Raw genomic sequence first — 72,089 nt, 5'->3', positions numbered from 1 at the left:
CACTGATAACCAGTTTGTGCGTCTGTGCACTGATAACCAGTATGTGGGTATGTGCACTGATAACCAGTCTGTTCGTCTGGGCACTGATAACCAGTATGTGCGTTTGTGCACTGATAACCAGTTTGTGTGTCTGTGCACTGATAACCAGTATGTGCGTCTGTGCACTTATAACCAGTTTGTGCGTCTGTGCACTGATAACCAGTTTGTGCGTCTGTGCACTGATACCGAGTGTGTGGGTCTGTGCATTGATAACCAGTATGTGGGAATGTGCACTGATAAACAGTATTTGCGTCTGTGCACTGATAACCAGTTTGTGCCTCTGTGCACTGATAAACAGTCTGTGCGTCTGAGCACTGATAACCAGTTTGTGCGTCTCTGCACTGATAACCAGTATGTGCGTCTGTGCACTGGTAACCATATTGTGCGTCTGTGCACTGATAACCAGTATGTGGGTATGTGCACTGATAACCAGTCTGTGCGTCTGAGCACTGATAACCAGTATGTGCGTTTGTGCACTGATAACCAGTTTGTGCGTCTGTGCACTGATAACCAGTATGTGCGTCTGAGCACTGATAACTAGTATGTGCGTTTGTGCACTGATAACCAGTTTGTGCGTCTGTACACTGATAACCAGTACGTGCATCTGTGTACTGATAACCAGGTTGTGCGTCTGTGCACTGATAACCAGTATGTGCGTCTGTGCACTGATAACCAGTATGTGCGTCTGTGCACTGAAAACCAGTTTGTGCCTCTGTGCACTGATAACCAGTCTGTGCGTCTGAGCACTGATAACCAGTATGTGCGTTTGTGCACTGATAACCAGTTTGTGCGTCTGTACACTGATAACCAGTATGTGGGTATGTGCACTGATAACCAGTCTGTGCGTCTGAGCACTGATAACCAGTATGTGCGTTTGTGCACTGATAACCAGTTTGTGCGTCTGTGCACTGATAACCAGTATGTGCGTCTGGGCACTGATAACCAGTTTGTGCATCTGTGCACTGATAACCAGTTTGTGCGTCTGTGCACTGATAACCAGTATGTGGGTATGTGCACTGATCACCAGTATGTGCGTCTGTGCACTGATAACCAGTTTGTGCGTCTGTGCACTGATAACCAGTTTGTGCGTCTGTGCACTGATAAACAGTCTGTGCGTATGAGCACTGATAACCAGTTTGTGCATCTGTGCACTGATAACCAGTTTGTGCGTCTGTGCACTGATAACCAGTATGTGGGTATGTGCACTGATCACCAGTATGTGCGTCTGTGCACTGATAACCAGTTTGTGCGTCTGTGCACTGAAACCGAGTGTGTGGGTCTGTGCATTGATAACCAGTATGTGGGTATGTGCACTGGTAACGATGTTGTGCGACTGTGCACTGATAACCAGTTTGTGCGTCTGTGCACTGATAACCAGTTTGTGCGTCTGTGCACTGATACCAAGTGTGTGGGTCTGTGCATTGATAACCAGTATGTGGGTATGTGCACTGGTAACCATGTTGTGCGTCTGTGCACTGATAACCAGTATATGCGTCTGTGCACTGATAATCAGTGTGTGCGTCTGTTGACTGATAACCAGTATGTGCGTCTGAGCACTGATGACCAGTTTGTGCGTCTGTGCACTGATAACCAGGATGTGCGTCTGTGCACTGATAGCCAGATTGTGCGTCTGTGCACGGATACCCAGTCTGTGCGTCTGTACACTGATAACCAGTCTGTGCGTCTGTGCACTGATAACCAGTCTTTGCGTCTGTGCACTGATGACCAGGTTGTGCGTCTGTGTACTGCTAACCAGTTTGTGTGTCTATGTACTGATAACCAGTACGTGCGTCTGTGTACTGATAACCAGGTTGTGCGTCTGTGCACTGATAACCAGTATATGCGTCTGTGCACTGATAATCAGTGTGTGCGTCTGTTGACTGATAACCAGTATGTGCGTCTGAGCACTGATGACCAGTTTGTGCGTCTGGGCACTGATAACCAGGATGTGCGTCTGTGCACTGATAGCCAGATTGTGCGTCTGTGCACTGATAACCAGTCTGTGCGTCTGTACACTGATAACCAGTCTGTGCGTCTGTGCACTGATAACCAGTCTTTGCGTCTGAGCACTGATGACCAGTTTGTGCGTCTGTGCACTGATAACCAGGATGTGCGTCTGTGCACTGATAGCCAGGTTGTGCGTCTGTGCACTGATAACCACTCTGTGCGTCTGTACACTGATAAACAGTCTGTGCGTCTGTGCACTGATAACCAGTCTTTGCGTCTGTGCACTGATGACCAGGTTGTGCGTCTGTGCACTGCTAACCAGTTTGTGTGTCTGTGTACTGATAACCAGTACGTGCGTCTGTGTACTGATAACCATGTTGTGCGTCTGTGCACTGATAACCAGTATGTGCGTCTGTGCACTGATAACCAGTATGTGGGTCTGTGCAATGGTAACCAGTATGTGCGTCTGTGCACTGATAACCAGTTTGTGCGTCTATACACTGACAACCAGTTTGAGCGTCTGTGCACTAATAACCAGTTTGTGCGTCAGTGCACTGATAACCAGTTTGTGCGTCTGTGCACTGACAACCAATTTGTGCGTCTGTGCACTGATTACCAGTATGTGCGTCTGTGCACTTATAACCAGTTTGTGCGTCTGTGCACTGATAACCAATTTGTGTGCCTGTGTACTGATTACCAGTATGTGCGTCTGTGTACTGATAACCAGTTTGTGCGTCTCTGCACTGATAACCAGTATGTGCGTCTGTGCACTGGTAACCATGTTGTGCGTCTGTGCATTGATAACCAGTATGTGGGTATGTGCACTGGTAACGATGTTGTGCGACTGTGCACTTATAACCAGTTTGTGCGTCTGTGCACTGATAACCAGTTTGTGCGTCTGTGCACTGACAACCAGTTTGAGCGTCTGTGCACTGATAACCAGTCTTTGCGTCTGAGCACTGATGACCAGTTTGTGCGTCTGTGCACTGATAACCAGTATGTGCGTCTGTGCACTGGTAACCATGTTGTTCGTCTGTGCATTGATAACCAGTATGTGGGTATGTGCACTGGTAACGATGTTGTGCGACTGTGCACTGATAACCAGTTTGTGCGTCTGTGCACTGATAGCCAGATTGTGCGTCTGTGCACTGATAACCAGTCTGTGCGTCTGTACACTGATAACCAGTCTGTTCGTCTGTGCTCTGATAACCAGTCTTTGCGTCTGAGCACTGATGACCAGTTTGTGCGTCTGTGCACTGACAACCAGTTTGTGCGTCAGTGCACTGATAACCAGTTTGTGCGTCTGTGCACTGACAACCAGTTTGTGCGTCTGTGCACTGATTACCAGTATGTGCGTCTGTGCACTTATAACCAGTTTGTGCGTCTGAGCACTGATAACCAATTTGTGTGCCTGTGTACTGATTACCAGTATGTGCGTCTGTGTACTGATAACCAGTTTGTGCGTCTCTGCACTGATAACCAGTATGTGCGTCTGTGCACTGGTAACCATGTTGTGGGTCTGTGCATTGATAACCAGTATGTGGGTATGTGCACTGGTAACCATGTTGTGCGTCTGTGCACCGATAACCAGTATATGCGTCTGTGCACTGATAATCAGTGTGTGCGTCTGTTGACTGATAACCAGTATGTGCGTCTGAGCACTGATGACCAGTTTGTGCGTCTGTGCACTGATAACCAGGATGTGCGTCTGTGCACTGGTAGCCAGATTGTGCGTCTGTGCACTGATAACCAGTCTGTGCGTCTGTACACTGATAACCAGTCTGTGCGTCTGTGAACTGATAACCAGTCTTTGCGTCTGTGCACTGATGACCAGGTTGTGCGTCTGTGTACTGCTAACCAGTTTGTGTGTCTGTGTACTGATAACCAGTACGTGCGTCTGTGTACTGATAACCAGGTTGTGCGTCTGTGCACTGATAACCAGTATATGCGTCTGTGCACTGATAATCAGTGTGTGCGTCTGTTGACTGATAACCAGTATGTGCGTCTGAGCACTGATGACCAGTTTGTGCGTCTGTGCACTGATAACCAGGATGTGCGTCTGTGCACTGATAGCCAGATTGTGCGTCTGTGCACTGATAACCAGTCTGTGCGTCTGTACACTGATAACCAGTCTTTGCGTCTGAGCACTGATGACCAGTTTGTGCGTCTGTGCACTGATAACCAGTATGTGCGTCTGTGCACTGGTAACCATGTTGTGCGTCTGTGCATTGATAACCAGTATGTGGGTATGTGCACTGGTAACGATGTTGTGCGACTGTGCACTGATAACCAGTTTGTGCGTCTGTGCACTGATAACCAGTTTGTGCGTCTGTGCACTGACAACCAGTTTGAGCGTCTGTGCACTGATAACCAGTCTTTGCGTCTGAGCACTGATGACCAGTTTGTGCGTCTGTGCACTGATAACCAGTATGTGCGTCTGTGCACTGGTAACCATGTTGTGCGTCTGTGCATTGATAACCAGTATGTGGGTATGTGCACTGGTAACGATGTTGTGCGACTGTGCACTGATAACCAGTTTGTGCGTCTGTGCACTGATAGCCAGATTGTGCGTCTGTGCACTGATAACCAGTCTGTGCGTCTGTACACTGATAACCAGTCTGTTCGTCTGTGCACTGATAACCAGTCTTTGCGTCTGAGCACTGATGACCAGTTTGTGCGTCTGTGCACTGATAACCAGGATGTGCGTCTGTGCACTGATAGCCAGGTTGTGCGTCTGTGCACTGATAACCACTCTGTGCGTCTGTACACTGATAAACAGTCTGTGCGTCTGTGCACTGATAACCAGTCTTTGCGTCTGTGCACTGATAACCAGTATGTGCGTCTGAGCACTGATGACCAGTTTGTGCGTCTGGGCACTGATAACCAGGATGTGCGTCTGTGCACTGATAGCCAGATTGTGCGTCTGTGCACTGATAACCAGTCTGTGCGTCTGTACACTGATAACCAGTCTGTGCGACTGTGCACTGATAACCAGTTTGTGCGTCTGTGCACTGATAACCAGTTTGTGCGTCTATGCACTGACAACCAGTTTGAGCGTCTGTGCACTAATAACCAGTTTGTGCGTCAGTGCACTGATAACCAGTTTGTGCGTCTGTGCACTGACAACCAGTTTGTGCGTCTGTGCACTGATTACCAGTATGTGCGTCTGTGCACTTATAACCAGTTTGTGCGTCTGTGCACTGATAACCAATTTGTGTGCCTGTGTACTGATTACCAGTATGTGCGTCTGTGTACTGATAACCAGTTTGTGCGTCTCTGCACTGATAACCAGTATGTGCGTCTGTGCACTGGTAACCATGTTGTGGGTCTGTGCATTGATAACCAGTATGTGGGTATGTGCACTGGTAACCATGTTGTGCGTCTGTGCACTGATAACCAGTATATGCGTCTGTGCACTGATAATCAGTGTGTGCGTCTGTTGACTGATAACCAGTATGTGCGTCTGAGCACTGATGACCAGTTTGTGCGTCTGTGCACTGATAACCAGGATGTGCGTCTGTGCACTGGTAGCCAGATTGTGCGTCTGTGCACTGATAACCAGTCTGTGCGTCTGTACACTGATAACCAGTCTGTGCGTCTGTGAACTGATAACCAGTCTTTGCGTCTGTGCACTGATGACCAGGTTGTGCGTCTGTGTACTGCTAACCAGTTTGTGTGTCTGTGTACTGATAACCAGTACGTGCGTCTGTGTACTGATAACCAGGTTGTGCGTCTGTGCACTGATAACCAGTATATGCGTCTGTGCACTGATAATCAGTGTGTGCGTCTGTTGACTGATAACCAGTATGTGAGTCTGAGCACTGATGACCAGTTTGTGCGTCTGTGCACTGATAACCAGGATGTGCGTCTGTGCACTGATAGCCAGATTGTGCGTCTGTGCACTGATAACCAGTCTGTGCGTCTGTACACTGATAACCAGTCTGTGCGTCTGTGCACTGATAACCAGTCTTTGCGTCTGAGCACTGATGACCAGTTTGTGCGTCTGTGCACTGATAACCAGGATGTGCGTCTGTGCACTGATAGCCAGGTTTTGCGTCTGTGCACTGATAACCACTCTGTGCGTCTGTACACTGATAAACAGTCTGTGCGTCTGTGCACTGATAACCAGTCTTTGCGTCTGTGCACTGATGACCAGGTTGTGCGTCTGTGCACTGCTAACCAGTTTGTGTGTCTGTGTACTGATAACCAGTACGTGCGTCTGTGTACTGATAACCAGGTTGTGCGTCTGTGCACTGATAACCAGTATGTGCGTCTGTGCACTGATAACCAGTATGTGGGTCTGTGCAATGGTAACCAGTATGTGCGTCTGTGCACTGATAACCAGTTTGTGCGTCTATGCACTGACAACCAGTTTGAGCGTCTGTGCACTAATAACCAGTTTGTGCGTCAGTGCACTGATAACCAGTTTGTGCGTCTGTGCACTGACAACCAGTTTGTGCGTCTGTGCACTGATTACCAGTATGTGCGTCTGTGCACTTATAACCAGTTTGTGCGTCTGTGCACTGATAACCAATTTGTGTGCCTGTGTACTGATTACCAGTATGTGCGTCTGTGTACTGATAACCAGTTTGTGCGTCTCTGCACTGATAACCAGTATGTGCGTCTGTGCACTGGTAACCATGTTGTGCGTCTGTGCACTGATAACCAGTATATGCGTCTGTGCACTGATAATCAGTGTGTGCGTCTGTTGACTGATAACCAGTATGTGCGTCTGAGCACTGATATCCAGTTTGTGCGTCTGTGCACTGATAACCAGGATGTGCGTCTGTGCACTGATAGCCAGGTTGTCCGTCTGTGCACTGATAACCAGTCTGTGCGTCTTTACACTGATAACCAGTCTGTGCGTCTGTGCACTGATAACCAGTCTTTGCGTCTGTGCACTGATGACCAGGTTGTGCGTCTGTGCACTGCTAACCAGTTTGTGTGTCTGTGTACTGATAACCAGTACGTGCGTCTGTGTACTGATAACCAGGTTGTGCGTCTGTGCACTGATAACCAGTATGTGCGTCTGTGCACTGAAACCAGTATGTGCGTCTGTGCACTGAAAACCAGTTTGTGCCTCTGTGCACTGATAACCAGTCTGTGCGTCTGAGCACTGATAACCAGTATGTGCGTTTGTGCACTGATAACCAGTTTGTGCGTCTGTACACTGATAACCAGTATGTGGGTATGTGCACTGATAACCAGTCTGTGCGTCTGAGCACTGATAACCAGTATGTGCGTTTGTGCACTGATAACCAGTATGTGGGTATGTGCACTGGTAACGATGTTGTGCGACTGTGCACTGATAACCAGTTTCTGCGTCTGTGCACTGATAGCCAGATTGTGCGTCTGTGCACTGATAACCAGTCTGTGCGTCTGTACACTGATAACCAGTCTGTGCGTCTGTGCACTGATAACCAGTCTTTGCGTCTGAGCACTGATGACCAGTTTGTGCGTCTGTGCACTGATAACCAGGATGTGCGTCTGTGCACTGATAGCCAGGTTGTGCGTCTGTGCACTGATAACCACTCTGTGCGTCTGTACACTGATAAACAGTCTGTGCGTCTGTGCACTGATAACCAGTCTTTGCGTCTGTGCACTGTTAACCAGTATGTGCGTCTGAGCACTGATGACCAGTTTGTGCGTCTGGGCACTGATAACCAGGATGTGCGTCTGTGCACTGATAGCCAGATTGTGCGTCTGTGCACTGATAACCAGTCTGTGCGTCTGTACACTGATAACCAGTCTGTGCGACTGTGCACTGATAACCAGTATGTGGGTCTGTGCAATGGTAACCAGTATGTGCGTCTGTGCACTGATAACCAGTTTGTGCGTCTATGCACTGACAACCAGTTTGAGCGTCTGTGCACTAATAACCAGTTTGTGCGTCAGTGCACTGATAACCAGTTTGTGCGTCTGTGCACTGACAACCAGTTTGTGCGTCTGTGCACTGATTACCAGTATGTGCGTCTGTGCACTTATAACCAGTTTGTGCGTCTGTGCACTGATAACCAATTTGTGTGCCTGTGTACTGATTACCAGTATGTGCGTCTGTGTACTGATAACCAGTTTGTGCGTCTCTGCACTGATAACCAGTATGTGCGTCTGTGCACTGGTAACCATGTTGTGCGTCTGTGCACTGATAACCAGTATATGCGTCTGTGCACTGATAATCAGTGTGTGCGTCTGTTGACTGATAACCAGTATGTGCGTCTGAGCACTGATATCCAGTTTGTGCGTCTGTGCACTGATAACCAGGATGTGCGTCTGTGCACTGATAGCCAGGTTGTCCGTCTGTGCACTGATAACCAGTCTGTGCGTCTTTACACTGATAACCAGTCTGTGCGTCTGTGCACTGATAACCAGTCTTTGCGTCTGTGCACTGATGACCAGGTTGTGCGTCTGTGCACTGCTAACCAGTTTGTGTGTCTGTGTACTGATAACCAGTACGTGCGTCTGTGTACTGATAACCAGGTTGTGCGTCTGTGCACTGATAACCAGTATGTGCGTCTGTGCACTGAAACCAGTATGTGCGTCTGTGCACTGAAAACCAGTTTGTGCCTCTGTGCACTGATAACCAGTCTGTGCGTCTGAGCACTGATAACCAGTATGTGCGTTTGTGCACTGATAACCAGTTTGTGCGTCTGTACACTGATAACCAGTATGTGGGTATGTGCACTGATAACCAGTCTGTGCGTCTGAGCACTGATAACCAGTATGTGCGTTTGTGCACTGATAACCAGTATGTGGGTATGTGCACTGGTAACGATGTTGTGCGACTGTGCACTGATAACCAGTTTCTGCGTCTGTGCACTGATAGCCAGATTGTGCGTCTGTGCACTGATAACCAGTCTGTGCGTCTGTACACTGATAACCAGTCTGTGCGTCTGTGCACTGATAACCAGTCTTTGCGTCTGAGCACTGATGACCAGTTTGTGCGTCTGTGCACTGATAACCAGGATGTGCGTCTGTGCACTGATAGCCAGGTTGTGCGTCTGTGCACTGATAACCACTCTGTGCGTCTGTACACTGATAAACAGTCTGTGCGTCTGTGCACTGATAACCAGTCTTTGCGTCTGTGCACTGATAACCAGTATGTGCGTCTGAGCACTGATGACCAGTTTGTGCGTCTGGGCACTGATAACCAGGATGTGCGTCTGTGCACTGATAGCCAGATTGTGCGTCTGTGCACTGATAACCAGTCTGTGCGTCTGTACACTGATAACCAGTCTGTGCGACTGTGCACTGATAACCAGTTTGTGCGTCTGTGCACTGATAACCAGTTTGTGCGTCTATGCACTGACAACCAGTTTGAGCGTCTGTGCACTAATAACCAGTTTGTGCGTCAGTGCACTGATAACCAGTTTGTGCGTCTGTGCACTGACAACCAGTTTGTGCGTCTGTGCACTGATTACCAGTATGTGCGTCTGTGCACTTATAACCAGTTTGTGCGTCTGTGCACTGATAACCACTCTGTGCGTCTGTACACTGATAAACAGTCTGTGCGTCTGTGCACTGATAACCAGTCTTTGCGTCTGTGCACTGACAACCAGTATGTGCGTCTGAGCACTGATGACCAGTTTGTGCGTCTGGGCACTGATAACCAGGATGTGCGTCTGTGCACTGATAGCCAGATTGTGCGTCTGTGCACTGATAACCAGTCTGTGCGTCTGTACACTGATAACCAGTCTGTGCGACTGTGCACTGATAACCAGTTTGTGCGTCTGTGCACTGATAACCAGTTTGTGCGTCTATGCACTGACAACCAGTTTGAGCGTCTGTGCACTAATAACCAGTTTGTGCGTCAGTGCACTGATAACCAGTTTGTGCGTCTGTGCACTGACAACCAGTTTGTGCGTCTGTGCACTGATTACCAGTATGTGCGTCTGTGCACTTATAACCAGTTTGTGCGTCTGTGCACTGATAACCAATTTGTGTGCCTGTGTACTGATTACCAGTATGTGCGTCTGTGTACTGATAACCAGTTTGTGCGTCTCTGCTCTGATAACCAGTATGTGCGTCTGTGCACTGGTAACCATGTTGTGGGTCTGTGCATTGATAACCAGTATGTGGGTATGTGCACTGGTAACCATGTTGTGCGTCTGTGCACTGATAACCAGTATATGCGTCTGTGCACTGATAATCAGTGTGTGCGTCTGTTGACTGATAACCAGTATGTGCGTCTGAGCACTGATGACCAGTTTGTGCGTCTGTGCACTGATAACCAGGATGTGCGTCTGTGCACTGGTAGCCAGATTGTGCGTCTGTGCACTGATAACCAGTCTGTGCGTCTGTACACTGATAACCAGTCTGTGCGTCTGTGAACTGATAACCAGTCTTTGCGTCTGTGCACTGATGACCAGGTTGTGCGTCTGTGTACTGCTAACCAGTTTGTGTGTCTGTGTACTGATAACCAGTACGTGCGTCTGTGTACTGATAACCAGGTTGTGCGTCTGTGCACTGATAACCAGTATATGCGTCTGTGCACTGATAATCAGTGTGTGCGTCTGTTGACTGATAACCAGTATGTGCGTCTGAGCACTGATGACCAGTTTGTGCGTCTGTGCACTGATAACCAGGATGTGCGTCTGTGCACTGATAGCCAGATTGTGCGTCTGTGCACTGATAACCAGTCTGTGCGTCTGTACACTGATAACCAGTCTGTGCGTCGGTGCACTGATAACCAGTCTTTGCGTCTGAGCACTGATGACCAGTTTGTGCGTCTGTGCACTGATAACCAGGATGTGCGTCTGTGCACTGATAGCCAGGTTGTGCGTCTGTGCACTGATAACCACTCTGTGCGTCTGTACACTGATAAACAGTCTGTGCGTCTGTGCACTGCCAACCAGTCTTGGCGTCTGTGCACTGATGACCAGGTTGTGCGTCTGTGCACTGATAACCAGTATGTGGGTCTGTGCAATGGTAACCAGTATGTGCGTCTGTGCACTGATAACCAGTTTGTGCGTCTATGCACTGACAACCAGTTTGAGCGTCTGTGCACTAATAACCAGTTTGTGCGTCAGTGCACTGATAACCAGTTTGTGCGTCTGTGCACTGACAACCAGTTTGTGCGTCTGTGCACTGATTACCAGTATGTGCGTCTGTGCACTTATAACCAGTTTGTGCGTCTGTGCACTGATAACCAATTTGTGTGCCTGTGTACTGATTACCAGTATGTGCGTTTGTGTACTGATAACCAGTTTGTGCGTCTCTGCACTGATAACCAGTATGTGCGTCTGTGCACTGGTAACCATGTTGTGCGTCTGTGCACTGATAACCAGTATATGCGTCTGTGCACTGATAATCAGTGTGTGCGTCTGTTGACTGATAACCAGTATGTGCGTCTGAGCACTGATATCCAGTTTGTGCGTCTGTGCACTGATAACCAGGATGTGCGTCTGTGCACTGATAGCCAGGTTGTCCGTCTGTGCACTGATAACCAGTCTGTGCGTCTTTACACTGATAACCAGTCTGTGCGTCTGTGCACTGATAACCAGTCTTTGCGTCTGTGCACTGATGACCAGGTTGTGCGTCTGTGCACTGCTAACCAGTTTGTGTGTCTGTGTACTGATAACCAGTACGTGCGTCTGTGTACTGATAACCAGGTTGTGCGTCTGTGCACTGATAACCAGTATGTGCGTCTGTGCACTGAAACCAGTATGTGCGTCTGTGCACTGAAAACCAGTTTGTGCCTCTGTGCACTGATAACCAGTCTGTGCGTCTGAGCACTGATAACCAGTATGTGCGTTTGTGCACTGATAACCAGTTTGTGCGTCTGTACACTGATAACCAGTATGTGGGTATGTGCACTGATAACCAGTCTGTGCGTCTGAGCACTGATAACCAGTATGTGCGTTTGTGCACTGATAACCAGTATGTGGGTATGTGCACTGGTAACGATGTTGTGCGACTGTGCACTGATAACCAGTTTGTGCGTCTGTGCACTGATAGCCAGATTGTGCGTCTGTGCACTGATAACCAGTCTGTGCGTCTGTACACTGATAACCAGTCTGTGCGTCTGTGCACTGATAACCAGTCTTTGCGTCTGAGCACTGATGACCAGTTTGTGCGTCTGTGCACTGATAACCAGGATGTGCGTCTGTGCACTGATAGCCAGATTGTGCGTCTGTGCACTGATAACCACTCTGTGCGTCTGTACACTGATAAACAGTCTGTGCGTCTGTGCACTGATAACCAGTCTTTGCGTCTGTGCACTGATAACCAGTATGTGCGTCTGAGCACTGATGACCAGTTTGTGCGTCTGGGCACTGATAACCAGGATGTGCGTCTGTGCACTGATAGCCAGATTGTGCGTCTGTGCACTGATAACCAGTCTGTGCGTCTGTACACTGATAACCAGTCTGTGCGACTGTGCACTGATAACCAGTTTGTGCGTCTGTGCACTGATAACCAGTTTGTGCGTCTATGCACTGACAACCAGTTTGAGCGTCTGTGCACTAATAACCAGTTTGTGCGTCAGTGCACTGATAACCAGTTTGTGCGTCTGTGCACTGACAACCAGTTTGTGCGTCTGTGCACTGATTACCAGTATGTGCGTCTGTGCACTTATAACCAGTTTGTGCGTCTGTGCACTGATAACCAATTTGTGTGCCTGTGTACTGATTACCAGTATGTGCGTCTGTGTACTGATAACCAGTTTGTGCGTCTCTGCACTGATAACCAGTATGTGCGTCTGTGCACTGGTAACCATGTTATGGGTCTGTGCATTGATAACCAGTATGTGGGTATGTGCACTGGTAACCATGTTGTGCGTCTGTGCACTGATAACCAGTATATGCGTCTGTGCACTGATAATCAGTGTGTGCTTCTGTTGACTGATAACCAGTATGTGCGTCTGAGCACTGATGACCAGTTTGTGCGTCTGTGCACTGATAACCAGGATGTGCGTCTGTGCACTGGTAGCCAGATTGTGCGTCTGTGCACTGATAACCAGTCTGTGCGTCTGTACACTGATAACCAGTCTGTGCGTCTGTGAACTGATAACCAGTCTTTGCGTCTGTGCACTGATGACCAGGTTGTGCGTCTGTGTACTGCTAACCAGTTTGTGTGTCTGTGTACTGATAACCAGTACGTGCGTCTGTGTACTGATAACCAGGTTGTGCGTCTGTGCACTGATAACCAGTATATGCGTCTGTGCACTGATAATCAGTGTGTGCGTCTGTTGACTGATAACCAGTATGTGCGTCTGAGCACTGATGACCAGTTTGTGCGTCTGTGCACTGATAACCAGGATGTGCGTCTGTGCACTGATAGCCAGATTGTGCGTCTGTGCACTGATAACCAGTCTGTGCGTCTGTACACTGATAACCAGTCTGTGCGTCGGTGCACTGATAACCGGTCTTTGCGTCTGAGCACTGATGACCAGTTTGTGCGTCTGTGCACTGATAACCAGGATGTGCGTCTGTGCACTGATAGCCAGGTTGTGCGTCTGTGCACTGATAACCACTCTGTGCGTCTGTACACTGATAAACAGTCTGTGCGTCTGTGCACTGCCAACCAGTCTTTGCGTCTGTGCACTGATGACCAGGTTGTGCGTCTGTGCACTGCTAACCAGTTTGTGTGTCTGTGTACTGATAACCAGTACGTGCGTCTGTGTACTGATAACCAGGTTGTGCGTCTGTGCACTGATAACCAGTATGTGCGTCCGTGCACTGATAACCAGTATGTGGGTCTGTGCAATGGTAACCAGTATGTGCGTCTGTGCACTGATAACCAGTTTGTGCGTCTATGCACTGACAACCAGTTTGAGCGTCTGTGCACTAATAACCAGTTTGTGCGTCAGTGCACTGATAACCAGTTTGTGCGTCTGTGCACTGACAACCAGTTTGTGCGTCTGTGCACTGATTACCAGTATGTGCGTCTGTGCACTTATAACCAGTTTGTGCGTCTGTGCACTGATAACCAATTTGTGTGCCTGTGTACTGATTACCAGTATGTGCGTCTGTGTACTGATAACCAGTTTGTGCGTCTCTGCACTGATAACCAGTATGTGCGTCTGTGCACTGGTAACCATGTTGTGCGTCTGTGCACTGATAACCAGTATATGCGTCTGTGCACTGATAATCAGTGTGTGCGTCTGTGCACTGATAACCAGTATATGCGTCTGTGCACTGATAATCAGTGTGTGCGTCTGTTGACTGATAACCAGTATGTGCGTCTGAGCACTGATGACCAGTTTGTGCGTCTGTGCACTGATAACCAGGATGTGCGTCTGTGCACTGGTAGCCAGATTGTGCGTCTGTGCACTGATAACCAGTCTGCGCGTCTGTACACTGATAACCAGTCTGTGCGTCTGTGAACTGATAACCAGTCTTTGCGTCTGTGCACTGATGACCAGGTTGTGTGTCTGTGTACTGCTAACCAGTTTGTGTGTCTGTGTACTGATAACCAGTACGTGCGTCTGTGTACTGATAACCAGGTTGTGCGTCTGTGCACTGATAACCAGTATATGCGTCTGTGCACTGATAATCAGTGTGTGCGTCTGTTGACTGATAACCAGTATGTGCGTCTGAGCACTGATGACCAGTTTGTGCGTCTGTGCACTGATAACCAGGATGTGCGTCTGTGCACTGATAGCCAGATTGTGCGTCTGTGCACTGATAACCAGTCTGTGCGTCTGTACACTGATAACCAGTCTGTGCGTCTGTGCACTGATAACCAGTCTTTGCGTCTGAGCACTGATGACCAGTTTGTGCGTCTGTGCACTGATAACCAGGATGTGCGTCTGTGCACTGATAGCCAGGTTGTGCGTCTGTGCACTGATAACCACTCTGTGCGTCTGTACACTGATAAACAGTCTGTGCGTCTGTGCACTGATACCGAGTGTGTGGGTCTGTGCATTGATAACCAGTATGTGGGTATGTGCACTGATAAACAGTATTTGCGTATGTGCACTGATAACCAGTTTGTGCCTCTGTGCACTGATAAACAGTCTGTGCGTCTGAGCACTGATAACCAGTTTGTGCGTCTATGCACTGATAACCAGTTTGAGCGTCTGTGCACTAATAACCAGTTTGTGCGTCTGTGCACTGATAACCAGTTCGTGCGTCTGTGCACTGATAACCAGTGTGTGTGTCTGTGCACTGATTACCAGTATGTGCTTCTGTGCACTTATAACCAGTTTGTGCGTCTGTGCACTGATAACCAATTTGTGTGCCTGTGTACTGATTACCAGTATGTGCGTCTGTGCACTGATAACCAGTTTGTGCGTCTCTGCACTGATAACCAGTTTGTGCGTCTCTGCACTGATAACCAGTATGTGCGTCTGTGCACTGGTAACCAGTTTGTGCGTCTGTGCACTGATTAACAGTTTGTGCGTCTGTGCACTGATAACCAGTTTGTGCGTCAGTGCACTGATAACCAGTATGTGGGTATGTGCACTGATAACCAGTTTGTGCGTCTATGCACTGATAACCAGTTTGTGCGTCTGTGCACTGATAACCAGTATGTGGGTATGTGCACTGATAACCAGTCTGTTCGTCTGGGCACTGATAACCAGTATGTGCGTTTGTGCACTGATAACCAGTTTGTGTGTCTGTGCACTGATAACCAGTATGTGCGTCTGTGCACTTATAACCAGTTTGTGCGTCTGTGCACTGATAACCAGTTTGTGCGTCTATGCACTGATACCGAGTGTGTGGGTCTGTGCATTGATAACCAGTATGTGGGTATGTGCACTGATAAACAGTATTTGCGTCTGTGCACTGATAACCAGTTTGTGCCTCTGTGCACTGATAAACAGTCTGTGCGTCTGAGCACTGATAACCAGTTTGTGCGTCTCTGCACTGACAACCAGTGTGTGCGTCTGTGCACTGGTAACCATGTTGTGCGTCTGTGCACTGATAACCAGTATGTGGGTATGTGCACTGATAACCAGTCTGTGCGTCTGAGCACTGATATCCAGTATGTGCGTTTGTGCACTGATAACCAGTTTGTGCGTCTGTGCACTGATAACCAGTATGTGCGTCTGAGCACTGATAACCAGTATGTGCGTTTGTGCACTGATAACCAGTTTGTGCGTCTGTACACTGATAACCAGTATGTGGGTATGTGCACTGATAACCAGTCTGTGCGTCTGAGCACTGATAACCAGTATGTGCGTTTGTGCACTGATAACCAGTTTGTGCGTCTGTGCACTGATAACCAGTATGTGCGTCTGTGCACTGATAACCAGTTTGTGCATCTGTGCACTGATAACCAGTTTGTGCGTCTGTGCACTGATAACCAGTATGTGGGTATGTGCACTGATCACCAGTTTGTGCGTCTGAGCACTGATGACCAGTTTGTGCGTCTGAGCACTGATAACCAGTTTGTGCGTCTCTGCACTGATAACCAGTATGTGCGTCTGTGCACTGGTAACCATGTTGTGCGTCTGTGCACTGATAACCAGTATGTGGGTATGTGCACTGATAACCAGTCTGTGCGTCTGAGCACTGATAACCAGTATGTGCGTTTGTGCACTGATAACCAGTTTGTGCGTCTGTGCACTGATAACCAGTATGTGCGTCTGAGCACTGATAACCAGTATGTGCGTTTGTGCACTGATAACCAGTTTGTGCGTCTGTACACTGATAACCAGTATGTGGGTATGTGCACTGATAACCAGTCTGTGCGTCTGAGCACTGATAACCAGTATGTGCGTTTGTGCACTGATAACCAGTTTGTGCGTCTGTGCACTGATAACCAGTTTGTGCGTCTGTGCACTGATAACCAGTTTGTGCGTCTGTGCACTGATACCGAGTGTGTGGGTCTGTGCATTGATAACCAGTATGTGGGTATGTGCACTGGTAACGATGTTGTGCGACTGTGCACTGATAACCAGTTTGTGCGTCTGTGCACTGATAACCAGTTTGTGCGTCTGTGCACTGATACCAAGTGTGTGGGTCTGTGCATTGATAACCAGTATGTGGGTATGTGCACTGGTAACCATGTTGTGCGTCTGTGCACTGATAACCAGTATATGCGTCTGTGCACTGATAATCAGTGTGTGCGTCTGTTGACTGATAACCAGTATGTGCGTCTGAGCACTGATGACCAGTTTGTGCGTCTGTGCACTGATAACCAGGATGTGCGTCTGTGCACTGATAGCCAGATTGTGCGTCTGTGCACTGATAACCAGTCTGTGCGTCTGTACACTGATAACCAGTCTGTGCGTCTGTGCACTGATAACCAGTCTTTGCGTCTGTGCACTGATGACCAGGTTGTGCGTCTGTGTACTGCTAACCAGTTTGTGTGTCTGTGTACTGATAACCAGTACGTGCGTCTGTGTACTGATAACCAGGTTGTGCGTCTGTGCACTGATAACCAGTATATGCGTCTGTGCACTGATAATCAGTGTGTGCGTATGTTGACTGATAACCAGTATGTGCGTCTGAGCACTGATGACCAGTTTGTGCGTCTGGGCACTGATAACCAGGATGTGCGTCTGTGCACTGATAGCCAGATTGTGCGTCTGTGCACTGATAACCAGTCTGTGCGTCTGTACACTGATAACCAGTCTGTGCGTCTGTGCACTGATAACCAGTCTTTGCGTCTGAGCACTGATGACCAGTTTGTGCGTCTGTGCACTGATAACCAGGATGTGCGTCTGTGCACTGATAGCCAGGTTGTGCGTCTGTGCACTGATAACCACTCTGTGCGTCTGTACACTGATAAACAGTCTGTGCGTCTGTGCACTGATAACCAGTCTTTGCGTCTGTGCACTGATGACCAGGTTGTGCGTCTGTGCACTGATAACCAGGATGTGCGTCTGTGCACTGATAGCCAGGTTGTGCGTCTGTGCACTGATAACCACTCTGTGCGTCTGTACACTGATAAACAGTCTGTGCGTCTGTGCACTGATAACCAGTCTTTGCGTCTGTGCACTGATGACCAGGTTGTGCGTCTGTGCACTGCTAACCAGTTTGTGTGTCTGTGTACTGATAACCAGTACGTGTGTCTGTGTACTGATAACCATGTTGTGCGTCTGTGCACTGATAACCAGTATGTGCGTCTGTGCACTGATAACCAGTATGTGGGTCTGTGCAAAGGTAACCAGTATGTGCGTCTGTGCACTGATAACCAGTTTGTGCGTCTATGCACTGACAACCAGTTTGAGCGTCTGTGCACTAATAACCAGTTTGTGCGTCAGTGCACTGATAACCAGTTTGTGCGTCTGTGCACTGACAACCAGTTTGTGCGTCTGTGCACTGATTACCAGTATGTGCGTCTGTGCACTTATAACCAGTTTGTGCGTCTGTGCACTGATAACCAATTTGTGTGCCTGTGTACTGATTACCAGTATGTGCGTCTGTGTACTGATAACCAGTTTGTGCGTCTCTGCACTGATAACCAGTATGTGCGTCTGTGCACTGGTAACCATGTTGTGCGTCTGTGCATTGATAACCAGTATGTGGGTATGTGCACTGGTAACGATGTTGTGCGACTGTGCACTGATAACCAGTTTGTGCGTCTGTGCACTGATAACCAGTTTGTGCGTCTGTGCACTGACACCAAGTGTGTGGGTCTGTGCATTGATAACCAGTATGTGGGTATGTGCACTGGTAACCATGTTGTGCGTCTGTGCACTGATAACCAGTATATGCGTCTGTGCACTGATAATCAGTGTGTGCGTCTGTTGACTGATAACCAGTATGTGCGTCTGAGCACTGATGACCAGTTTGTGCGTCTGTGCACTGATAACCAGGACGTGCGTCTGTGTACTGCTAACCAGTTTGTGTGTCTGTGTACTGACAACCAGTTTGTGCGTCTGTGCACTGATTACCAGTATGTGCGTCTGTGCACTTATAACCAGTATGTGCGTCTGTGCACTGATAACCAGTTTGTGCGTCTGTGCACTGATAACCAATTTGTGTGCCTGTGTACTGATTACCAGTATGTGCGTCTGTGTACTGATAACCAGTTTGTGCGTCTCTGCACTGATAACCAGTATGTGCGTCTGTGCACTGGTAACCATGTTGTGCGTCTGTGCACTGATAACCAGTATATGCGTCTGTGCACTGATAATCAGTGTGTGCGTCTGTGCACTGATAACCAGTATATGCGTCTGTGCACTGATAATCAGTGTGTGCGTCTGTTGACTGATAACCAGTATGTGCGTCTGAGCACTGATGACCAGTTTGTGCGTCTGTGCACTGATAACCAGGATGTGCGTCTGTGCACTGGTAGCCAGATTGTGCGTCTGTGCACTGATAACCAGTCTGCGCGTCTGTACACTGATAACCAGTCTGTGCGTCTGTGAACTGATAACCAGTCTTTGCGTCTGTGCACTGATGACCAGGTTGTGTGTCTGTGTACTGCTAACCAGTTTGTGTGTCTGTGTACTGATAACCAGTACGTGCGTCTGTGTACTGATAACCAGGTTGTGCGTCTGTGCACTGATAACCAGTATATGCGTCTGTGCACTGATAATCAGTGTGTGCGTCTGTTGACTGATAACCAGTATGTGCGTCTGAGCACTGATGACCAGTTTGTGCGTCTGTGCACTGATAACCAGGATGTGCGTCTGTGCACTGATAGCCAGATTGTGCGTCTGTGCACTGATAACCAGTCTGTGCGTCTGTACACTGATAACCAGTCTGTGCGTCTGTGCACTGATAACCAGTCTTTGCGTCTGAGCACTGATGACCAGTTTGTGCGTCTGTGCACTGATAACCAGGATGTGCGTCTGTGCACTGATAGCCAGGTTGTGCGTCTGTGCACTGATAACCACTCTGTGCGTCTGTACACTGATAAACAGTCTGTGCGTCTGTGCACTGATACCGAGTGTGTGGGTCTGTGCATTGATAACCAGTATGTGGGTATGTGCACTGATAAACAGTATTTGCGTATGTGCACTGATAACCAGTTTGTGCCTCTGTGCACTGATAAACAGTCTGTGCGTCTGAGCACTGATAACCAGTTTGTGCGTCTATGCACTGATAACCAGTTTGAGCGTCTGTGCACTAATAACCAGTTTGTGCGTCTGTGCACTGATAACCAGTTCGTGCGTCTGTGCACTGATAACCAGTGTGTGTGTCTGTGCACTGATTACCAGTATGTGCTTCTGTGCACTTATAACCAGTTTGTGCGTCTGTGCACTGATAACCAATTTGTGTGCCTGTGTACTGATTACCAGTATGTGCGTCTGTGCACTGATAACCAGTTTGTGCGTCTCTGCACTGATAACCAGTTTGTGCGTCTCTGCACTGATAACCAGTATGTGCGTCTGTGCACTGGTAACCAGTTTGTGCGTCTGTGCACTGATTAACAGTTTGTGCGTCTGTGCACTGATAACCAGTTTGTGCGTCAGTGCACTGATAACCAGTATGTGGGTATGTGCACTGATAACGAGTTTGTGCGTCTATGCACTGATAACCAGTTTGTGCGTCTGTGCACTGATAACCAGTATGTGGGTATGTGCACTGATAACCAGTCTGTTCGTCTGGGCACTGATAACCAGTATGTGCGTTTGTGCACTGATAACCAGTTTGTGTGTCTGTGTACTGATAACCAGTACGTGCGTCTGTGTACTGATAACCAGGTTGTGCGTCTGTGCACTGATAACCAGTATATGCGTCTGTGCACTGATAATCAGTGTGTGCGTATGTTGACTGATAACCAGTATGTGCGTCTGAGCACTGATGACCAGTTTGTGCGTCTGGGCACTGATAACCAGGATGTGCGTCTGTGAACTGATAGCCAGATTGCGCGTCTGTGCACTGATAACCAGTCTGTGCGTCTGTACACTGATAACCAGTCTGTGCGTCTGTGCACTGATAACCAGTCTTTGCGTCTGAGCACTGATGACCAGTTTGTGCGTCTGTGCACTGATAACCAGGATGTGCGTCTGTGCACTGATAGCCAGGTTGTGCGTCTGTGCACTGATAACCACTCTGTGCGTCTGTACACTGATAAACAGTCTGTGCGTCTGTGCACTGATAACCAGTCTTTGCGTCTGTGCACTGATGACCAGGTTGTGCGTCTGTGCACTGCTAACCAGTTTGTGTGTCTGTGTACTGATAACCAGTACGTGTGTCTGTGTACTGATAACCATGTTGTGCGTCTGTGCACTGATAACCAGTATGTGCGTCTGTGCACTGATAACCAGTATGTGGGTCTGTGCAAAGGTAACCAGTATGTGCGTCTGTGCACTGATAACCAGTTTGTGCGTCTATGCACTGACAACCAGTTTGAGCGTCTGTGCACTAATAACCAGTTTGTGCGTCAGTGCACTGATAACCAGTTTGTGCGTCTGTGCACTGACAACCAGTTTGTGCGTCTGTGCACTGATTACCAGTATGTGCGTCTGTGCACTTATAACCAGTTTGTGCGTCTGTGCACTGATAACCAATTTGTGTGCCTGTGTACTGATTACCAGTATGTGCGTCTGTGTACTGATAACCAGTTTGTGCGTCTCTGCACTGATAACCAGTATGTGCGTCTGTGCACTGGTAACCATGTTGTGCGTCTGTGCATTGATAACCAGTATGTGGGTATGTGCACTGGTAACGATGTTGTGCGACTGTGCACTGATAACCAGTTTGTGCGTCTGTGCACTGATAACCAGTTTGTGCGTCTGTGCACTGACACCAAGTGTGTGGGTCTGTGCATTGATAACCAGTATGTGGGTATGTGCACTGGTAACCATGTTGTGCGTCTGTGCACTGATAACCAGTATATGCGTCTGTGCACTGATAATCAGTGTGTGCGTCTGTTGACTGATAACCAGTATGTGCGTCTGAGCACTGATGACCAGTTTGTGCGTCTGTGCACTGATAACCAGGATGTGCGTCTGTGTACTGCTAACCAGTTTGTGTGTCTGTGTACTGACAACCAGTTTGTGCGTCTGTGCACTGATTACCAGTATGTGCGTCTGTGCACTTATAACCAGTATGTGCGTCTGTGCACTGATAACCAGTTTGTGCGTCTGTGCACTGATAACCAATTTGTGTGCCTGTGTACTGATTACCAGTATGTGCGTCTGTGTACTGATAACCAGTTTGTGCGTCTCTGCACTGATAACCAGTATGTGCGTCTGTGCACTGGTAACCATGTTGTGCGTCTGTGCACTGATAACCAGTATATGCGTCTGTGCACTGATAATCAGTGTGTGCGTCTGTGCACTGATAACCAGTATATGCGTCTGTGCACTGATAATCAGTGTGTGCGTCTGTTGACTGATAACCAGTATGTGCGTCTGAGCACTGATGACCAGTTTGTGCGTCTGTGCACTGATAACCAGGATGTGCGTCTGTGCACTGGTAGCCAGATTGTGCGTCTGTGCACTGATAACCAGTCTGCGCGTCTGTACACTGATAACCAGTCTGTGCGTCTGTGAACTGATAACCAGTCTTTGCGTCTGTGCACTGATGACCAGGTTGTGTGTCTGTGTACTGCTAACCAGTTTGTGTGTCTGTGTACTGATAACCAGTACGTGCGTCTGTGTACTGATAACCAGGTTGTGCGTCTGTGCACTGATAACCAGTATATGCGTCTGTGCACTGATAATCAGTGTGTGCGTCTGTTGACTGATAACCAGTATGTGCGTCTGAGCACTGATGACCAGTTTGTGCGTCTGTGCACTGATAACCAGGATGTGCGTCTGTGCACTGATAGCCAGATTGTGCGTCTGTGCACTGATAACCAGTCTGTGCGTCTGTACACTGATAACCAGTCTGTGCGTCTGTGCACTGATAACCAGTCTTTGCGTCTGAGCACTGATGACCAGTTTGTGCGTCTGTGCACTGATAACCAGGATGTGCGTCTGTGCACTGATAGCCAGGTTGTGCGTCTGTGCACTGATAACCACTGTGTGCGTCTGTACACTGATAAACAGTCTGTGCGTCTGTGCACTGATACCGAGTGTGTGGGTCTGTGCATTGATAACCAGTATGTGGGTATGTGCACTGATAAACAGTATTTGCGTATGTGCACTGATAACCAGTTTGTGCCTCTGTGCACTGATAAACAGTCTGTGCGTCTGAGCACTGATAACCAGTTTGTGCGTCTATGCACTGATAACCAGTTTGAGCGTCTGTGCACTAATAACCAGTTTGTGCGTCTGTGCACTGATAACCAGTTCGTGCGTCTGTGCACTGATAACCAGTGTGTGTGTCTGTGCACTGATTACCAGTATGTGCTTCTGTGCACTTATAACCAGTTTGTGCGTCTGTGCACTGATAACCAATTTGTGTGCCTGTGTACTGATTACCAGTATGTGCGTCTGTGCACTGATAACCAGTTTGTGCGTCTCTGCACTGATAACCAGTTTGTGCGTCTCTGCACTGATAACCAGTATGTGCGTCTGTGCACTGGTAACCAGTTTGTGCGTCTGTGCACTGATTAACAGTTTGTGCGTCTGTGCACTGATAACCAGTTTGTGCGTCAGTGCACTGATAACCAGTATGTGGGTATGTGCACTGATAACGAGTTTGTGCGTCTATGCACTGATAACCAGTTTGTGCGTCTGTGCACTGATAACCAGTATGTGGGTATGTGCACTGATAACCAGTCTGTTCGTCTGGGCACTGATAACCAGTATGTGCGTTTGTGCACTGATAACCAGTTTGTGTGTCTGTGCACTGATAACCAGTATGTGCGTCTGTGCACTTATAACCAGTTTGTGCGTCTGTGCACTGATAACCAGTTTGTGCGTCTATGCACTGATACCGAGTGTGTGGGTCTGTGCATTGATAACCAGTATGTGGGTATGTGCACTGATAAACAGTATTTGCGTCTGTGCACTGATAACCAGTTTGTGCCTCTGTGCACTGATAAACAGTCTGTGCGTCTGAGCACTGATAACCAGTTTGTGCGTCTCTGCACTGACAACCAGTATGTGCGTCTGTGCACTGGTAACCATGTTGTGCGTCTGTGCACTGATAACCAGTATGTGGGTATGTGCACTGATAACCAGTCTGTGCGTCTGAGCACTGATATCCAGTATGTGCGTTTGTGCACTGATAACCAGTTTGTGCGTCTGTGCACTGATAACCAGTATGTGCGTCTGAGCACTGATAACCAGTATGTGCGTTTGTGCACTGATAACCAGTTTGTGCGTCTGTACACTGATAACCAGTATGTGGGTATGTGCACTGATAACCAGTCTGTGCGTCTGAGCACTGATAACCAGTATGTGCGTTTGTGCACTGATAACCAGTTTGTGCGTCTGTGCACTGATAACCAGTATGTGCGTCTGTGCACTGATAACCAGTTTGTGCATCTGTGCACTGATAACCAGTTTGTGCGTCTGTGCACTGATAACCAGTATGTGGGTATGTGCACTGATCACCAGTTTGTGCGTCTGAGCACTGATGACCAGTTTGTGCGTCTGAGCACTGATAACCAGTTTGTGCGTCTCTGCACTGATAACCAGTATGTGCGTCTGTGCACTGGTAACCATGTTGTGCGTCTGTGCACTGATAACCAGTATGTGGGTATGTGCACTGATAACCAGTCTGTGCGTCTGAGCACTGATAACCAGTATGTGCGTTTGTGCACTGATAACCAGTTTGTGCGTCTGTGCACTGATAACCAGTATGTGCGTCTGAGCACTGATAACCAGTATGTGCGTTTGTGCACTGATAACCAGTTTGTGCGTCTGTACACTGATAACCAGTATGTGGGTATGTGCACTGGTAACGATGTTGTGCGACTGTGCACTGATAACCAGTTTGTGCGTCTGTGCACTGATAACCAGTTTGTGCGTCTGTGCACTGATACCAAGTGTGTGGGTCTGTGCATTGATAACCAGTATGTGGGTATGTGCACTGGTAACCATGTTGTGCGTCTGTGCACTGATAACCAGTATATGCGTCTGTGCACTGATAATCAGTGTGTGCGTCTGTTGACTGATAACCAGTATGTGCGTCTGAGCACTGATGACCAGTTTGTGCGTCTGTGCACTGATAACCAGGATGTGCGTCTGTGCACTGATAGCCAGATTGTGCGTCTGTGCACTGATAACCAGTCTGTGCGTCTGTACACTGATAACCAGTCTGTGCGTCTGTGCACTGATAACCAGTCTTTGCGTCTGTGCACTGATGACCAGGTTGTGCGTCTGTGTACTGCTAACCAGTTTGTGTGTCTGTGTACTAATAACCAGTACGTGCGTCTGTGTACTGATAACCAGGTTGTGCGTCTGTGCACTGATAACCAGTATATGCGTCTGCGCACTGATAATCAGTGTGTGCGTATGTTGACTGATAACCAGTATGTGCGTCTGAGCACTGATGACCAGTTTGTGCGTCTGGGCACTGATAACCAGGATGTGCGTCTGTGCACTGATAGCCAGATTGTGCGTCTGTGCACTGATAACCAGTCTGTGCGTCTGTACACTGATAACCAGTCTGTGCGTCTGTGCACTGATAACCAGTCTTTGCGTCTGAGCACTGATGACCAGTTTGTGCGTCTGTGCACTGATAACCAGGATGTGCGTCTGTGCACTGATAGCCAGGTTGTGCGTCTGTGCACTGATAACCACTCTGTGCGTCTGTACACTGATAAACAGTCTGTGCGTCTGTGCACTGATAACCAGTCTTTGCGTCTGTGCACTGATGACCAGGTTGTGCGTCTGTGCACTGCTAACCAGTTTGTGTGTCTGTGTACTGATAACCAGTACGTGTGTCTGTGTACTGATAACCATGTTGTGCGTCTGTGCACTGATAACCAGTATGTGCGTCTGTGCACTGATAACCAGTATGTGGGTCTGTGCAAAGGTAACCAGTATGTGCGTCTGTGCACTGATACAGTTTGTGCGTCTATGCACTGACAACCAGTTTGAGCGTCTGTGCACTAATAACCAGTTTGTGCGTCAGTGCACTGATAACCAGTTTGTGCGTCTGTGCACTGACAACCAGTTTGTGCGTCTGTGCACTGATTACCAGTATGTGCGTCTGTGCACTTATAACCAGTTTGTGCGTCTGTGCACTGATAACCAATTTGTGTGCCTGTGTACTGATTACCAGTATGTGCGTCTGTGTACTGATAACCAGTTTGTGCGTCTCTGCACTGATAACCAGTATGTGCGTCTGTGCACTGGTAACCATGTTGTGCGTCTGTGCATTGATAACCAGTATGTGGGTATGTGCACTGGTAACGATGTTGTGCGACTGTGCACTGATAACCAGTTTGTGCGTCTGTGCACTGATAACCAGTTTGTGCGTCTGTGCACTGACACCAAGTGTGTGGGTCTGTGCATTGATAACCAGTATGTGGGTATGTGCACTGGTAACCATGTTGTGCGTCTGTGCACTGATAACCAGTATATGCGTCTGTGCACTGATAATCAGTGTGTGCGTCTGTTGACTGATAACCAGTATGTGCGTCTGAGCACTGATGACCAGTTTGTGCGTCTGTGCACTGATAACCAGGATGTGCGTCTGTGCACTGGTAGCCAGATTGTGCGTCTGTGCACTGATAACCAGTCTGTGCGTCTGTACACTGATAACCAGTCTGTGCGTCTGTGAACTGATAACCAGTCTTTGCGTCTGTGCACTGATGACCAGGTTGTGCGTCTGTGTACTGCTAACCAGTTTGTGTGTCTGTGTACTGATAACCAGTACGTGCGTCTGTGTACTGATAACCAGGTTGTGCGTCTGTGCACTGATAACCAGTATATGCGTCTGTGCACTGATAATCAGTGTGTGCGTCTGTTGACTGATAACCAGTATGTGCATCTGAGCACTGATGACCAGTTTGTGCGTCTGTGCACTGATAACCAGGATGTGCGTCTGTGCACTGATAGCCAGATTGTGCGTCTGTGCACTGATAACCAGTCTGTGCGTCTGTACACTGATAACCAGTCTGTGCGTCTGTGCACTGATAACCAGTCTTTGCGTCTGAGCACTGATGACCAGTTTGTGCGTCTGTGCACTGATAACCAGGATGTGCGTCTGTGCACTGATAGCCAGGTTGTGCGTCTGTGCACTGATAACCACTCTGTGCGTCTGTACACTGATAAACAGTCTGTGCGTCTGTGCACTGATAACCAGTCTTTGCGTCTGTGCACTGATGACCAGGTTGTGCGTCTGTGCACTGCTAACCAGTTTGTGTGTCTGTGTACTGATAACCAGTACGTGGGTCTGTGTACTGATAACCAGGTTGTGCGTCTGTGCACTGATAACCAGTATGTGCGTCTGTGCACTGATAACCAGTATGTGGGTCTGTGCAATGGTAACCAGTATGTGCGTCTGTGCACTGATAACCAGTTTGTGCGTCTATGCACTGACAACCAGTTTGAGCGTCTGTGCACTAATAACCAGTTTGTGCGTCAGTGCACTGATAACCAGTTTGTGCGTCTGTGCACTGACAACCAGTTTGTGCGTCTGTGCACTGATAACCAATTTGTGTGCCTGTGTACTGATTACCAGTATGTGCGTCTGTGTACTGATAACCAGTTTGTGCGTCTCTGCACTGATAACCAGTATGTGCGTCTGTGCACTGGTAACCATGTTGTGCGTCTGTGCATTGATAACCAGTATGTTGGTATGTGCACTGGTAACGATGTTGTGCGACTGTGCACTGATAACCAGTTTGTGCGTCTGTGCACTGATAACCAGTGTGCGCGTCTGTGCACTGACACCAAGTGTGTGGGTCTGTGCATTGATAACCAGTATGTGGGTATGTGCACTGGTAACCATGTTGTGCGTCTGTGCACTGATAACCAGTATATGCGTCTGTGCACTGATAATCAGTGTGTGCGTCTGTTGACTGATAACCAGTATGTGCGTCTGATCACTGATGACCAGTTTGTGCGTCTGTGCACTGATAACCAGGATGTGCGTCTGTGCACTGGTAGCCAGATTGTGCGTCTGTGCACTGATAACCAGTCTGTGCGTCTGTACACTGATAACCAGTCTGTGCGCCTGTGAACTGATAACCAGTCTTTGCGTCTGTGCACTGATGACCAGGTTGTGCGTCTGTGTACTGCTAACCAGTTTGTGTGTCTGTGTACTGATAACCAGTACGTGCGTCTGTGTACTGATAACCAGGTTGTGCGTCTGTGCACTGATAACCAGTATATGCGTCTGTGCACTGATAATCAGTGTGTGCGTCTGTTGACTGATAACCAGTATGTGCGTCTGAGCACTGATAACCAGTTTGTGCGTCTGTGCACTGATAACCAGGATGTGCGTCTGTGCACTGATAGCCAGATTGTGCGTCTGTGCACTGATAACCAGGATGTGCGTCTGTACACTGATAACCAGTCTGTGCGTCTGTGCACTGATAACCAGTCTTTGCGTCTGAGCACTGATGACCAGTTTGTGCGTCTGTGCACTGATAACCAGGATGTGCGTCTGTGCACTGATAGCCAGGTTGTGCGTCTGTGCGCTGATAACCACTCTGTGCGTCTGTACACTGATAAACAGTCTGTGCGTCTGTGCACTGATAACCAGTCTTTGCGTCTGTGCACTGATGACCAGGTTGTGCGTCTGTGCACTGCTAACCAGTTTGTGTGTCTGTGTACTGATAACCAGTACGTGCGTCTGTGTACTGATAACCAGGTTGTGTGTCTGTGCACTGATAACCAGTATGTGCGTCTGTGCACTGATAACCAGTATGTGGGTCTGTGCAATGGTAACCAGTATGTGCGTCTGTGCACTGATAACCAGTTTGTGCGTCTATGCACTGACAACCAGTTTGAGCGTCTGTGCACTAATAACCAGTTTGTGCGTCAGTGCACTGATAACCAGTTTGTGCGTCTGTGCACTGACAACCAGTTTGTACGTCTGTGCACTGATTACCAGTATGTGCGTCTGTGCACTTATAACCAGTTTGTGCGTCTGTGCACTGATAACCAATTTGTGTGCCTGTGTACTGATTACCAGTATGTGCGTCTGTGTACTGATAACCAGTTTGTGCGTCTCTGCACTGATAACCAGCATGTGCGTCTGTGCACTGGTAACCATGTTGTGCGTCTGTGCACTGATAACCAGTATATGCGTCTGTGCACTGATAATCAGTGTGTGCGTCTGTTGACTGATAACCAGTATGTGCGTCTGAGCACTGATATCCAGTTTGTGCGTCTGTGCACTGATAACCAGGATGTGCGTCTGTGCACTGATAGCCAGGTTGTCCGTCTGTGCACTGATAACCAGTCTGTGCGTCTTTACACTGATAACCAGTCTGTGCGTCTGTGCACTGATAACCAGTCTTTGCGTCTGTGCACTGATGACCAGGTTGTGCGTCTGTGCACTGCTAACCAGTTTGTGTGTCTGTGTACTGATAACCAGTACGTGCGTCTGTGTACTGATAACCAGGTTGTGCGTCTGTGCACTGATAACCAGTATGTGCGTCTGTGCACTGATAACCAGTATGTGCGTCTGTGCACTGAAAACCAGTTTGTGCCCCTGTGCACTGATAACCAGTTGGTGCGTCTGTACACTGATAACCAGTATGTGGGTATGTGCACTGATAAACAGTCTGTGCGTATGAGCACTGATAACCAGTTTGTGCATCTGTGCACTGATAACCAGTTTGTGCGTCTGTGCACTGATAACCAGTATGTGGGTATGTGCACTGATCACCAGTATGTGCGTCTGTGCACTGATCACCAGTATGTGCGTCTGTGCACTGATAACCAGTTTGTGCGTCTGTGCACTGATAACCAGTTTGTGCGTCTGTGCACTGATACCGAGTGTGTGGGTCTGTGCATTGATAACCAGTATGTGGGTATGTGCACTGGTAACGATGTTGTGCGACTGTGCACTGATAACCAGTTTCTGCGTCTGTGCACTGATAACCAGTGTGTGGGTCTGTGCATTGATAACCAGTATGTGGGTATGTGCACTGGTAACCATGTTGTGCGTCTGTGCACTGATAACCAGTATATGCGTCTGTGCACTGATAATCAGTGTGTGCGTCTGTTGACTGATAACCAGTATGTGCGTCTGAGCACTGATGACCAGTTTGTGCGTCTGTGCACTGATAACCAGGATGTGCGTCTGTGCACTGATAGCCAGATTGCGCGTCTGTGCACTGATAACCAGTCTGTGCGTCTGTACACTGATAACCAGTCTGTGCGTCTGTGCACTGATAACCAGTCTTTGCGTCTGTGCACTGATGACCAGGTTGTGCGTCTGTGCACTGCTAACCAGTTTGTGTGTCTGTGTACTGATAACCAGTACGTGCGTCTGTGTACTGATAACCATGTTGTGCGTCTGTGCACTGATAACCAGTATGTGCGTCTGTGCACTGATAACCAGTATGTGGGTCTGTGCAATGGTAACCAGTATGTGCGTCTGTGCACTGATAACCAGGATGTGCGTCTGTGCACTGATAGCCAGGTTGTCCGTCTGTGCACTGATAACCAGTCTGTGCGTCTTTACACTGATAACCAGTCTGTGCGTCTGTGCACTGATAACCAGTCTTTGCGTCTTTGCACTGATGACCAGGTTGTGCGTCTGTGCACTGACAACCAGTTTGAGCGTCTGTGCACTAATAACCAGTTTGTGCGTCAGTGCACTGATAACCAGTTTGTGCGTCTGTGCACTGACAACCAGTTTGTGCGTCTGTGCACTGATTACCAGTATGTGCGTCTGTGCACTTATAACCAGTTTGTGCGTCTGTGCACTGATAACCAATTTGTGTGCCTGTGTACTGATTACCAGTATGTGCGTCTGTGTACTGATAACCAGTTTGTGCGTCTCTGCACTGATAACCAGTATGTGCGTCTGTGCACTGGTAACCATGTTGTGCGTCTGTGCACTGATAACCAGTATATGCGTCTGTGCACTGATAATCAGTGTGTGCGTCTGTGCACTGATAACCAGTATATGCGTCTGTGCACTGATAATCAGTGTGTGCGTCTGTTGACTGATAACCAGTATGTGCGTCTGAGCACTGATGACCAGTTTGTGCGTCTGTGCACTGATAACCAGGATGTGCGTCTGTGCACTGGTAGCCAGATTGTGCGTCTGTGCACTGATAACCAGTCTGCGCGTCTGTACACTGATAACCAGTCTGTGCGTCTGTGAACTGATAACCAGTCTTTGCGTCTGTGCACTGATGACCAGGTTGTGTGTCTGTGTACTGCTAACCAGTTTGTGTGTCTGTGTACTGATAACCAGTACGTGCGTCTGTGTACTGATAACCAGGTTGTGCGTCTGTGCACTGATAACCAGTATATGCGTCTGTGCACTGATAATCAGTGTGTGCGTCTGTTGACTGATAACCAGTATGTGCGTCTGAGCACTGATGACCAGTTTGTGCGTCTGTGCACTGATAACCAGGATGTGCGTCTGTGCACTGATAGCCAGATTGTGCGTCTGTGCACTGATAACCAGTCTGTGCGTCTGTACACTGATAACCAGTCTGTGCGTCTGTGCACTGATAACCAGTCTTTGCGTCTGAGCACTGATGACCAGTTTGTGCGTCTGTGCACTGATAACCAGGATGTGCGTCTGTGCACTGATAGCCAGGTTGTGCGTCTGTGCACTGATAACCACTCTGTGCGTCTGTACACTGATAAACAGTCTGTGCGTCTGTGCACTGATACCGAGTGTGTGGGTCTGTGCATTGATAACCAGTATGTGGGTATGTGCACTGATAAACAGTATTTGCGTATGTGCACTGATAACCAGTTTGTGCCTCTGTGCACTGATAAACAGTCTGTGCGTCTGAGCACTGATAACCAGTTTGTGCGTCTATGCACTGATAACCAGTTTGAGCGTCTGTGCACTAATAACCAGTTTGTGCGTCTGTGCACTGATAACCAGTTCGTGCGTCTGTGCACTGATAACCAGTGTGTGTGTCTGTGCACTGATTACCAGTATGTGCTTCTGTGCACTTATAACCAGTTTGTGCGTCTGTGCACTGATAACCAATTTGTGTGCCTGTGTACTGATTACCAGTATGTGCGTCTGTGCACTGATAACCAGTTTGTGCGTCTCTGCACTGATAACCAGTTTGTGCGTCTCTGCACTGATAACCAGTATGTGCGTCTGTGCACTGGTAACCAGTTTGTGCGTCTGTGCACTGATTAACAGTTTGTGCGTCTGTGCACTGATAACCAGTTTGTGCGTCAGTGCACTGATAACCAGTATGTGGGTATGTGCACTGATAACCAGTTTGTGCGTCTATGCACTGATAACCAGTTTGTGCGTCTGTGCACTGATAACCAGTATGTGGGTATGTGCACTGATAACCAGTCTGTTCGTCTGGGCACTGATAACCAGTATGTGCGTTTGTGCACTGATAACCAGTTTGTGTGTCTGTGCACTGATAACCAGTATGTGCGTCTGTGCACTTATAACCAGTTTGTGCGTCTGTGCACTGATAACCAGTTTGTGCGTCTATGCACTGATACCGAGTGTGTGGGTCTGTGCATTGATAACCAGTATGTGGGTATGTGCACTGATAAACAGTATTTGCGTCTGTGCACTGATAACCAGTTTGTGCCTCTGTGCACTGATAAACAGTCTGTGCGTCTGAGCACTGATAACCAGTTTGTGCGTCTCTGCACTGACAACCAGTGTGTGCGTCTGTGCACTGGTAACCATGTTGTGCGTCTGTGCACTGATAACCAGTATGTGGGTATGTGCACTGATAACCAGTCTGTGCGTCTGAGCACTGATATCCAGTATGTGCGTTTGTGCACTGATAACCAGTTTGTGCGTCTGTGCACTGATAACCAGTATGTGCGTCTGAGCACTGATAACCAGTATGTGCGTTTGTGCACTGATAACCAGTTTGTGCGTCTGTACACTGATAACCAGTATGTGGGTATGTGCACTGATAACCAGTCTGTGCGTCTGAGCACTGATAACCAGTATGTGCGTTTGTGCACTGATAACCAGTTTGTGCGTCTGTGCACTGATAACCAGTATGTGCGTCTGTGCACTGATAACCAGTTTGTGCATCTGTGCACTGATAACCAGTTTGTGCGTCTGTGCACTGATAACCAGTATGTGGGTATGTGCACTGATCACCAGTTTGTGCGTCTGAGCACTGATGACCAGTTTGTGCGTCTGAGCACTGATAACCAGTTTGTGCGTCTCTGCACTGATAACCAGTATGTGCGTCTGTGCACTGGTAACCATGTTGTGCGTCTGTGCACTGATAACCAGTATGTGGGTATGTGCACTGATAACCAGTCTGTGCGTCTGAGCACTGATAACCAGTATGTGCGTTTGTGCACTGATAACCAGTTTGTGCGTCTGTGCACTGATAACCAGTATGTGCGTCTGAGCACTGATAACCAGTATGTGCGTTTGTGCACTGATAACCAGTTTGTGCGTCTGTACACTGATAACCAGTATGTGGGTATGTGCACTGATAACCAGTCTGTGCGTCTGAGCACTGATAACCAGTATGTGCGTTTGTGCACTGATAACCAGTTTGTGCGTCTGTGCACTGATAACCAGTTTGTGCGTCTGTGCACTGATAACCAGTTTGTGCGTCTGTGCACTGATACCGAGTGTGTGGGTCTGTGCATTGATAACCAGTATGTGGGTATGTGCACTGGTAACGATGTTGTGCGACTGTGCACTGATAACCAGTTTGTGCGTCTGTGCACTGATAACCAGTTTGTGCGTCTGTGCACTGATACCAAGTGTGTGGGTCTGTGCATTGATAACCAGTATGTGGGTATGTGCACTGGTAACCATGTTGTGCGTCTGTGCACTGATAACCAGTATATGCGTCTGTGCACTGATAATCAGTGTGTGCGTCTGTTGACTGATAACCAGTATGTGCGTCTGAGCACTGATGACCAGTTTGTGCGTCTGTGCACTGATAACCAGGATGTGCGTCTGTGCACTGATAGCCAGATTGTGCGTCTGTGCACTGATAACCAGTCTGTGCGTCTGTACACTGATAACCAGTCTGTGCGTCTGTGCACTGATAACCAGTCTTTGCGTCTGTGCACTGATGACCAGGTTGTGCGTCTGTGTACTGCTAACCAGTTTGTGTGTCTGTGTACTGATAACCAGTACGTGCGTCTGTGTACTGATAACCAGGTTGTGCGTCTGTGCACTGATAACCAGTATATGCGTCTGTGCACTGATAATCAGTGTGTGCGTATGTTGACTGATAACCAGTATGTGCGTCTGAGCACTGATGACCAGTTTGTGCGTCTGGGCACTGATAACCAGGATGTGCGTCTGTGCACTGATAGCCAGATTGTGCGTCTGTGCACTGATAACCAGTCTGTGCGTCTGTACACTGATAACCAGTCTGTGCGTCTGTGCACTGATAACCAGTCTTTGCGTCTGAGCACTGATGACCAGTTTGTGCGTCTGTGCACTGATAACCAGGATGTGCGTCTGTGCACTGATAGCCAGGTTGTGCGTCTGTGCACTGATAACCACTCTGTGCGTCTGTACACTGATAAACAGTCTGTGCGTCTGTGCACTGATAACCAGTCTTTGCGTCTGTGCACTGATGACCAGGTTGTGCGTCTGTGCACTGATAACCAGGATGTGCGTCTGTGCACTGATAGCCAGGTTGTGCGTCTGTGCACTGATAACCACTCTGTGCGTCTGTACACTGATAAACAGTCTGTGCGTCTGTGCACTGATAACCAGTCTTTGCGTCTGTGCACTGATGACCAGGTTGTGCGTCTGTGCACTGCTAACCAGTTTGTGTGTCTGTGTACTGATAACCAGTACGTGTGTCTGTGTACTGATAACCATGTTGTGCGTCTGTGCACTGATAACCAGTATGTGCGTCTGTGCACTGATAACCAGTATGTGGGTCTGTGCAAAGGTAACCAGTATGTGCGTCTGTGCACTGATAACCAGTTTGTGCGTCTATGCACTGACAACCAGTTTGAGCGTCTGTGCACTAATAACCAGTTTGTGCGTCAGTGCACTGATAACCAGTTTGTGCGTCTGTGCACTGACAACCAGTTTGTGCGTCTGTGCACTGATTACCAGTATGTGCGTCTGTGCACTTATAACCAGTTTGTGCGTCTGTGCACTGATAACCAATTTGTGTGCCTGTGTACTGATTACCAGTATGTGCGTCTGTGTACTGATAACCAGTTTGTGCGTCTCTGCACTGATAACCAGTATGTGCGTCTGTGCACTGGTAACCATGTTGTGCGTCTGTGCATTGATAACCAGTATGTGGGTATGTGCACTGGTAACGATGTTGTGCGACTGTGCACTGATAACCAGTTTGTGCGTCTGTGCACTGATAACCAGTTTGTGCGTCTGTGCACTGACACCAAGTGTGTGGGTCTGTGCATTGATAACCAGTATGTGGGTATGTGCACTGGTAACCATGTTGTGCGTCTGTGCACTGATAACCAGTATATGCGTCTGTGCACTGATAATCAGTGTGTGCGTCTGTTGACTGATAACCAGTATGTGCGTCTGAGCACTGATGACCAGTTTGTGCGTCTGTGCACTGATAACCAGGATGTGCGTCTGTGTACTGCTAACCAGTTTGTGTGTCTGTGTACTGACAACCAGTTTGTGCGTCTGTGCACTGATTACCAGTATGTGCGTCTGTGCACTTATAACCAGTATGTGCGTCTGTGCACTGATAACCAGTTTGTGCGTCTGTGCACTGATAACCAATTTGTGTGCCTGTGTACTGATTACCAGTATGTGCGTCTGTGTACTGATAACCAGTTTGTGCGTCTCTGCACTGATAACCAGTATGTGCGTCTGTGCACTGGTAACCATGTTGTGCGTCTGTGCACTGATAACCAGTATATGCGTCTGTGCACTGATAATCAGTGTGTGCGTCTGTGCACTGATAACCAGTATATGCGTCTGTGCACTGATAATCAGTGTGTGCGTCTGTTGACTGATAACCAGTATGTGCGTCTGAGCACTGATGACCAGTTTGTGCGTCTGTGCACTGATAACCAGGATGTGCGTCTGTGCACTGGTAGCCAGATTGTGCGTCTGTGCACTGATAACCAGTCTGCGCGTCTGTACACTGATAACCAGTCTGTGCGTCTGTGAACTGATAACCAGTCTTTGCGTCTGTGCACTGATGACCAGGTTGTGTGTCTGTGTACTGCTAACCAGTTTGTGTGTCTGTGTACTGATAACCAGTACGTGCGTCTGTGTACTGATAACCAGGTTGTGCGTCTGTGCACTGATAACCAGTATATGCGTCTGTGCACTGATAATCAGTGTGTGCGTCTGTTGACTGATAACCAGTATGTGCGTCTGAGCACTGATGACCAGTTTGTGCGTCTGTGCACTGATAACCAGGATGTGCGTCTGTGCACTGATAGCCAGATTGTGCGTCTGTGCACTGATAACCAGTCTGTGCGTCTGTACACTGATAACCAGTCTGTGCGTCTGTGCACTGATAACCAGTCTTTGCGTCTGAGCACTGATGACCAGTTTGTGCGTCTGTGCACTGATAACCAGGATGTGCGTCTGTGCACTGATAGCCAGGTTGTGCGTCTGTGCACTGATAACCACTCTGTGCGTCTGTACACTGATAAACAGTCTGTGCGTCTGTGCACTGATACCGAGTGTGTGGGTCTGTGCATTGATAACCAGTATGTGGGTATGTGCACTGATAAACAGTATTTGCGTATGTGCACTGATAACCAGTTTGTGCCTCTGTGCACTGATAAACAGTCTGTGCGTCTGAGCACTGATAACCAGTTTGTGCGTCTATGCACTGATAACCAGTTTGAGCGTCTGTGCACTAATAACCAGTTTGTGCGTCTGTGCACTGATAACCAGTTCGTGCGTCTGTGCACTGATAACCAGTGTGTGTGTCTGTGCACTGATTACCAGTATGTGCTTCTGTGCACTTATAACCAGTTTGTGCGTCTGTGCACTGATAACCAATTTGTGTGCCTGTGTACTGATTACCAGTATGTGCGTCTGTGCACTGATAACCAGTTTGTGCGTCTCTGCACTGATAACCAGTTTGTGCGTCTCTGCACTGATAACCAGTATGTGCGTCTGTGCACTGGTAACCAGTTTGTGCGTCTGTGCACTGATTAACAGTTTGTGCGTCTGTGCACTGATAACCAGTTTGTGCGTCAGTGCACTGATAACCAGTATGTGGGTATGTGCACTGATAACGAGTTTGTGCGTCTATGCACTGATAACCAGTTTGTGCGTCTGTGCACTGATAACCAGTATGTGGGTATGTGCACTGATAACCAGTCTGTTCGTCTGGGCACTGATAACCAGTATGTGCGTTTGTGCACTGATAACCAGTTTGTGTGTCTGTGTACTGATAACCAGTACGTGCGTCTGTGTACTGATAACCAGGTTGTGCGTCTGTGCACTGATAACCAGTATATGCGTCTGTGCACTGATAATCAGTGTGTGCGTATGTTGACTGATAACCAGTATGTGCGTCTGAGCACTGATGACCAGTTTGTGCGTCTGGGCACTGATAACCAGGATGTGCGTCTGTGAACTGATAGCCAGATTGCGCGTCTGTGCACTGATAACCAGTCTGTGCGTCTGTACACTGATAACCAGTCTGTGCGTCTGTGCACTGATAACCAGTCTTTGCGTCTGAGCACTGATGACCAGTTTGTGCGTCTGTGCACTGATAACCAGGATGTGCGTCTGTGCACTGATAGCCAGGTTGTGCGTCTGTGCACTGATAACCACTCTGTGCGTCTGTACACTGATAAACAGTCTGTGCGTCTGTGCACTGATAACCAGTCTTTGCGTCTGTGCACTGATGACCAGGTTGTGCGTCTGTGCACTGCTAACCAGTTTGTGTGTCTGTGTACTGATAACCAGTACGTGTGTCTGTGTACTGATAACCATGTTGTGCGTCTGTGCACTGATAACCAGTATGTGCGTCTGTGCACTGATAACCAGTATGTGGGTCTGTGCAAAGGTAACCAGTATGTGCGTCTGTGCACTGATAACCAGTTTGTGCGTCTATGCACTGACAACCAGTTTGAGCGTCTGTGCACTAATAACCAGTTTGTGCGTCAGTGCACTGATAACCAGTTTGTGCGTCTGTGCACTGACAACCAGTTTGTGCGTCTGTGCACTGATTACCAGTATGTGCGTCTGTGCACTTATAACCAGTTTGTGCGTCTGTGCACTGATAACCAATTTGTGTGCCTGTGTACTGATTACCAGTATGTGCGTCTGTGTACTGATAACCAGTTTGTGCGTCTCTGCACTGATAACCAGTATGTGCGTCTGTGCACTGGTAACCATGTTGTGCGTCTGTGCATTGATAACCAGTATGTGGGTATGTGCACTGGTAACGATGTTGTGCGACTGTGCACTGATAACCAGTTTGTGCGTCTGTGCACTGATAACCAGTTTGTGCGTCTGTGCACTGACACCAAGTGTGTGGGTCTGTGCATTGATAACCAGTATGTGGGTATGTGCACTGGTAACCATGTTGTGCGTCTGTGCACTGATAACCAGTATATGCGTCTGTGCACTGATAATCAGTGTGTGCGTCTGTTGACTGATAACCAGTATGTGCGTCTGAGCACTGATGACCAGTTTGTGCGTCTGTGCACTGATAACCAGGATGTGCGTCTGTGTACTGCTAACCAGTTTGTGTGTCTGTGTACTGACAACCAGTTTGTGCGTCTGTGCACTGATTACCAGTATGTGCGTCTGTGCACTTATAACCAGTATGTGCGTCTGTGCACTGATAACCAGTTTGTGCGTCTGTGCACTGATAACCAATTTGTGTGCCTGTGTACTGATTACCAGTATGTGCGTCTGTGTACTGATAACCAGTTTGTGCGTCTCTGCACTGATAACCAGTATGTGCGTCTGTGCACTGGTAACCATGTTGTGCGTCTGTGCACTGATAACCAGTATATGCGTCTGTGCACTGATAATCAGTGTGTGCGTCTGTGCACTGATAACCAGTATATGCGTCTGTGCACTGATAATCAGTGTGTGCGTCTGTTGACTGATAACCAGTATGTGCGTCTGAGCACTGATGACCAGTTTGTGCGTCTGTGCACTGATAACCAGGATGTGCGTCTGTGCACTGGTAGCCAGATTGTGCGTCTGTGCACTGATAACCAGTCTGCGCGTCTGTACACTGATAACCAGTCTGTGCGTCTGTGAACTGATAACCAGTCTTTGCGTCTGTGCACTGATGACCAGGTTGTGTGTCTGTGTACTGCTAACCAGTTTGTGTGTCTGTGTACTGATAACCAGTACGTGCGTCTGTGTACTGATAACCAGGTTGTGCGTCTGTGCACTGATAACCAGTATATGCGTCTGTGCACTGATAATCAGTGTGTGCGTCTGTTGACTGATAACCAGTATGTGCGTCTGAGCACTGATGACCAGTTTGTGCGTCTGTGCACTGATAACCAGGATGTGCGTCTGTGCACTGATAGCCAGATTGTGCGTCTGTGCACTGATAACCAGTCTGTGCGTCTGTACACTGATAACCAGTCTGTGCGTCTGTGCACTGATAACCAGTCTTTGCGTCTGAGCACTGATGACCAGTTTGTGCGTCTGTGCACTGATAACCAGGATGTGCGTCTGTGCACTGATAGCCAGGTTGTGCGTCTGTGCACTGATAACCACTGTGTGCGTCTGTACACTGATAAACAGTCTGTGCGTCTGTGCACTGATACCGAGTGTGTGGGTCTGTGCATTGATAACCAGTATGTGGGTATGTGCACTGATAAACAGTATTTGCGTATGTGCACTGATAACCAGTTTGTGCCTCTGTGCACTGATAAACAGTCTGTGCGTCTGAGCACTGATAACCAGTTTGTGCGTCTATGCACTGATAACCAGTTTGAGCGTCTGTGCACTAATAACCAGTTTGTGCGTCTGTGCACTGATAACCAGTTCGTGCGTCTGTGCACTGATAACCAGTGTGTGTGTCTGTGCACTGATTACCAGTATGTGCTTCTGTGCACTTATAACCAGTTTGTGCGTCTGTGCACTGATAACCAATTTGTGTGCCTGTGTACTGATTACCAGTATGTGCGTCTGTGCACTGATAACCAGTTTGTGCGTCTCTGCACTGATAACCAGTTTGTGCGTCTCTGCACTGATAACCAGTATGTGCGTCTGTGCACTGGTAACCAGTTTGTGCGTCTGTGCACTGATTAACAGTTTGTGCGTCTGTGCACTGATAACCAGTTTGTGCGTCAGTGCACTGATAACCAGTATGTGGGTATGTGCACTGATAACGAGTTTGTGCGTCTATGCACTGATAACCAGTTTGTGCGTCTGTGCACTGATAACCAGTATGTGGGTATGTGCACTGATAACCAGTCTGTTCGTCTGGGCACTGATAACCAGTATGTGCGTTTGTGCACTGATAACCAGTTTGTGTGTCTGTGCACTGATAACCAGTATGTGCGTCTGTGCACTTATAACCAGTTTGTGCGTCTGTGCACTGATAACCAGTTTGTGCGTCTATGCACTGATACCGAGTGTGTGGGTCTGTGCATTGATAACCAGTATGTGGGTATGTGCACTGATAAACAGTATTTGCGTCTGTGCACTGATAACCAGTTTGTGCCTCTGTGCACTGATAAACAGTCTGTGCGTCTGAGCACTGATAACCAGTTTGTGCGTCTCTGCACTGACAACCAGTATGTGCGTCTGTGCACTGGTAACCATGTTGTGCGTCTGTGCACTGATAACCAGTATGTGGGTATGTGCACTGATAACCAGTCTGTGCGTCTGAGCACTGATATCCAGTATGTGCGTTTGTGCACTGATAACCAGTTTGTGCGTCTGTGCACTGATAACCAGTATGTGCGTCTGAGCACTGATAACCAGTATGTGCGTTTGTGCACTGATAACCAGTTTGTGCGTCTGTACACTGATAACCAGTATGTGGGTATGTGCACTGATAACCAGTCTGTGCGTCTGAGCACTGATAACCAGTATGTGCGTTTGTGCACTGATAACCAGTTTGTGCGTCTGTGCACTGATAACCAGTATGTGCGTCTGTGCACTGATAACCAGTTTGTGCATCTGTGCACTGATAACCAGTTTGTGCGTCTGTGCACTGATAACCAGTATGTGGGTATGTGCACTGATCACCAGTTTGTGCGTCTGAGCACTGATGACCAGTTTGTGCGTCTGAGCACTGATAACCAGTTTGTGCGTCTCTGCACTGATAACCAGTATGTGCGTCTGTGCACTGGTAACCATGTTGTGCGTCTGTGCACTGATAACCAGTATGTGGGTATGTGCACTGATAACCAGTCTGTGCGTCTGAGCACTGATAACCAGTATGTGCGTTTGTGCACTGATAACCAGTTTGTGCGTCTGTGCACTGATAACCAGTATGTGCGTCTGAGCACTGATAACCAGTATGTGCGTTTGTGCACTGATAACCAGTTTGTGCGTCTGTACACTGATAACCAGTATGTGGGTATGTGCACTGGTAACGATGTTGTGCGACTGTGCACTGATAACCAGTTTGTGCGTCTGTGCACTGATAACCAGTTTGTGCGTCTGTGCACTGATACCAAGTGTGTGGGTCTGTGCATTGATAACCAGTATGTGGGTATGTGCACTGGTAACCATGTTGTGCGTCTGTGCACTGATAACCAGTATATGCGTCTGTGCACTGATAATCAGTGTGTGCGTCTGTTGACTGATAACCAGTATGTGCGTCTGAGCACTGATGACCAGTTTGTGCGTCTGTGCACTGATAACCAGGATGTGCGTCTGTGCACTGATAGCCAGATTGTGCGTCTGTGCACTGATAACCAGTCTGTGCGTCTGTACACTGATAACCAGTCTGTGCGTCTGTGCACTGATAACCAGTCTTTGCGTCTGTGCACTGATGACCAGGTTGTGCGTCTGTGTACTGCTAACCAGTTTGTGTGTCTGTGTACTAATAACCAGTACGTGCGTCTGTGTACTGATAACCAGGTTGTGCGTCTGTGCACTGATAACCAGTATATGCGTCTGCGCACTGATAATCAGTGTGTGCGTATGTTGACTGATAACCAGTATGTGCGTCTGAGCACTGATGACCAGTTTGTGCGTCTGGGCACTGATAACCAGGATGTGCGTCTGTGCACTGATAGCCAGATTGTGCGTCTGTGCACTGATAACCAGTCTGTGCGTCTGTACACTGATAACCAGTCTGTGCGTCTGTGCACTGATAACCAGTCTTTGCGTCTGAGCACTGATGACCAGTTTGTGCGTCTGTGCACTGATAACCAGGATGTGCGTCTGTGCACTGATAGCCAGGTTGTGCGTCTGTGCACTGATAACCACTCTGTGCGTCTGTACACTGATAAACAGTCTGTGCGTCTGTGCACTGATAACCAGTCTTTGCGTCTGTGCACTGATGACCAGGTTGTGCGTCTGTGCACTGCTAACCAGTTTGTGTGTCTGTGTACTGATAACCAGTACGTGTGTCTGTGTACTGATAACCATGTTGTGCGTCTGTGCACTGATAACCAGTATGTGCGTCTGTGCACTGATAACCAGTATGTGGGTCTGTGCAAAGGTAACCAGTATGTGCGTCTGTGCACTGATACAGTTTGTGCGTCTATGCACTGACAACCAGTTTGAGCGTCTGTGCACTAATAACCAGTTTGTGCGTCAGTGCACTGATAACCAGTTTGTGCGTCTGTGCACTGACAACCAGTTTGTGCGTCTGTGCACTGATTACCAGTATGTGCGTCTGTGCACTTATAACCAGTTTGTGCGTCTGTGCACTGATAACCAATTTGTGTGCCTGTGTACTGATTACCAGTATGTGCGTCTGTGTACTGATAACCAGTTTGTGCGTCTCTGCACTGATAACCAGTATGTGCGTCTGTGCACTGGTAACCATGTTGTGCGTCTGTGCATTGATAACCAGTATGTGGGTATGTGCACTGGTAACGATGTTGTGCGACTGTGCACTGATAACCAGTTTGTGCGTCTGTGCACTGATAACCAGTTTGTGCGTCTGTGCACTGACACCAAGTGTGTGGGTCTGTGCATTGATAACCAGTATGTGGGTATGTGCACTGGTAACCATGTTGTGCGTCTGTGCACTGATAACCAGTATATGCGTCTGTGCACTGATAATCAGTGTGTGCGTCTGTTGACTGATAACCAGTATGTGCGTCTGAGCACTGATGACCTGTTTGTGCGTCTGTGCACTGATAACCAGGATGTGCGTCTGTGCACTGGTAGCCAGATTGTGCGTCTGTGCACTGATAACCAGTCTGTGCGTCTGTACACTGATAACCAGTCTGTGCGTCTGTGAACTGATAACCAGTCTTTGCGTCTGTGCACTGATGACCAGGTTGTGCGTCTGTGTACTGCTAACCAGTTTGTGTGTCTGTGTACTGATAACCAGTACGTGCGTCTGTGTACTGATAACCAGGTTGTGCGTCTGTGCACTGATAACCAGTATATGCGTCTGTGCACTGATAATCAGTGTGTGCGTCTGTTGACTGATAACCAGTATGTGCATCTGAGCACTGATGACCAGTTTGTGCGTCTGTGCACTGATAACCAGGATGTGCGTCTGTGCACTGATAGCCAGATTGTGCGTCTGTGCACTGATAACCAGTCTGTGCGTCTGTACACTGATAACCAGTCTGTGCGTCTGTGCACTGATAACCAGTCTTTGCGTCTGAGCACTGATGACCAGTTTGTGCGTCTGTGCACTGATAACCAGGATGTGCGTCTGTGCACTGATAGCCAGGTTGTGCGTCTGTGCACTGATAACCACTCTGTGCGTCTGTACACTGATAAACAGTCTGTGCGTCTGTGCACTGATAACCAGTCTTTGCGTCTGTGCACTGATGACCAGGTTGTGCGTCTGTGCACTGCTAACCAGTTTGTGTGTCTGTGTACTGATAACCAGTACGTGGGTCTGTGTACTGATAACCAGGTTGTGCGTCTGTGCACTGATAACCAGTATGTGCGTCTGTGCACTGATAACCAGTATGTGGGTCTGTGCAATGGTAACCAGTATGTGCGTCTGTGCACTGATAACCAGTTTGTGCGTCTATGCACTGACAACCAGTTTGAGCGTCTGTGCACTAATAACCAGTTTGTGCGTCAGTGCACTGATAACCAGTTTGTGCGTCTGTGCACTGACAACCAGTTTGTGCGTCTGTGCACTGATAACCAATTTGTGTGCCTGTGTACTGATTACCAGTATGTGCGTCTGTGTACTGATAACCAGTTTGTGCGTCTCTGCACTGATAACCAGTATGTGCGTCTGTGCACTGGTAACCATGTTGTGCGTCTGTGCATTGATAACCAGTATGTTGGTATGTGCACTGGTAACGATGTTGTGCGACTGTGCACTGATAACCAGTTTGTGCGTCTGTGCACTGATAACCAGTGTGCGCGTCTGTGCACTGACACCAAGTGTGTGGGTCTGTGCATTGATAACCAGTATGTGGGTATGTGCACTGGTAACCATGTTGTGCGTCTGTGCACTGATAACCAGTATATGCGTCTGTGCACTGATAATCAGTGTGTGCGTCTGTTGACTGATAACCAGTATGTGCGTCTGATCACTGATGACCAGTTTGTGCGTCTGTGCACTGATAACCAGGATGTGCGTCTGTGCACTGGTAGCCAGATTGTGCGTCTGTGCACTGATAACCAGTCTGTGCGTCTGTACACTGATAACCAGTCTGTGCGCCTGTGAACTGATAACCAGTCTTTGCGTCTGTGCACTGATGACCAGGTTGTGCGTCTGTGTACTGCTAACCAGTTTGTGTGTCTGTGTACTGATAACCAGTACGTGCGTCTGTGTACTGATAACCAGGTTGTGCGTCTGTGCACTGATAACCAGTATATGCGTCTGTGCACTGATAATCAGTGTGTGCGTCTGTTGACTGATAACCAGTATGTGCGTCTGAGCACTGATAACCAGTTTGTGCGTCTGTGCACTGATAACCAGGATGTGCGTCTGTGCACTGATAGCCAGATTGTGCGTCTGTGCACTGATAACCAGGATGTGCGTCTGTACACTGATAACCAGTCTGTGCGTCTGTGCACTGATAACCAGTCTTTGCGTCTGAGCACTGATGACCAGTTTGTGCGTCTGTGCACTGATAACCAGGATGTGCGTCTGTGCACTGATAGCCAGGTTGTGCGTCTGTGCGCTGATAACCACTCTGTGCGTCTGTACACTGATAAACAGTCTGTGCGTCTGTGCACTGATAACCAGTCTTTGCGTCTGTGCACTGATGACCAGGTTGTGCGTCTGTGCACTGCTAACCAGTTTGTGTGTCTGTGTACTGATAACCAGTACGTGCGTCTGTGTACTGATAACCAGGTTGTGTGTCTGTGCACTGATAACCAGTATGTGCGTCTGTGCACTGATAACCAGTATGTGGGTCTGTGCAATGGTAACCAGTATGTGCGTCTGTGCACTGATAACCAGTTTGTGCGTCTATGCACTGACAACCAGTTTGAGCGTCTGTGCACTAATAACCAGTTTGTGCGTCAGTGCACTGATAACCAGTTTGTGCGTCTGTGCACTGACAACCAGTTTGTACGTCTGTGCACTGATTACCAGTATGTGCGTCTGTGCACTTATAACCAGTTTGTGCGTCTGTGCACTGATAACCAATTTGTGTGCCTGTGTACTGATTACCAGTATGTGCGTCTGTGTACTGATAACCAGTTTGTGCGTCTCTGCACTGATAACCAGCATGTGCGTCTGTGCACTGGTAACCATGTTGTGCGTCTGTGCACTGATAACCAGTATATGCGTCTGTGCACTGATAATCAGTGTGTGCGTCTGTTGACTGATAACCAGTATGTGCGTCTGAGCACTGATATCCAGTTTGTGCGTCTGTGCACTGATAACCAGGATGTGCGTCTGTGCACTGATAGCCAGGTTGTCCGTCTGTGCACTGATAACCAGTCTGTGCGTCTTTACACTGATAACCAGTCTGTGCGTCTGTGCACTGATAACCAGTCTTTGCGTCTGTGCACTGATGACCAGGTTGTGCGTCTGTGCACTGCTAACCAGTTTGTGTGTCTGTGTACTGATAACCAGTACGTGCGTCTGTGTACTGATAACCAGGTTGTGCGTCTGTGCACTGATAACCAGTATGTGCGTCTGTGCACTGATAACCAGTATGTGCGTCTGTGCACTGAAAACCAGTTTGTGCCCCTGTGCACTGATAACCAGTTGGTGCGTCTGTACACTGATAACCAGTATGTGGGTATGTGCACTGATAAACAGTCTGTGCGTATGAGCACTGATAACCAGTTTGTGCATCTGTGCACTGATAACCAGTTTGTGCGTCTGTGCACTGATAACCAGTATGTGGGTATGTGCACTGATCACCAGTATGTGCGTCTGTGCACTGATCACCAGTATGTGCGTCTGTGCACTGATAACCAGTTTGTGCGTCTGTGCACTGATAACCAGTTTGTGCGTCTGTGCACTGATACCGAGTGTGTGGGTCTGTGCATTGATAACCAGTATGTGGGTATGTGCACTGGTAACGATGTTGTGCGACTGTGCACTGATAACCAGTTTCTGCGTCTGTGCACTGATAACCAGTGTGTGGGTCTGTGCATTGATAACCAGTATGTGGGTATGTGCACTGGTAACCATGTTGTGCGTCTGTGCACTGATAACCAGTATATGCGTCTGTGCACTGATAATCAGTGTGTGCGTCTGTTGACTGATAACCAGTATGTGCGTCTGAGCACTGATGACCAGTTTGTGCGTCTGTGCACTGATAACCAGGATGTGCGTCTGTGCACTGATAGCCAGATTGCGCGTCTGTGCACTGATAACCAGTCTGTGCGTCTGTACACTGATAACCAGTCTGTGCGTCTGTGCACTGATAACCAGTCTTTGCGTCTGTGCACTGATGACCAGGTTGTGCGTCTGTGCACTGCTAACCAGTTTGTGTGTCTGTGTACTGATAACCAGTACGTGCGTCTGTGTACTGATAACCATGTTGTGCGTCTGTGCACTGATAACCAGTATGTGCGTCTGTGCACTGATAACCAGTATGTGGGTCTGTGCAATGGTAACCAGTATGTGCGTCTGTGCACTGATAACCAGGATGTGCGTCTGTGCACTGATAGCCAGGTTGTCCGTCTGTGCACTGATAACCAGTCTGTGCGTCTTTACACTGATAACCAGTCTGTGCGTCTGTGCACTGATAACCAGTCTTTGCGTCTTTGCACTGATGACCAGGTTGTGCGTCTGTGCACTGCTAACCAGTTTGTGTGTCTGTGTACTGATAACCAGTACGTGCGTCTGTGTACTGATAACCAGGTTGTGCGTCTGTGCACTGATAACCAGTATGTGCGTCTGTGCACTGATAACCAGTATGTGCGTCTGTGCACTTATAACCAGTTTGTGCGTCTGTGCACTGATAACCAATTTGTGTGCCTGTGTACTGATTACCAGTATGTGCGTCTGTGTACTGATAACCAGTTTGTGCGTCTCTGCACTGATAACCAGTATGTGCGTCTGTGCACTGGTAACCATGTTGTGCGTCTGTGCACTGATAACCAGTATATGCGTCTGTGCACTGATAATCAGTGTGTGCGTCTGTGCACTGATAACCAGTATATGCGTCTGTGCACTGATAATCAGTGTGTGCGTCTGTTGACTGATAACCAGTATGTGCGTCTGAGCACTGATGACCAGTTTGTGCGTCTGTGCACTGATAACCAGGATGTGCGTCTGTGCACTGGTAGCCAGATTGTGCGTCTGTGCACTGATAACCAGTCTGCGCGTCTGTACACTGATAACCAGTCTGTGCGTCTGTGAACTGATAACCAGTCTTTGCGTCTGTGCACTGATGACCAGGTTGTGTGTCTGTGTACTGCTAACCAGTTTGTGTGTCTGTGTACTGATAACCAGTACGTGCGTCTGTGTACTGATAACCAGGTTGTGCGTCTGTGCACTGATAACCAGTATATGCGTCTGTGCACTGATAATCAGTGTGTGCGTCTGTTGACTGATAACCAGTATGTGCGTCTGAGCACTGATGACCAGTTTGTGCGTCTGTGCACTGATAACCAGGATGTGCGTCTGTGCACTGATAGCCAGATTGTGCGTCTGTGCACTGATAACCAGTCTGTGCGTCTGTACACTGATAACCAGTCTGTGCGTCTGTGCACTGATAACCAGTCTTTGCGTCTGAGCACTGATGACCAGTTTGTGCGTCTGTGCACTGATAACCAGGATGTGCGTCTGTGCACTGATAGCCAGGTTGTGCGTCTGTGCACTGATAACCACTGTGTGCGTCTGTACACTGATAAACAGTCTGTGCGTCTGTGCACTGATACCGAGTGTGTGGGTCTGTGCATTGATAACCAGTATGTGGGTATGTGCACTGATAAACAGTATTTGCGTATGTGCACTGATAACCAGTTTGTGCCTCTGTGCACTGATAAACAGTCTGTGCGTCTGAGCACTGATAACCAGTTTGTGCGTCTATGCACTGATAACCAGTTTGAGCGTCTGTGCACTAATAACCAGTTTGTGCGTCTGTGCACTGATAACCAGTTCGTGCGTCTGTGCACTGATAACCAGTGTGTGTGTCTGTGCACTGATTACCAGTATGTGCTTCTGTGCACTTATAACCAGTTTGTGCGTCTGTGCACTGATAACCAATTTGTGTGCCTGTGTACTGATTACCAGTATGTGCGTCTGTGCACTGATAACCAGTTTGTGCGTCTCTGCACTGATAACCAGTTTGTGCGTCTCTGCACTGATAACCAGTATGTGCGTCTGTGCACTGGTAACCAGTTTGTGCGTCTGTGCACTGATTAACAGTTTGTGCGTCTGTGCACTGATAACCAGTTTGTGCGTCAGTGCACTGATAACCAGTATGTGGGTATGTGCACTGATAACGAGTTTGTGCGTCTATGCACTGATAACCAGTTTGTGCGTCTGTGCACTGATAACCAGTATGTGGGTATGTGCACTGATAACCAGTCTGTTCGTCTGGGCACTGATAACCAGTATGTGCGTTTGTGCACTGATAACCAGTTTGTGTGTCTGTGCACTGATAACCAGTATGTGCGTCTGTGCACTTATAACCAGTTTGTGCGTCTGTGCACTGATAACCAGTTTGTGCGTCTATGCACTGATACCGAGTGTGTGGGTCTGTGCATTGATAACCAGTATGTGGGTATGTGCACTGATAAACAGTATTTGCGTCTGTGCACTGATAACCAGTTTGTGCCTCTGTGCACTGATAAACAGTCTGTGCGTCTGAGCACTGATAACCAGTTTGTGCGTCTCTGCACTGACAACCAGTATGTGCGTCTGTGCACTGGTAACCATGTTGTGCGTCTGTGCACTGATAACCAGTATGTGGGTATGTGCACTGATAACCAGTCTGTGCGTCTGAGCACTGATATCCAGTATGTGCGTTTGTGCACTGATAACCAGTTTGTGCGTCTGTGCACTGATAACCAGTATGTGCGTCTGAGCACTGATAACCAGTATGTGCGTTTGTGCACTGATAACCAGTTTGTGCGTCTGTACACTGATAACCAGTATGTGGGTATGTGCACTGATAACCAGTCTGTGCGTCTGAGCACTGATAACCAGTATGTGCGTTTGTGCACTGATAACCAGTTTGTGCGTCTGTGCACTGATAACCAGTATGTGCGTCTGTGCACTGATAACCAGTTTGTGCATCTGTGCACTGATAACCAGTTTGTGCGTCTGTGCACTGATAACCAGTATGTGGGTATGTGCACTGATCACCAGTTTGTGCGTCTGAGCACTGATGACCAGTTTGTGCGTCTGAGCACTGATAACCAGTTTGTGCGTCTCTGCACTGATAACCAGTATGTGCGTCTGTGCACTGGTAACCATGTTGTGCGTCTGTGCACTGATAACCAGTATGTGGGTATGTGCACTGATAACCAGTCTGTGCGTCTGAGCACTGATAACCAGTATGTGCGTTTGTGCACTGATAACCAGTTTGTGCGTCTGTGCACTGATAACCAGTATGTGCGTCTGAGCACTGATAACCAGTATGTGCGTTTGTGCACTGATAACCAGTTTGTGCGTCTGTACACTGATAACCAGTATGTGGGTATGTGCACTGGTAACGATGTTGTGCGACTGTGCACTGATAACCAGTTTGTGCGTCTGTGCACTGATAACCAGTTTGTGCGTCTGTGCACTGATACCAAGTGTGTGGGTCTGTGCATTGATAACCAGTATGTGGGTATGTGCACTGGTAACCATGTTGTGCGTCTGTGCACTGATAACCAGTATATGCGTCTGTGCACTGATAATCAGTGTGTGCGTCTGTTGACTGATAACCAGTATGTGCGTCTGAGCACTGATGACCAGTTTGTGCGTCTGTGCACTGATAACCAGGATGTGCGTCTGTGCACTGATAGCCAGATTGTGCGTCTGTGCACTGATAACCAGTCTGTGCGTCTGTACACTGATAACCAGTCTTTGCGTCTGTGCACTGATGACCAGGTTGTGCGTCTGTGCACTGCTAACCAGTTTGTGTGTCTGTGTACTGATAACCAGTACGTGCGTCTGTGTACTGATAACCAGGTTGTGCGTCTGTGCACTGATAACCAGTATGTGCGTCTGTGCACTGATAACCAGTATGTGCGTCTGTGCACTGAAAACCAGTTTGTGCCCCTGTGCACTGATAACCAGTTGGTGCGTCTGTACACTGATAACCAGTATGTGGGTATGTGCACTGATAAACAGTCTGTGCGTATGAGCACTGATAACCAGTTTGTGCATCTGTGCACTGATAACCAGTTTGTGCGTCTGTGCACTGATAACCAGTATGTGGGTATGTGCACTGATCACCAGTATGTGCGTCTGTGCACTGATCACCAGTATGTGCGTCTGTGCACTGATAACCAGTTTGTGCGTCTGTGCACTGATAACCAGTTTGTGCGTCTGTGCACTGATACCGAGTGTGTGGGTCTGTGCATTGATAACCAGTATGTGGGTATGTGCACTGATAACCAGTTTGTGCATCTGTGCACTGATAACCAGTTTGTGCGTCTGTGCACTGATAACCAGTATGTGGGTATGTGCACTGATCACCAGTTTGTGCGTCTGAGCACTGATGACCAGTTTGTGCGTCTGAGCACTGATAACCAGTTTGTGCGTCTCTGCACTGATAACCAGTATGTGCGTCTGTGCACTGGTAACCATGTTGTGCGTCTGTGCACTGATAACCAGTATGTGGGTATGTGCACTGATAACCAGTCTGTGCGTCTGAGCACTGATAACCAGTATGTGCGTTTGTGCACTGATAACCAGTTTGTGCGTCTGTGCACTGATAACCAGTATGTGCGTCTGAGCACTGATAACCAGTATGTGCGTTTGTGCACTGATAACCAGTTTGTGCGTCTGTACACTGATAACCAGTATGTGGGTATGTGCACTGGTAACGATGTTGTGCGACTGTGCACTGATAACCAGTTTGTGCGTCTGTGCACTGATAACCAGTTTGTGCGTCTGTGCACTGATACCAAGTGTGTGGGTCTGTGCATTGATAACCAGTATGTGGGTATGTGCACTGGTAACCATGTTGTGCGTCTGTGCACTGATAACCAGTATATGCGTCTGTGCACTGATAATCAGTGTGTGCGTCTGTTGACTGATAACCAGTATGTGCGTCTGAGCACTGATGACCAGTTTGTGCGTCTGTGCACTGATAACCAGGATGTGCGTCTGTGCACTGATAGCCAGATTGTGCGTCTGTGCACTGATAACCAGGATGTGCGTCTGTGCACTGATAGCCAGATTGTGCGTCTGTGCACTGATAACCAGTCTGTGCGTCTGTACACTGATAACCAGTCTGTGCGTCTGTGCACTGATAACCAGTCTTTGCGTCTGTGCACTGATGACCAGGTTGTGCGTCTGTGTACTGCTAACCAGTTTGTGTGTCTGTGTACTGATAACCAGTACGTGCGTCTGTGTACTGATAACCAGGTTGTGCGTCTGTGCACTGATAACCAGTATATGCGTCTGCGCACTGATAATCAGTGTGTGCGTATGTTGACTGATAACCAGTATGTGCGTCTGAGCACTGATGACCAGTTTGTGCGTCTGGGCACTGATAACCAGGATGTGCGTCTGTGCACTGATAGCCAGATTGTGCGTCTGTGCACTGATAACCAGTCTGTGCGTCTGTACACTGATAACCAGTCTGTGCGTCTGTGCACTGATAACCAGTCTTTGCGTCTGAGCACTGATGACCAGTTTGTGCGTCTGTGCACTGATAACCAGGATGTGCGTCTGTGCACTGATAGCCAGGTTGTGCGTCTGTGCACTGATAACCACTCTGTGCGTCTGTACACTGATAAACAGTCTGTGCGTCTGTGCACTGATAACCAGTCTTTGCGTCTGTGCACTGATGACCAGGTTGTGCGTCTGTGCACTGCTAACCAGTTTGTGTGTCTGTGTACTGATAACCAGTACGTGTGTCTGTGTACTGATAACCATGTTGTGCGTCTGTGCACTGATAACCAGTATGTGCGTCTGTGCACTGATAACCAGTATGTGGGTCTGTGCAAAGGTAACCAGTATGTGCGTCTGTGCACTGATACAGTTTGTGCGTCTATGCACTGACAACCAGTTTGAGCGTCTGTGCACTAATAACCAGTTTGTGCGTCAGTGCACTGATAACCAGTTTGTGCGTCTGTGCACTGACAACCAGTTTGTGCGTCTGTGCACTGATTACCAGTATGTGCGTCTGTGCACTTATAACCAGTTTGTGCGTCTGTGCACTGATAACCAATTTGTGTGCCTGTGTACTGATTACCAGTATGTGCGTCTGTGTACTGATAACCAGTTTGTGCGTCTCTGCACTGATAACCAGTATGTGCGTCTGTGCACTGGTAACCATGTTGTGCGTCTGTGCATTGATAACCAGTATGTGGGTATGTGCACTGGTAACGATGTTGTGCGACTGTGCACTGATAACCAGTTTGTGCGTCTGTGCACTGATAACCAGTTTGTGCGTCTGTGCACTGACACCAAGTGTGTGGGTCTGTGCATTGATAACCAGTATGTGGGTATGTGCACTGGTAACCATGTTGTGCGTCTGTGCACTGATAACCAGTATATGCGTCTGTGCACTGATAATCAGTGTGTGCGTCTGTTGACTGATAACCAGTATGTGCGTCTGAGCACTGATGACCAGTTTGTGCGTCTGTGCACTGATAACCAGGATGTGCGTCTGTGCACTGGTAGCCAGATTGTGCGTCTGTGCACTGATAACCAGTCTGTGCGTCTGTACACTGATAACCAGTCTGTGCGTCTTTGAACTGATAACCAGTCTTTGCGTCTGTGCACTGATGACCAGGTTGTGCGTCTGTGTACTGCTAACCAGTTTGTGTGTCTGTGTACTGATAACCAGTACGTGCGTCTGTGTACTGATAACCAGGTTGTGCGTCTGTGCACTGATAACCAGTATATGCGTCTGTGCACTGATAATCAGTGTGTGCGTCTGTTGACTGATAACCAGTATGTGCATCTGAGCACTGATGACCAGTTTGTGCGTCTGTGCACTGATAACCAGGATGTGCGTCTGTGCACTGATAGCCAGATTGTGCGTCTGTGCACTGATAACCAGTCTGTGCGTCTGTACACTGATAACCAGTCTGTGCGTCTGTGCACTGATAACCAGTCTTTGCGTCTGAGCACTGATGACCAGTTTGTGCGTCTGTGCACTGATAACCAGGATGTGCGTCTGTGCACTGATAGCCAGGTTGTGCGTCTGTGCACTGATAACCACTCTGTGCGTCTGTACACTGATAAACAGTCTGTGCGTCTGTGCACTGATAACCAGTCTTTGCGTCTGTGCACTGATGACCAGGTTGTGCGTCTGTGCACTGCTAACCAGTTTGTGTGTCTGTGTACTGATAACCAGTACGTGCGTCTGTGTACTGATAACCAGGTTGTGCGTCTGTGCACTGATAACCAGTATGTGCGTCTGTGCACTGATAACCAGTATGTGGGTCTGTGCAATGGTAACCAGTATGTGCGTCTGTGCACTGATAACCAGTTTGTGCGTCTATGCACTGACAACCAGTTTGAGCGTCTGTGCACTAATAACCAGTTTGTGCGTCAGTGCACTGATAACCAGTTTGTGCGTCTGTGCACTGACAACCAGTTTGTGCGTCTGTGCACTGATAACCAATTTGTGTGCCTGTGTACTGATTACCAGTATGTGCGTCTGTGTACTGATAACCAGTTTGTGCGTCTCTGCACTGATAACCAGTATGTGCGTCTGTGCACTGGTAACCATGTTGTGCGTCTGTGCATTGATAACCAGTATGTTGGTATGTGCACTGGTAACGATGTTGTGCGACTGTGCACTGATAACCAGTTTGTGCGTCTGTGCACTGATAACCAGTGTGCGCGTCTGTGCACTGACACCAAGTGTGTGGGTCTGTGCATTGATAACCAGTATGTGGGTATGTGCACTGGTAACCATGTTGTGCGTCTGTGCACTGATAACCAGTATATGCGTCTGTGCACTGATAATCAGTGTGTGCGTCTGTTGACTGATAACCAGTATGTGCGTCTGATCACTGATGACCAGTTTGTGCGTCTGTGCACTGATAACCAGGATGTGCGTCTGTGCACTGGTAGCCAGATTGTGCGTCTGTGCACTGATAACCAGTCTGTGCGTCTGTACACTGATAACCAGTCTGTGCGCCTGTGAACTGATAACCAGTCTTTGCGTCTGTGCACTGATGACCAGGTTGTGCGTCTGTGTACTGCTAACCAGTTTGTGTGTCTGTGTACTGATAACCAGTACGTGCGTCTGTGTACTGATAACCAGGTTGTGCGTCTGTGCACTGATAACCAGTATATGCGTCTGTGCACTGATAATCAGTGTGTGCGTCTGTTGACTGATAACCAGTATGTGCGTCTGAGCACTGATAACCAGTTTGTGCGTCTGTGCACTGATAACCAGGATGTGCGTCTGTGCACTGATAGCCAGATTGTGCGTCTGTGCACTGATAACCAGGATGTGCGTCTGTACACTGATAACCAGTCTGTGCGTCTGTGCACTGATAACCAGTCTTTGCGTCTGAGCACTGATGACCAGTTTGTGCGTCTGTGCACTGATAACCAGGATGTGCGTCTGTGCACTGATAGCCAGGTTGTGCGTCTGTGCGCTGATAACCACTCTGTGCGTCTGTACACTGATAAACAGTCTGTGCGTCTGTGCACTGATAACCAGTCTTTGCGTCTGTGCACTGATGACCAGGTTGTGCGTCTGTGCACTGCTAACCAGTTTGTGTGTCTGTGTACTGATAACCAGTACGTGCGTCTGTGTACTGATAACCAGGTTGTGTGTCTGTGCACTGATAACCAGTATGTGCGTCTGTGCACTGATAACCAGTATGTGGGTCTGTGCAATGGTAACCAGTATGTGCGTCTGTGCACTGATAACCAGTTTGTGCGTCTATGCACTGACAACCAGTTTGAGCGTCTGTGCACTAATAACCAGTTTGTGCGTCAGTGCACTGATAACCAGTTTGTGCGTCTGTGCACTGACAACCAGTTTGTACGTCTGTGCACTGATTACCAGTATGTGCGTCTGTGCACTTATAACCAGTTTGTGCGTCTGTGCACTGATAACCAATTTGTGTGCCTGTGTACTGATTACCAGTATGTGCGTCTGTGTACTGATAACCAGTTTGTGCGTCTCTGCACTGATAACCAGCATGTGCGTCTGTGCACTGGTAACCATGTTGTGCGTCTGTGCACTGATAACCAGTATATGCGTCTGTGCACTGATAATCAGTGTGTGCGTCTGTTGACTGATAACCAGTATGTGCGTCTGAGCACTGATATCCAGTTTGTGCGTCTGTGCACTGATAACCAGGATGTGCGTCTGTGCACTGATAGCCAGGTTGTCCGTCTGTGCACTGATAACCAGTCTGTGCGTCTTTACACTGATAACCAGTCTGTGCGTCTGTGCACTGATAACCAGTCTTTGCGTCTGTGCACTGATGACCAGGTTGTGCGTCTGTGCACTGCTAACCAGTTTGGGTGTCTGTGTACTGATAACCAGTACGTGCGTCTGTGTACTGATAACCAGGTTGTGCGTCTGTGCACTGATAACCAGTATGTGCGTCTGTGCACTGATAACCAGTATGTGCGTCTGTGCACTGAAAACCAGTTTGTGCCCCTGTGCACTGATAACCAGTTGGTGCGTCTGTACACTGATAACCAGTATGTGGGTATGTGCACTGATAAACAGTCTGTGCGTATGAGCACTGATAACCAGTTTGTGCATCTGTGCACTGATAACCAGTTTGTGCGTCTGTGCACTGATAACCAGTATGTGGGTATGTGCACTGATCACCAGTATGTGCGTCTGTGCACTGATCACCAGTATGTGCGTCTGTGCACTGATAACCAGTTTGTGCGTCTGTGCACTGATAACCAGTTTGTGCGTCTGTGCACTGATACCGAGTGTGTGGGTCTGTGCATTGATAACCAGTATGTGGGTATGTGCACTGGTAACGATGTTGTGCGACTGTGCACTGATAACCAGTTTCTGCGTCTGTGCACTGATAACCAGTGTGTGGGTCTGTGCATTGATAACCAGTATGTGGGTATGTGCACTGGTAACCATGTTGTGCGTCTGTGCACTGATAACCAGTATATGCGTCTGTGCACTGATAATCAGTGTGTGCGTCTGTTGACTGATAACCAGTATGTGCGTCTGAGCACTGATGACCAGTTTGTGCGTCTGTGCACTGATAACCAGGATGTGCGTCTGTGCACTGATAGCCAGATTGCGCGTCTGTGCACTGATAACCAGTCTGTGCGTCTGTACACTGATAACCAGTCTGTGCGTCTGTGCACTGATAACCAGTCTTTGCGTCTGTGCACTGATGACCAGGTTGTGCGTCTGTGCACTGCTAACCAGTTTGTGTGTCTGTGTACTGATAACCAGTACGTGCGTCTGTGTACTGATAACCATGTTGTGCGTCTGTGCACTGATAACCAGTATGTGCGTCTGTGCACTGATAACCAGTATGTGGGTCTGTGCAATGGTAACCAGTATGTGCGTCTGTGCACTGATAACCAGGATGTGCGTCTGTGCACTGATAGCCAGGTTGTCCGTCTGTGCACTGATAACCAGTCTGTGCGTCTTTACACTGATAACCAGTCTGTGCGTCTGTGCACTGATAACCAGTCTTTGCGTCTTTGCACTGATGACCAGGTTGTGCGTCTGTGCACTGCTAACCAGTTTGTGTGTCTGTGTACTGATAACCAGTACGTGCGTCTGTGTACTGATAACCAGGTTGTGCGTCTGTGCACTGATAACCAGTATGTGCGTCTGTGCACTGATAACCAGTATGTGCGTCTGTGCACTTATAACCAGTTTGTGCGTCTGTGCACTGATAACCAATTTGTGTGCCTGTGTACTGATTACCAGTATGTGCGTCTGTGTACTGATAACCAGTTTGTGCGTCTCTGCACTGATAACCAGTATGTGCGTCTGTGCACTGGTAACCATGTTGTGCGTCTGTGCATTGATAACCAGTATGTGGGTATGTGCACTGGTAACGATGTTGTGCGACTGTGCACTGATAACCAGTTTGTGCGTCTGTGCACTGATAACCAGTTTGTGCGTCTGTGCACTGACACCAAGTGTGTGGGTCTGTGCATTGATAACCAGTATGTGGGTATGTGCACTGGTAACCATGTTGTGCGTCTGTGCACTGATAACCAGTATATGCGTCTGTGCACTGATAATCAGTGTGTGCGTCTGTTGACTGATAACCAGTATGTGCGTCTGAGCACTGATGACCAGTTTGTGCGTCTGTGCACTGATAACCAGGATGTGCGTCTGTGCACTGGGAGCCAGATTGTGCGTCTGTGCACTGATAACCAGTCTGTGCGTCTGTACACTGATAACCAGTCTGTGCGTATGTGAACTGATAACCAGTCATTGCGTCTGTGCACTGATGACCAGGTTGTGCGTCTGTGTACTGCTAACCAGTTTGTGTGTCTGTGTACTGATAACCAGTACATGCGTCTGTGTACTGATAACCAGGTTGTGCGTCTGTGCACTGATAACCAGTATATGCGTCTGTGCACTGATAATCAGTGTGTGCGTCTGTTGACTGATAACCAGTATGTGCGTCTGAGCACTGATGACCAGTTTGTGCGTCTGTGCACTGATAACCAGGATGTGCGTCTGTGCACTGATAGCCAGATTGTGCGTCTGTGCACTGATAACCAGTCTGTGCGTCTGTACACTGATAACCAGTCTGTGCGTCTGTGCACTGATAACCTGTCTTTGCGTCTGAGCACTGATGACCAGTTTGTGCGTCTGTGCACTGACAACCAGTTTGTGCGTCTGTGCACTGATTACCAGTATGTGCGTCTGTGCACTTATAACCAGTTTGTGCGTCTGTGCACTGATAACCAATTTGTGTGCCTGTGTACTGATTACCAGTATGTGCGTCTGTGTACTGATAATCAGTTTGTGCGTCTCTGCACTGATAACCAGTATGTGCGTCTGTGCACTGGTAACCATGTTGTGCGTCTGTGCACTGATAACCAGTATATGCGTCTGTGCACTGATAATCAGTGTGTGCGTCTGTTGACTGATAACCAGTATGTGCGTCTGAGCACTGATGACCAGTTTGTGCGTCTGTGCACTGATAACCAGGATGTGCGTCTGTGCACTGATAGCCAGATTGTGCGTCTGTGCACTGATAACCAGTCTGTGCGTCTGTACACTGATAACCAGTCTGTGCGTCTGTGCACTGATAACCAGTCTTTGCGTCTGAGCACTGATGACAAGTTTGTGCATCTGTGCACTGATAACCAGGATGTGCGTCTGTGCACTGATAGCCAGGTTGTGCGTCTGTGCACTGATAACCACTCTGTGCGTCTGTACACTGATAAACAGTCTGTGCGTCTGTGCACTGATAACCAGTCTTTGCGTCTGTGCACTGATGACCAGGTTGTGCGTCTGTGCACTGCTAACCAGTTTGTGTGTCTGTGTACTGATAACCAGTACGTGCGTCTGTGTACTGATAACCAGGTTGTGCGTCTGTGCACTGATAACCAGTATGTGCGTCTGTGCACTGATAACCAGTATGTGGGTCTGTGCAATGGTAACCAGTATGTGCGTCTGTGCACTGATAACCAGTTTGTGCGTCTATGCACTGACAACCAGTTTGAGCGTCTGTGCACTAATAACCAGTTTGTGCGTCAGTGCACTGATAACCAGTTTGTGCGTCTGTGCACTGACAACCAGTTTGTGCGTCTGTGCACTGATTACCAGTATGTGCGTCTGTGCACTTATAACCAGTTTGTGCGTCTGTGCACTGATAACCAATTTGTGTGCCTGTGTACTGATTACCAGTATGTGCGTCTGTGTACTGATAACCAGTTTGTGCGTCTCTGCACTGATAGCCAGTATGTGCGTCTGTGCACTGGTAACCATGTTGTGCGTCTGTGCACTGATAACCAGTATATGCGTCTGTGCACTGATAATCAGTGTGTGCGTCTGTTGACTGATAACCAGTATGTGCGTCTGAGCACTGATATCCAGTTTGTGCGTCTGTGCACTGATAACCAGGATGTGCGTCTGTGCACTGATAGCCAGGTTGTCCGTCTGTGCACTGATAACCAGTCTGTGCGTCTTTACACTGATAACCAGTCTGTGCGTCTGTGCACTGATAACCAGTCTTTGCGTCTGTGCACTGATGACCAGGTTGTGCGTCTGTGCACTGCTAACCAGTTTGTGTGTCTGTGTACTGATAACCAGTACGTGCGTCTGTGTACTGATAACCAGGTTGTGCGTCTGTGCACTGATAACCAGTATGTGCGTCTGTGCACTGATAACCAGTATGTGCGTCTGTGCACTGAAAACCAGTTTGTGCCCCTGTGCACTGATAACCAGTCTGTGCGTCTGAGCACTGATAACCAGTATGTGCGTTTGTGCACTGATAACCAGTTTGTGCGTCTGTACACTGATAACCAGTATGTGGGTATGTGCACTGATAACCAGTCTGTGCGTCTGAGCACTGATAACCAGTATGTGCGTTTGTGCACTGATAACCAGTTTGTGCGTCTGTGCACTGATAACCAGTATGTGCGTCTGGGCACTGATAACCAGTTTGTGCATCTGTGCACTGATAACCAGTTTGTGCGTCTGTGCACTGATAACCAGTATGTGGGTATGTGCACTGATCACCAGTATGTGCGTCTGTGCACTGATAACCAGTTTGTGCGTCTGTGCACTGATAAACAGTCTGTGCGTATGAGCACTGATAACCAGTTTGTGTATCTGTGCACTGATAACCAGTTTGTGCGTCTGTGCACTGATAACCAGTATGTGGGTATGTGCACTGATCACCAGTATGTGCGTCTGTGCACTGATCACCAGTATGTGCGTCTGTGCACTGATAACCAGTTTGTGCGTCTGTGCACTGATAACCAGTTTGTGCGTCTGTGCACTGATACCGAGTGTGTGGGTCTGTGCATTGATAACCAGTATGTGGGTATGTGCACTGGTAACGATGTTGTGCGACTGTGCACTGATAACCAGTTTGTGCGTCTGTGCACTGATAACCAGTTTGTGCGTCTGTGCTCTGACACCAAGTGTGTGGGTCTGTGCATTGATAACCAGTATGTGGGTATGTGCACTGGTAACCATGTTGTGCGTCTGTGCACTTATAACCAGTATATGCGTCTGTGCACTGATAATCAGTGTGTGCGTCTGTTGACTGATAACCAGTATGTGCGTCTGAGCACTGATGACCAGTTTGTGCGTCTGTGCACTGATAACCAGGATGTGCGTCTGTGCACTGGTAGCCAGATTGTGCGTCTGTGCACTGATAACCAGTCTGTGCGTCTGTACACTGATAACCAGTCTGTGCGTCTGTGAACTGATAACCAGTCTTTGCGTCTGTGCACTGATGACCAGGTTGTGCGTCTATGTACTGCTAACCAGTTTGTGTGTCTGTGTACTGATAACCAGTACGTGCGTCTGTGTACTGATAACCAGGTTGTGCGTCTGTGCACTGATAACCAGTATATGCGTCTGTGCACTGATAATCAGTGTGTGCGTCTGTTGACTGATAACCAGTATGTGCGTCTGAGCACTGATGACCAGTTTGTGCGTCTGTGCACTGATAACCAGGATGTGCGTCTGTGCACTGATAGCCAGATTGTGCGTCTGTGCACTGATAACCAGTCTGTGCGTCTGTACACTGATAACCAGTCTGTGCTCCTGTGCACTGATAACCAGTATTTGCGTCTGAGCACTGATGACCAGTTTGTGCGTCTGTGCACTGATAACCAGGATGTGCGTCTGGCACTGATAGCCAGGTTGTGCGTCTGTGCACTGATAACCACTCTGTGCGTCTGTACACTGATAAACAGTCTGTGCGTCTGTGCACTGATAACCAGTCTTTGCGTCTGTGCACTGATGACCAGGTTGTGCGTCTGTGCACTGCTAACCAGTTTGTGTGTCTGTGTACTGATAACCAGTACGTGCGTCTGTGTACTGATAACCAGGTTGTGCGTCTGTGCACTGATAACCAGTATGTGCGTCTGTGCACTGATAACCAGTATGTGGGTCTGTGCAATGGTAACCAGTATGTGCGTCTGTACACTGATAACCAGTTTGTGCGTCTATGCACTGACAACCAGTTTGAGCGTCTGTGCACTAATAACCAGTTTGTGCGTCAGTGCACTGATAACCAGTTTGTGCGTCTGTGCACTGACAACCAGTTTGTGCGTCTGTGCACTGATTACCAGTATGTGCGTCTGTGCACTTATAACCAGTTTGTGCGTCTGTGCACTGATAACCAATTTGTGTGCCTGTGTACTGATTACCAGTATGTGCGTCTGTGTACTGATAACCAGTTCGTGCGTCTGTGCACTGATAATCAGTGTGTGCGTCTGTTGACTGATAACCAGTATGTGCGTCTGAGCACTGATGACCAGTTTGTGCGTCTGTGCACTGATAACCAGGATGTGCGTCTGTGCACTGGGAGCCAGATTGTGCGTCTGTGCACTGATAACCAGTCTGTGCGTCTGTACACTGATAACCAGTCTGTGCGTATGTGAACTGATAACCAGTCATTGCGTCTGTGCACTGATGACCAGGTTGTGCGTCTGTGTACTGCTAACCAGTTTGTGTGTCTGTGTACTGATAACCAGTACATGCGTCTGTGTACTGATAACCAGGTTGTGCGTCTGTGCACTGATAACCATGTTGTGCGTCTGTGCACTGATAACCAGTATATGCGTCTGTGCACTGATAATCAGTGTGTGCGTCTGTTGACTGATAACCAGTATGTGCGTCTGAGCACTGATGACCAGTTTGTGCGTCTGTGCACTGATAACCAGGATGTGCGTCTGTGCACTGGGAGCCAGATTGTGCGTCTGTGCACTGATAACCAGTCTGTGCGTCTGTACACTGATAACCAGTCTGTGCGTATGTGAACTGATAACCAGTCATTGCGTCTGTGCACTGATGACCAGGTTGTGCGTCTGTGTACTGCTAACCAGTTTGTGTGTCTGTGTACTGATAACCAGTACATGCGTCTGTGTACTGATAACCAGGTTGTGCGTCTGTGCACTGATAACCAGTATATGCGTCTGTGCACTGATAATCAGTGTGTGCGTCTGTTGACTGATAACCAGTATGTGCGTCTGAGCACTGATGACCAGTTTGTGCGTCTGTGCACTGATAACCAGGATGTGCGTCTGTGCACTGATAGCCAGATTGTGCGTCTGTGCACTGATAACCAGTCTGTGCGTCTGTACACTGATAACCAGTCTGTGCGTCTGTGCACTGATAACCTGTCTTTGCGTCTGAGCACTGATGACCAGTTTGTGCGTCTGTGCACTGACAACCAGTTTGTGCGTCTGTGCACTGATTACCAGTATGTGCGTCTGTGCACTTATAACCAGTTTGTGCGTCTGTGCACTGATAACCAATTTGTGTGCCTGTGTACTGATTACCAGTATGTGCGTCTGTGTACTGATAATCAGTTTGTGCGTCTCTGCACTGATAACCAGTATGTGCGTCTGTGCACTGGTAACCATGTTGTGCGTCTGTGCACTGATAACCAGTATATGCGTCTGTGCACTGATAATCAGTGTGTGCGTCTGTTGACTGATAACCAGTATGTGCGTCTGAGCACTGATGACCAGTTTGTGCGTCTGTGCACTGATAACCAGGATGTGCGTCTGTGCACTGATAGCCAGATTGTGCGTCTGTGCACTGATAACCAGTCTGTGCGTCTGTACACTGATAACCAGTCTGTGCGTCTGTGCACTGATAACCAGTCTTTGCGTCTGAGCACTGATGACAAGTTTGTGCATCTGTGCACTGATAACCAGGATGTGCGTCTGTGCACTGATAGCCAGGTTGTGCGTCTGTGCACTGATAACCACTCTGTGCGTCTGTACACTGATAAACAGTCTGTGCGTCTGTGCACTGATAACCATTCTTTGCGTCTGTGCACTGATGACCAGGTTGTGCGTCTGTGCACTGCTAACCAGTTTGTGTGTCTGTGTACTGATAACCAGTACGTGCGTCTGTGTACTGATAACCAGGTTGTGCGTCTGTGCACTGATAACCAGTATGTGCGTCTGTGCACTGATAACCAGTATGTGGGTCTGTGCAATGGTAACCAGTATGTGCGTCTGTGCACTGATAACCAGTTTGTGCGTCTATGCACTGACAACCAGTTTGAGCGTCTGTGCACTAATAACCAGTTTGTGCGTCAGTGCACTGATAACCAGTTTGTGCGTCTGTGCACTGACAACCAGTTTGTGCGTCTGTGCACTGATTACCAGTATGTGCGTCTGTGCACTTATAACCAGTTTGTGCGTCTGTGCACTGATAACCAATTTGTGTGCCTGTGTACTGATTACCAGTATGTGCGTCTGTGTACTGATAACCAGTTTGTGCGTCTCTGCACTGATAGCCAGTATGTGCGTCTGTGCACTGGTAACCATGTTGTGCGTCTGTGCACTGATAACCAGTATATGCGTCTGTGCACTGATAATCAGTGTGTGCGTCTGTTGACTGATAACCAGTATGTGCGTCTGAGCACTGATATCCAGTTTGTGCGTCTGTGCACTGATAACCAGGATGTGCGTCTGTGCACTGATAGCCAGGTTGTCCGTCTGTGCACTGATAACCAGTCTGTGCGTCTTTACACTGATAACCAGTCTGTGCGTCTGTGCACTGATAACCAGTCTTTGCGTCTGTGCACTGATGACCAGGTTGTGCGTCTGTGCACTGCTAACCAGTTTGTGTGTCTGTGTACTGATAACCAGTACGTGCGTCTGTGTACTGATAACCAGGTTGTGCGTCTGTGCACTGATAACCAGTAAGTGCGTCTGTGCACTGATAACCAGTATGTGCGTCTGTGCACTGAAAACCAGTTTGTGCCCCTGTGCACTGATAACCAGTCTGTGCGTCTGAGCACTGATAACCAGTATGTGCGTTTGTGCACTGATAACCAGTTTGTGCGTCTGTACACTGATAACCAGTATGTGGGTATGTGCACTGATAACCAGTCTGTGCGTCTGAGCACTGATAACCAGTATGTGCGTTTGTGCACTGATAACCAGTTTGTGCGTCTGTGCACTGATAACCAGTATGTGCGTCTGGGCACTGATAACCAGTTTGTGCATCTGTGCACTGATAACCAGTTTGTGCGTCTGTGCACTGATAACCAGTATGTGGGTATGTGCACTGATCACCAGTATGTGCGTCTGTGCACTGATAACCAGTTTGTGCGTCTGTGCACTGATAAACAGTCTGTGCGTATGAGCACTGATAACCAGTTTGTGTATCTGTGCACTGATAACCAGTTTGTGCGTCTGTGCACTGATAACCAGTATGTGGGTATGTGCACTGATCACCAGTATGTGCGTCTGTGCACTGATCACCAGTATGTGCGTCTGTGCACTGATAACCAGTTTGTGCGTCTGTGCACTGATAACCAGTTTGTGCGTCTGTGCACTGATACCGAGTGTGTGGGTCTGTGCATTGATAACCAGTATGTGGGTATGTGCACTGGTAACGATGTTGTGCGACTGTGCACTGATAACCAGTTTGTGCGTCTGTGCACTGATAACCAGTTTGTGCGTCTGTGCTCTGACACCAAGTGTGTGGGTCTGTGCATTGATAACCAGTATGTGGGTATGTGCACTGGTAACCATGTTGTGCGTCTGTGCACTTATAACCAGTATATGCGTCTGTGCACTGATAATCAGTGTGTGCGTCTGTTGACTGATAACCAGTATGTGCGTCTGAGCACTGATGACCAGTTTGTGCGTCTGTGCACTGATAACCAGGATGTGCGTCTGTGCACTGGTAGCCAGATTGTGCGTCTGTGCACTGATAACCAGTCTGTGCGTCTGTACACTGATAACCAGTCTGTGCGTCTGTGAACTGATAACCAGTCTTTGCGTCTGTGCACTGATGACCAGGTTGTGCGTCTATGTACTGCTAACCAGTTTGTGTGTCTGTGTACTGATAACCAGTACGTGCGTCTGTGTACTGATAACCAGGTTGTGCGTCTGTGCACTGATAACCAGTATATGCGTCTGTGCACTGATAATCAGTGTGTGCGTCTGTTGACTGATAACCAGTATGTGCGTCTGAGCACTGATGACCAGTTTGTGCGTCTGTGCACTGATAACCAGGATGTGCGTCTGTGCACTGATAGCCAGATTGTGCGTCTGTGCACTGATAACCAGTCTGTGCGTCTGTACACTGATAACCAGTCTGTGCTCCTGTGCACTGATAACCAGTATTTGCGTCTGAGCACTGATGACCAGTTTGTGCGTCTGTGCACTGATAACCAGGATGTGCGTCTGGCACTGATAGCCAGGTTGTGCGTCTGTGCACTGATAACCACTCTGTGCGTCTGTACACTGATAAACAGTCTGTGCGTCTGTGCACTGATAACCAGTCTTTGCGTCTGTGCACTGATGACCAGGTTGTGCGTCTGTGCACTGCTAACCAGTTTGTGTGTCTGTGTACTGATAACCAGTACGTGCGTCTGTGTACTGATAACCAGGTTGTGCGTCTGTGCACTGATAACCAGTATGTGCGTCTGTACACTGATAACCAGTTTGTGCGTCTATGCACTGACAACCAGTTTGAGCGTCTGTGCACTAATAACCAGTTTGTGCGTCAGTGCACTGATAACCAGTTTGTGCGTCTGTGCACTGACAACCAGTTTGTGCGTCTGTGCACTGATTACCAGTATGTGCGTCTGTGCACTTATAACCAGTTTGTGCGTCTGTGCACTGATAACCAATTTGTGTGCCTGTGTACTGATTACCAGTATGTGCGTATGTGTACTGATAACCAGTTCGTGCGTCTCTGCACTGATAACCAGTATGTGCGTCTGTGCACTGGTAACCATGTTGTGCGTCTGTGCACTGATAACCAGTATATGCGTCTGTGCACTGATAATCAGTGTGTGCGTCTGTTGACTGATAACCAGTATGTGCGTCTGAGCACTGATATCCAGTTTGTGCGTCTGTGCACTGATAACCAGGATGTGCGTCTGTGCACTGATAGCCAGGTTGTCCGTCTGTGCACTGATAACCAGTCTGTGCGTCTTTACACTGATAACCAGTCTGTGCGTCTGTGCACTGATAACCAGTCTTTGCGTCTGTGCACTGATGACCAGGTTGTGCGTCTGTGCACTGCTAACCAGTTTGTGTGTCTGTGTACTGATAACCAGTACGTGCGTCTGTGTACTGATAACCAGGTTGTGCGTCTGTGCACTGATAACCAGTATGTGCGTCTGTGCACTGATAACCAGTATGTGCGTCTGTGCACTGAAAACCAGTTTGTGCCTCTGTGCACTGATAACCAGTCTGTGCGTCTGAGCACTGATAACCAGTATGTGCGTTTGTGCACTGATAACCAGTTTGTGCGTCTGTACACTGATAACCAGTATGTGGGTATGTGCACTGATAACCAGTCTGTGCGTCTGAGCACTGATAACCAGTATGTGCGTTTGTGCACTGATAAACAGTCTGTGCGTATGAGCACTGATAACCAGTTTGTGCATCTGTGCACTGATAACCAGTTTGTGCGTCTGTGCACTGATAACCAGTATGTGGGTATGTGCACTGATCACCAGTATGTGCGTCTGTGCACTGATCACCAGTATGTGCGTCTGTGCACTGATAACCAGTTTGTGCGTCTGTGCACTGATAACCAGTTTGTGCGTCTGTGCACTGATACCGAGTGTGTGGGTCTGTGCATTGATAACCAGTATGTGGGTATGTGCACTGGTAACGATGTTGTGCGACTGTGCACTGATAACCAGTTTGTGCGTCTGTGCACTGATAACCAGTGTGTGGGTCTGTGCATTGATAACCAGTATGTGGGTATGTGCACTGGTAACCATGTTGTGCGTCTGTGCACTGATAACCAGTATATGCGTCTGTGCACTGATAATCAGTGTGTGCGTCTGTTGACTGATAACCAGTATGTGCGTCTGAGCACTGATGACCAGTTTGTGCGTCTGTGCACTGATAACCAGGATGTGCGTCTGTGCACTGATAGCCAGATTGTGCGTCTGTGCACTGATAACCAGTCTGTGCGTCTGTACACTGATAACCAGTCTGTGCGTCTGTGCACTGATAACCAGTCTTTGCGTCTGAGCACTGATGACCAGTTTGTGCGTCTGTGCACTGATAACCAGGATGTGCGTCTGTGCACTGATAGCCAGGTTGTGCGTCTGTGCACTGATAACCACTCTGTGCGTCTGTGCACTGATGACCAGGTTGTGCGTCTGTGCACTGCTAACCAGTTTGTGTGTCTGTGTACTGATAACCAGTACGTGCGTCTGTGTACTGATAACCAGGTTGTGCGTCTGTGCACTGATAACCAGTATGTGCGTCTGTGCACTGATAACCAGTATGTGGGTCTGTGCAATGGTAACCAGTATGTGCGTCTGTGCACTGATAACCAGTTTGTGCGTCTATGCACTGACAACCAGTTTGAGCGTCTGTGCACTAATAACCAGTTTGTGCGTCAGTGCACTGATAACCAGTTTGTGCGTCTGTGCACTGACAACCAGTTTGTGCGTCTGTGCACTGATTACCAGTATGTGCCTCTGTGCACTTATAACCAGTTTGTGCGTCTGTGCACTGATAACCAGTATATGCGTCTGTGCACTGATAATCAGTGTGTGCGTCTGTTGACTGATAACCAGTATGTGCGTCTGAGCACTGATATCCAGTTTGTGCGTCTGTGCACTGATAACCAGGATGTGCGTCTGTGCACTGATAGCCAGATTGTCCGTCTGTGCACTGATAACCAGTCTGTGCGTCTTTACACTGATAACCAGTCTGTGCGTCTGTGCACTGATAACCAGTCTTTGCGTCTGTGCACTGATGACCAGGTTGTGCGTCTGTGCACTGCTAACCAGTTTGTGTGTCTGTGTACTGATAACCAGTACGTGCGTCTGTGTACTGATAACCAGGTTGTGCGTCTGTGCACTGATAACCAGTAAGTGGGTATGTGCACTGATATCCAGTCTGTGCGTCTGAGCACTGATAACCAGTATGTGCGTTTGTGCACTGGTAACGATGTTGTGCGACTGTGCACTGATAACCAGTTTGTGCGTCTGTGCACTGATAACCAGTGTGTGGGTCTGTGCATTGATAACCAGTATGTGGGTATGTGCACTGGTAACCATGTTGTGCGTCTGTGCACTGATAACCAGTATATGCGTCTGTGCACTGATAATCAGTGTGTGCGTCTGTTGACTGATAACCAGTATGTGCGTCTGAGCACTGATGACCAGTTTGTGCGTCTGTGCACTGATAACCAGGATGTGCGTCTGTGCACTGCTAGCCAGATTGTGCGTCTGTGCACTGATAACCAGTCTGTGCGTCTGTACACTGATAACCAGTCTGTGCGTCTGTGCACTGATAACCAGTCTTTGCGTCTGAGCACTGATAGCCAGGTTGTGCGTCTGTGCACTGATAACCACTCTGTGCGTCTGTGCACTGATGACCAGGTTGTGCGTCTGTGCACTGCTAACCAGTTTGTGTGTCTGTGTACTGATAACCAGTACGTGCGTCTGTGTACTGATAACCAGGTTGTGCGTCTGTGCACTGATAACCAGTATGTGCGTCTGTGCACTGATAACCAGTATGTGGGTCTGTGCAATGGTAACCAGTATGTGCGTCTGTGCACTGATAACCAGTTTGTGCGTCTATGCACTGACAACCAGTTTGAGCGTCTGTGCACTAATAACCAGTTTGTGCGTCAGTGCACTGATAACCAGTTTGTGCGTCTGTGCACTGACAACCAGTTTGTGCGTCTGTGCACTGATTACCAGTATGTGCGTCTGTGCACTTATAACCAGTTTGTGCGTCTGTGCACTGATAACCAGTATATGCGTCTGTGCACTGATAATCAGTGTGTGCGTCTGTTGACTGATAACCAGTATGTGCGTCTGAGCACTGATATCCAGTTTGTGCGTCTGTGCACTGATAACCAGGATGTGCGTCTGTGCACTGATAGCCAGGTTGTCCGTCTGTGCACTGATAACCAGTCTGTGCGTCTTTACACTGATAACCAGTCTGTGCGTCTGTGCACTGATAACCAGTCTTTGCGTCTGTGCACTGATGACCAGGTTGTGCGTCTGTGCACTGCTAACCAGTTTGTGTGTCTGTGTACTGATAACCAGTACGTGCGTCTGTGTACTGATAACCAGGTTGTGCGTCTGTGCACTGATAACCAGTATGTGGGTATGTGCACTGATAACCAGTCTGTGCGTCTGAGCATTGATAACCAGTATGTGCGTTTGTGCACTAATAACCAGTATGTGCGTTTGTGCACTGATAACCAGTTTGTGCGTCTGTACACTGATAACCAGTTTGTGCATCTGTGCACTGATAACCAGTTTGTGCGTCTGTGCACTGATAACCAGTATGTGGGTATGTGCACTGATCACCAGTATGTGCGTCTGTGCACTGATAACCAGTATGTGCGTCTGTGCACTGATCACCAGTATGTGCGTCTGTGCACTGATAACCAGTTTGTGCGTCTGTGCACTGATAACCAGTTTGTGCGTCTGTGCACTGATACCGAGTGTGTGGTCTGTGCATTGATAACCAGTATGTGGGTATGTGCACTGGTAACGATGTTGTGCGACTGTGCACTGATAACCAGTTTGTGCGTCTGTGCACTGATAACCAGTGTGTGGGTCTGTGCATTGATAACCAGTATGTGGGTATGTGCACTGGTAACCATGTTGTGCGTCTGTGCACTGATAACCAGTATATGCGTCTGTGCACTGATAATCAGTGTGTGCGTCTGTTGACTGATAACCAGTATGTGCGTCTGAGCACTGATGACCAGTTTGTGCGTCTGTGCACTGATAACCAGGATGTGCGTCTGTGCACTGATAGCCAGATTGTGCGTCTGTGCACTGATAACCAGTCTGTGCGTCTGTACACTGATAACCAGTCTGTGCGTCTGTGCACTGATAACCAGTCTTTGCGTCTGAGCACTGATGACCAGTTTGTGCGTCTGTGCACTGATAACCAGGATGTGCGTCTGTGCACTGATAGCCAGGTTGTGCGTCTGTGCACTGATAACCACTCTGTGCGTCTGTACACTGATAAACAGTCTGTGCGTCTGTGCACTGATAACCAGTCTTTGCGTCTGTGCACTGATGACCAGGTTGTGCGTCTGTGCACTGCTAACCAGTTTGTGTGTCTGTGTACTGATAACCAGTACGTGCGTCTGTGCACTGATAACCACTCTGTGCGTCTGTACACTGATAAACAGTCTGTGCGTCTGTGCACTGATAACCAGTCTTTGCGTCTGTGCACTGATGACCAGGTTGTGCGTCTGTGCACTGCTAACCAGTTTGTGTGTCTGTGTACTGATAACCAGTACGTGCGTCTGTGCACTAATAACCAGTTTGTGCGTCAGTGCACTGATAACCAGTTTGTGCGTCTGTGCACTGACAACCAGTTTGTGCGTCTGTGCACTGATTACCAGTATGTGCGTCTGTGCACTTATAACCAGTTTGTGCGTCTGTGCACTGATAACCAATTTGTGTGCCTGTATACTGATTACCAGTATGTGCGTCTGTGTACTGATAACCAGTCTTTGCGTCTGTGCACTGATAACCAGGTTGTGCGTCTGTGCACTGCTAACCAGTTTGTGTGTCTGTGTACTTACAACCAGTACGTGCGTATGTGCACTGATAGCCAGGTTGTCCGTCTGTGCACTGATAACCAGTCTGTGCGTCTTTACACTGATAACCAGTCTTTGCGTCTGTGAGCGTCTGTGCACTGATAACCAGGATGTGCGTCTGTGCACTGATAGCCAGGCTGTGCGTATGTGCACTGATAACCAGTATGTGCGTCTGGACACTGATAACCAGTCTGTGCGTCTGTGCACTGATAACCAGTCTTTGCGTCTGTGCACTGATAACCAGGTTGTGCGTCTGTGCACTGCTAACCAGTTTGTGTGTCTGTGTACTGACAACCAGTACGTGCGTATGTGCACTGATAGCCAGGTTGTCCGTCTGTGCACTGATAACCAGTCTGTGCGTCTTTACACTGATAACCAGTCTTTGCGTATGTGCACTGATAACCAGTCTTTGCGTCTGTGCACTGATGACCAGATTGTGCGTCTGTGCACTGCTAACCAGTTTGTCTGTCTGTGTACTGATAACCAGTACGTGCGTCTGTGTACTGATAACCAGGTTGTGCGTCTGTGCACTGATAACCAGTATGTGGGTCTGTGCAATGGTAACCAGTATGTGCGTCTGTGCACTGATAACCAGTTTGTGCGTCTATGCACTGATAACCAGTTTGAGCGTCTGTGCACTAATAACCAGTTTGTGCGTCTGTGCACTGATAACCAGTTCGTGCGTCTGTGCACTGATAACCAGTGTGTGTGTCTGTACACTGATTACCAGTATGTGCTTCTGTGCACTTATAACCAGTTTGTGCGTCTGTGCACTGATAACCAATTTGTGTGCCTGTGTACTGATTACCAGTATGTGCGTCTGTGCACTGATAACCAGTTTGTGCGTCTCTGCACTGATAACCAGTATGTGCGTCTGTGCACTGGTAACCAGTATGTGCGTCTATACACTGTTAAGCAGTTTGAGCGTCTGTGCACTGATAACCAGGATGTGCGTCTGTGCACTGATAGCCAGGCTGTGCGTATGTGCACTGATAACCAGTCTGTGCGTCTGGAC

Source organism: Saccoglossus kowalevskii, chromosome 19 (assembly GCF_978046115.1).
Source record: "Saccoglossus kowalevskii chromosome 19, keSacKowa6.1, whole genome shotgun sequence".
NCBI classification, from domain to species: domain Eukaryota; kingdom Metazoa; phylum Hemichordata; class Enteropneusta; family Harrimaniidae; genus Saccoglossus; species Saccoglossus kowalevskii.
Note: the sequence above shows the minus strand (reverse complement) of the source record.